At 41.2% G+C, this 72089-nt stretch overlaps 2 protein-coding genes and 1 pseudogene across 2 annotated transcripts; all 3 read left to right on the forward strand.

Annotated features, from left to right (window-relative positions):
• The first annotated feature begins 12125 nt into the window (after positions 1-12125).
• LOC106020742 (serpin B9) lies at positions 12126-21846 on the forward strand. Its single transcript, XM_040755782.1, has 7 exons — positions 12126-12252; positions 13918-14095; positions 14742-14879; positions 15334-15451; positions 16890-17032; positions 19304-19459; positions 20638-21846. Exons 2-7 carry the CDS (start codon positions 13928-13930, stop codon positions 21040-21042), a joined length of 1128 nt encoding a protein of 375 aa, XP_040611716.1. The 5' UTR covers positions 12126-12252; positions 13918-13927; the 3' UTR covers positions 21043-21846.
• Positions 21847-26831: 4985 nt separating this feature from the next.
• On the forward strand, positions 26832-27999 carry LOC101842755 (annotated as a pseudogene).
• A 17784-nt stretch (positions 28000-45783) lies between these two features.
• On the forward strand, positions 45784-53974 carry LOC110340206 (serpin B9-like). The gene is made up of 6 exons (XM_040756212.1): positions 45784-45957; positions 46882-47019; positions 47649-47766; positions 49638-49780; positions 52016-52171; positions 53570-53974. Exons 1-6 carry the CDS (start codon positions 45790-45792, stop codon positions 53972-53974), a joined length of 1128 nt encoding a protein of 375 aa, XP_040612146.1. The 5' UTR covers positions 45784-45789.
• Positions 53975-72089: the final 18115 nt, after the last annotated feature.

The raw sequence follows: 72089 nt of genomic DNA on the forward strand, positions 1-72089 counted from the left end.
CAATGTTTTCCTCGTTTCTACTTGATGCATTTCAACCCTGCTGAATCCTGGTGTCTGCTCCTCCTGGGTGAGTTTGCTTCTTTTTGTTCTAGAGCATTCAGCTGTGCTATTAATTCTCTAGTGTGACTGTTCTCCAGTTTCTTCATGTGGGCAATTAGTGCTATGAACTTTCCTTTCAGCACTGCTTTCAGAGTGTCCCAAAAGTTTGGGTATGTTGTGTCTTCATTCTCATTGAATTCTAGGAAGTCTTTAATTTCTTTTTTATTTCTTCCTTTACCCAGGGATGGTGCAATTGTGCATTGTTAAATTTCCATGAGTTTTTAGGGTTTCTGTGATTTCTGTTATTGTTGAATTCTAATTTTAATGTGTTGTGTTCTGATAAGATACAGGGGGTTATTCCAATTTTTTATATCTGTGAAGGTTTGGTATGTTTCCTATTATGTGGTCAATTTTAGAGAAGGTTCCATGTGGCACCGAGAAGAAGGTATATCCCTTTGTGTTTGGATGGAATGTTCCATAGATGTCTGTTAAACCCAGTTGGGTCATAACTTCTATTAGTTCTTTTGTTTCTTTGTTAAGTTTCTGTCTGAAGGTCCTGTCTAGCGGTGAGAGTGGAGTGTTGAAGTCTCCTACTACTAGTGTGTGAGATTTTATGTGCGATTTGAGCTTTAGTAATATTTCTTTCACGAATGTGGGTGCCTTTGTAGTTGGGGCATAGATGTTCAAAATTGAGACTTCATGTTGATGGACTTTTCCTTTGATGAATATGAAATGACCTTCTTCATCTCTTTTGATTGATTTTAATTTGAAGTCTAATTTGTTAGATATTAGATTTGCTACACCTGCTTGTTTCTTGGGTCTGTTTGATTGGAAAATATTTTCCCAACCCTTTACTCTGAGGTAACATCTGTCTTTGATGTTGAGATGTGTATGCAGCAGAAGGATGGGTTCTGTCTTCATATCCATTCTACTAGTCTGTGTCTTTTTATAGGCATGTTGAGACTGTTGACATTGAGGGATATTAATGACCATTAATTGATGATTCTTGTTTGTGCTTGATTTATTGGTAGTGGAGTTATTTTGTGTAGGTTCTCATCCCTTTTTCTTTTGATGTTTGATAAAGTGAGATTATCTATTGCCTATGTCTTTGTGAGTGTAGTTTTCTTTGTTGGGTCTAGGTTTTCCTTCCAGCACTTTCTGTAGAGCTGGATTCATGGGTACGTATTGTTTAAATCTGGCTTTGTCATGGAATATTTTGTTTTCTCCATCTATGGTAATTGAAAGCTTTGCTGGATATAGCAGTCTGGGCTGGCATCCTTGTTCCCTTAGCGTTTGTAGGACATCTGTCCAGGATCTTCTGGCTTTCATCGTTTCCATTGAGAAGTCAGGTGTAATTCAGATAGGTCTGCCTTTATATCTTACTTGGCCTTTTTCTTTAGTTGCTCTTAATATTTTCTCTTTATTCTGTAGGTTTGATGTTTTGGTTATTATATGGCGAGGTGACTTCTTTTTCTGGTACAGCCTATTTAGTGTTCTATAAATTCTTGTACTTTCATAGGCATATCCTTCTTTAGGTTAGGGAACTTTTCTTCTATGATTTTGTTGAATATGTTTCCTGCACTTTGAGCTGTATTTCTTCACCTTCTTCTATACCTATTATTCTCAGGTTTGGCTTCTTCATGGTGTCCCATATCTCCTAGATGTTTTGTGTTAGGGATTTGTTGGTTTTGAGATTTTCTTTGGTTGATGACTGTATATCCTCTAATGAGTCTTCAACACCTGAGATTCTCTCTTCTATCTCTTGTATTCTATTGGTGATGCTTGCATCTGTAGTTCCTGATCATTTACCCAGCTTTTCTATTTCTGCCTCTGTCTCTTGAGTGTTGGGATTAAAGGCCTGTGTCATTATATCCAGCTACTCTATCTATTTTTTATTTTTTCCCAAGCCTATGTGAATTTTTCTTTATTGTAAATCTTTATCTTTTTTTTTTTTTAGCCACATGAGTCTTATCTGCTCCCTAATAGCCACTTGGCTGCTTATGCAAATTAGGAAGTTGCTCTTAAGGGGGCCACAAGCTTCTGCTTGTCTTGAAGAATGCCTGGCAAATGGAGCTCATCTGAGAAAAATGCTGTCACTAAAGCTGTGCTTGACTTTTCTGTTCTTTTGTTTGTAAAATCCTGTTTTAAGTTTTTTCAAGTTTTTATGTGGGAGTTCATAAAAACCATGTTGGGTGCCATTTTGTTATGATAACTCTTCCCATCAGCCTGGTCCCAGTGTCGCATCAGCCACAAATAACACACAGAGACTCTATTAGTTATAATTCTGTTGGCTAGTGACTAGGATTTCTTATAGGCTAGGTCTGTCTTAAGTATTAACCCATAACTAGTAATATATGTATTTTTACATATACTCTACTGGGTCCTGCCAAGACCATCAGTGAAATTCAGGAAAAAAATTAAATACAACTGGATGGGAGAAGTGGCTATATTCCCTGGTGAGGGTCTGAGGACTCTATTATTCCCCCTGTTTATGTGAGGTAATCAACATCCCATCCCAGTAGAAGGTAAGATAACTAGAATATAATCAAGTTCTGGATCCAAGCAATACACATGTGTATCCTGTAATTTCTTTTCTGCCAGAGATAATTCTCTCTCATCCTTAGCTGATAATGTTCTTGGACTATTTAAGTCCTTATATCCTTGTAAGGTTTAAAATAAATTACTTAGATCTTGAATAGTTAATCCAATTGTGGGCCATAGCCAGTTTCTATAGGATTCCATTTAACTTCTTGATAACCGTGGTTGCTGGCAGTTCTTGTATAGGGGCTGGATAAACTAAGGTTGGTTTCTAATAACCATGGGAATCCCTTCTTCAGTTTCATCATGGAGTAATTTGGTAGGTTATTGTCTAAATATTAAACCGAAATAAGACACACTGGGCACATTTAACAGGGACATTTTCCCTCGAAGAATTTTCTTGGTTAGACTTCTAGAATATTCTAGTTTAGACAGTATATGTCCCCACAGGACAGTTTAATTTGAAAAGGTAGAACTGAGAGGGGTGTGTTTAGGTCATTGAGATATGAAAGAGACTGGGGACTTTGGTGCTCTTTCTTTCATATCCTGGCCATGAAGTCAACCATTGTTGTCCACAGCCAGCTTCCGTCATCACCAATCATCCCTCTGAAACAGCCCTAATTCATGGGCTTATCTCAATACAATAAGAACCTTTAAAATTGGGTCATGTGAAATTTTCTCTTAGTAAGTTGATGCCTGTCTTATACATATGGTTTCTATTACTATGAAGAGACATGAAGAGACACCATTAATTGCAATCTTATTAGTAACACATTTAATGATGGGGCTGGTTTATGGTTTCAGAGGTTCGGTCCATTATCATCATGGAAGGATTATGGCAGCACGCAGACAGACATAGTGCTGGAACTGAGAGCATTACATCTTGAAGGCAACAGGAAGTCAACTAAAATTTTGGGCAGTATCCTGAGCATAAGAAACCTCAAAGCCCATGTCCACAGTGACACCCTGCCTCTAAGAAAACTATACCCACTCCAGCAAAGCCACATCTAGTAGTGCCACTCCATATGAGTGATGTGGGAGGTCATTCTGTATTCTGCAAATATGTATTGCTTTTATTGGTTGGTAAATAAAGCTAAATGGGACTCTTAATCTCGGAGTCCTGGGTTTGTGTCCCACATTGGGCGCCAGAATGTAAAAGGAGATTTTCTTCATCTAGTATGGGTCTCACTGGCCTAGCTGAGTCTCACTGGCCCAGTTTCTCTCCATCCATGAGGTTCCTATAGCCACTTAATGAAATGACCATTCTGATACTTAATATGAATTACAATTGTTTAGCTAGTGGCTTAGGCTTCTTACTGGCTAGCCCATTCTGCCTCTCCACTGGTCAAAACAGCTTTATTCATATTTGCAGCATACAGAAGGACCTCTAAAGTCATATGCAATTATGGTAACCAATTATATTCACAATACCACAGTCTTACATACCTAGGTCTGCAATAAAGAGCATAAGCAAAAAGATTTGAGGGGGAGTTTATTTCATCTTACACTTCTGGGTAATAGCCCCATCATTGAGCATAAAAAAGCCATAAGATTCTAGCCAGAAAGAGAAAATAAGTTGGCCTCTTGTTAGAGCATGAAGAGGAGGATTGCAGGAAAGACTCTGGAGGGAGCAGGGGTGAGGACATAGGAGAAGCAGAGCAGGAAGAAAACACTGTGTCAGAGAACACAAGGATAAAGGGGGACAATGCTGTTGGCAAGCTGCCTTTGTGATGTGGGACCAAAGTGAAAAGTGTCCCAAAGAACACAAGTTAAGATAGGAGATGGTCAGAAGTTGTTGGTCAAAGTAGCGGAGCTAGAGAAACCTAAAGGGACAGGAAAGGCTGAAATCCCCTTTAGGGCTGAGAACACAGGGGTACTGAGGAAGCAGATGCTGCCCATATGAAAGCCAAACCTTTCCTCAAGCAACAAGAGTATAACAAAACCACAGCTGATGTCCCTTCAGTTGCTGTCACTCCCTGCTGGATCAGGGGTTAGGAGACAAGTGGTGTGAGCAGCCTCCGTGGAAACATGGGGCCAAGCAGCAGAAAATGAGCACCCTGGAGAAGCCAATGTCCCTAGGAAGCTCTAGGAGGAAGAGATTGGTGAAAAGCTCACCATCTATAAGCCAGGAGGAGAGCATAGAGAGGAAGGCTTTCTACACTGAGTGCACCACACAGAGTGTGAAATTAGTGAGCTCTCAGGCTCAGCTAAATGAAACCTTGACTGTGGGGAGAACTAAGATGCTGTAGACAGTGTGAGCTTCTTGTGTGTCTGTGAAGTCTCTAATGGTCCTGTTTCCCTAAGGCATCTTCCTATGTTAAAGTTTTGTTTATGTGTCTTGGTTCGATAGCTTCATTCATTGTAGTTTTAACAGTTTGTCATTAAATAATTAAACAAAGAAAAATTGGACTTCTATTGAAAATGAAGGAGGGGCCCTGGCAGTGGCACCAGGTGTATGACATGGATTTTCAGAGTTCATTCCCTATGGTGGGATATCTTGCTCAGCCCTGATACATGGAGGAGGGGCTTTGTCCTGCCTCATCTTGGTATGCCAGACTTTCCCCAAGGAAGGACTTCCCCGATCTGAGAAGTGGGTGGGGGTAGAATGGGAAGAGATGGGGAATATGATGAAGGGAAGGGAGGAAGAACTAAGGTTGGTATATGCAATGAAAAATAAATTTTAATAAAAAGGAAAAATTTGTGGTGTCTTACCAGCTCTTTAGTATGCAACTTTTGAGAGCAACCAAAGTCGCATGTGTAGCTACTGCTAAGACACTGAAGCCATGCTCTCCCTTGAGACACCTGTGTGCTGAGGTTTGTCTCATCCTCTCTTTTCCAATTGGGCCTCCCTTTGTATATTATTGTGTTTAAGTGTATGCGTTCTCTCCTTAATAAATCCACCTCTATTGCATAATGGGTTATCCCAAAATTCCTTTCAAGAATTGTAGCTTGACCTGAGTTGAGGTTTATGAAAAGAGTAAAGCCACTGTAAGTGACATTGTGTGCCATGTGTGTGGTCCAAATCCAGGCCACTGAAACCCTAAAACAGTAAGGATGAGTCTTGGAAACATTAGGTTAGTAAAAGAAGACCAAACACATGACTGTATCTTTCACTTATAAGAAATGATCATGACTCCCATATACAAGAGAAAATGGATTAGTTGTTTCCAGTAAAGGAGGGTGGATATTGAGAATTGATATTTAGAATCAGCAGTAAACATAAACAACAGAAGTTGCAGTGATATCTGACATATAGATGCTGTCTTAGGGAGAAGAGACATCATGGCCACAGTCACTCTTATAAAGGAAAACATTTAATGGGGGAGGTTCACTTATATTTCATAGGTTCAGTCCATTATCATCATGGTGGAACATGGTGGTATGTATGCAGACACTGTGCTGGAGAAGCAGCTAAGAGTCCTGCAACTTGCAAGCAACATGACACTTCTGTCTCACTAGGCATGGCTTGAACATATCTGAGACTTCAAAGCCTGCATCCACAGTGACAAGTCCATACCTACTCCATCAAGCCACATCTCTTAATAGTGCAACTCCTTTGGGGGACATTTTCTTTCAAACCACCACATTCCAATCCCTGACCCCCAAAGGCTTATAGCTGCATCATAATTAAAAAATGCATTCAGATGTGAAGAGACATTATGACCACGGCAACTCTTATAAAGAAAAAAATTAATTGAGGTATTGGCTTACACTTTCAGAGGTTTCATACATTGTCACCATCATAGGGTGTGGCAGGATATTTGTTTACACTGTGTGAAGATATGTCATTTGATTGGTTTAATAAAGCGCTAAATGGCTGATAGCTAGGCAAGAAAGGTGAGCCTTTGTTAGAAGGCTAAAGTTAGTTCATGATCATATTTTAATCACAAGTTCAGTCCTCAGCATTAAAAAGAAAAATTCATCAGACCAAGTTTTGAATAAGGGGTAACAAATTGCAGTATTAACTGGACACAGTATTAATTTTCATCACAGAAGATATGTTTTAAGATAGAATGATACTTTTAGGAGTGTCATACAAATATTCCGTTCAAGTACCCTTTGCTATAGGGTCATGATATCGTGGGCTGTTTCACTCAACTTCAGTTGTTTCTCTTTTGAATTTGGCCAAGCATGCAGCTTCTACAGTTCACATTCTTGGCTCAGCAAAAGCATTTTTCGGGGCCCTCAAACCTAGATGAGACACACTTAAATATGGGCTAATTTATCATGCCTCTCTTGTAGGCCAGGAGGGTCCAAGCACAAAGGAAATATTTTTCAATGCTGGAAGTCATAGCTGCTTTGGATATCCGATACAATGCTTTTGGTGAAGATTCCAGTTCTGTAACGGGAGTTGAGAACAGAACCCAATTAGAGACCAGATTGGGAATTCTGGAGCACAGAGGAATAAGAAAAGTAAGTGGAACAGGAAAGGCATTAATTAGCAAAAGCAGTAAAGCTGGTATGCAAAAATGAAGTGATTCTTTCTTGTCAGAATTACTTTTGATTGCCAGCCCACATATAATGACACTGAGACTTATTATTAATAACGGAAGCTTGGCCTTTAGTTTAGGTTTATTCCCAACTAGCTCTAATAAGTTAAATTAATCTGATTCTATTAATTTATGTTCTGCCACTTGGCATTTTACCTGTCCTCCATTACATATGTCCAAATTACACCTTGTTTCTTTGGGATCTCTTCACCTCTTTCTCCCTGGAAATTGCACCTATTTTCCCTCCTGCCTAGCTATTGGGCAGTCTGCTCTTTAATAAACAATTCATACAGTGCACAAAATGATTACCCCACAACCACAGGGAGCATGGTGGTATGCAGGTAGGCAGGCATCGTGCTGGAGAAGGAACTGCTACATGTTGACTCTGGGCATAGCTAGAGCATATATGAGACCTCAAAGCCTGCCTCCACAATAACACACTTCGTCAAACAAGACCACACCTACTCCAACACGGCCACTCTTTGGGAGCCATTTTCTTTCAGACCACCACATTCCAATCCCTGGCCACCAAAGTTTCACAGTCATATCATATTGCAAAAATGCATTCAATCCAGCTTCAAAAGTCTCCATAGTATGTAACAGTCTCAGACTTACTTAAAAGTCTAAACTGCAATGTTTCTTCTGAAATTCACACAATCTTATAAATGTAATCCCTTGTAAAATCAAAATCAAGCAGTAGGTCACAAACGAACACACAATGGCACAGGATATTCATTACCATTCCAAAACACAGGGAAGACATCACACACAGAGATCCATGTATCTCTTAATCCTGAGTCCTAGGGTTAAAGGTGTGTACCACCACTTCACGTCCTAGTGTGTGACTGCTGGGATCAAAGGTTTGTGTCATCACTGCCTGATGTCTATAGCTTGAGGCTGACTTTGCTTTTCTGAATCTTCAGTCAAGCCTTAAAAATCATAAATAATACATCACTACAACTACAAGTTATCCTTGCAGAAATCATGATTATGTAGACTATTATTTCTCCAAACCAACTGCAAGAGTTAAATTCTGTGAAGTTCTTAAAAGCCATTTCAAAATAATTTTTCTCCCTAAATATGCATGTTGCAGTGCACATATCACCATGAAGCCTAAGTTTGCATTTGTATTAATTAAAAATATCAACCTTGGGTCAGGAGATGGAACTAGCATCTGGTTATCATGAAGTGGTCCTAGAGGTTTCTGGAAGATGATAGATACACAGGTAGTAGTAGTAGAGAGGAACTTTGAGTGTGGCAGTCCTATTTGGTTTGGTACCTCAGAAGAAAGCGTGCTTTTGGAGATGCTGTTGAAAAGGGAAGGTCATCTAATTGCTCTTCAACCTCTCTGAGCTAACAGGTTTTCACCCCAGCCTCTGACTCCTGGGTCTTAATGACAAATAGAATGGTAGAGATTTATTTAAAAGTACATTTAAGCTGGGCATTGGTGGCTCATACCTTTAATCCAAGGTAGGCAGAGGCAGGGGGAATCTCTGTTAGTTCGAGGCCAGCCTAATCTACAGAGCGAGTTCCAGGACAGGATCCAAAATAATACAGAGAAATCCTGTTTCGAAAAGCAAACAAAACAAATAAGTACATTTATTGGAGAGGCCAAAACCCAGCCTGGAAGCAGCCTCAGAGGAAGGCTGGAGCTTCAGGTCCAGGAGTGAGGAGTGATCAGCAGGTGAAATGACAGCAGTGATTTCCAGAACAGTCATCTTCTAAAAAAGCAGTCTTTTCTCCAATAGTATCTTTGTAGAGTTCTAAAGTATGTAACTCTGACTGTGTGCATTTATTTTTGAAAGCTCTTCTGTATTCCATGGCTTTATAAATGCTTTTCATGCCATTATCATGTAGTGTTTGTTACTTTGGCTCTACAATATCTTTGGAGATTAGGTGTCATATACCCCAAGCAGTAGTCTTAACATCATGAAGCATATGAAGTGATGAAGGCAGAAAAAAGTGATCTTTTATGCATCTAGATTGACAAAAGATTTTATTTGACAGATCAAAATGTGATGGCATAATTGGCTGTCTGTTAACCAGCCTTATATATAAACAATGTCTTTTCACTCCTCATAAGGGTTCTCATTACAATGTATGATTTCACCATATATTACTCTGGGGAACCAGGTAATTTATTGAGCTTCTTTACAACACATAGACCAGGAATTATTGGCAGGAATGTGGGTGACTGGGAGCAGCCACACAGGAAACTATTCACCCAGCATGAAAGATGGCTCCCCCATAGTCACATGGAATGAACCCCCTCCCTAATCTTTCTGAGCATATACTCTACTGGGTCCTGCCAACCATCAAGCTGTGTGAAATTCAGGAAAATTTTACACAACTGGATGGGAGGAGTGGCTGGATTCTCTGGTGAGGGTCCAAGAACTTTCTTATTCTTTCTTTTTATGTGGGTACATCAACATCTCATCCCAGCAGAAAGTAAGATAACTAGAATACAATCAATCAGTCTCTAGATCCAAGAGATTCGTATGTGCATCCTGTAATTTTTTTCTGCTAGGAAAATCCTCTTTTGATAATTTTCTTGAACAATTTAAGTCCTTATTGATTTGTGAAATTTGAAATAAATTACTTAGCTTTTGGAGTAATTTATTGCAAACCTTGGCCAGTTTGCATCTCCCAGCAATTTTGAAATTAATTAGGAGTTTGTAATGGATCTCTTCTGATTTGGACTTTCTTTGGTCACATTTTCTGTAAACCTGTCTTTTATTCTAGATAATTGATAGAATCTTACCTGTGCATTTTTTTTCAGGAGCAATTTGTAATCTCCAATAAGGCAGAATTCTCTTTACTTTATCAGACATTTTTTCTAAGGGATCAGCACCCAATTCTGCCAGTAAGATATTATCCATATAATGGTAAATGATAGATTGAGGAAACTGTTTATAAATTATTTCCAATGGCTGTTGTATAAAATATTGACACAAAGTGGGGCTTTTAACATTCCTTGTGGAAATACCCTCCAATGGAACCTTCTGACATGTTGAGAATTATAATTAGGTACTGTGAATGCAAACTTTTCTTTATCCTCAAATTTAGCATTTCTATAGGATTCCATTTAACTCCTTGATAGCCTTGGTGGTGCCTATCATTTGCTGGCAGTTCTTGTATAGGGACTGGATGAACTAAGGTTGGTTTTCTAGTAACCATGGGCCTCCCTCCTTCAGTTTGATCATGCAATTATTCCATATGTTCTTGTCTAAATTCCTCTGTCTATGTCTTGGTATCATTTTTATCTTCATTAATAAGTCTTCTTGTCTAAATTCCTCTGTCTGTGTCTGGGTATCATTTTTATTTTCAATAGTAAATCTTTCTAAGGCCTGTATCCTATCGGTCAACTTTTTATCCCATGATTCTGACATCTCTAGCATCTTGGTAACTCCAAGACAATCCAGAATTACCTTCACAGCTTCATACAATGGCGTCTCTAAGCCTCCAACAGGGCCACTTCTGACACATGCCTGGCATCAATGGCGTTCCTTATTCTCCAGGGCAAATTACATAACTCCTTTCTTCTATGCTTAATTTTAGAGCCAGAACCACATGGCTGAAGCTGACACGTCTGCTGCTTTGGCACTGGAACAAGCACTGCTGTCCAGTGACATCTTCACCAGATTTCTGTTTACCACCTTCCCTCCCTGAGCATAGCTGTCCTGAAACTAGATCTGTAGACCAGGCTGACCTTGAACTCAGAGATTTGTCTGTCTTTGACTCTTCCTGTGGTGGATTAAAGGTGTGCAAAACCACATGGAGCTCTAAGCTTTTCTTTAATTCCTTTCACAAGTTGGAAGTTTAGCTGAGCAGGATCTTGCCTTGAGTCACCACTCCCTTTATTTCATTTCTTAGTCTGTCTTTTTCTTTAAACCCGGGACTTAGCTCTCTTCTACTTCCTGCTGCCCATTTTCTTCTCAAAAGCAAAATTTTGCAGACATACATGGAGCTGGAGAAGTAACTGAGGTTCCTACATCTTTCAGGAAACAAGAAGTGGTCTGTTTCACTGGGCATAGCTTGGATATATATGAGACTTCAAAGTGTGCTTCTACAGTGGCACACTTCCTCCTACAAGGCCACACCTACCCCAACAAGCTGTCCTGAGACATACTTCCTAAGCTTTCATCAGCATGACTGGGTGGGCAAACATCCCCAGGTTCTAAGAAACACTCCAGTCCATGGGATCTCATTCTGTTTTCTGTACTCTGCAAGTACCTGGCATGCCCCTGGTGACAGATATACATGCTAGCAAACCACGCACACACATAAAATTCATTATGTTAATTTTAAAAATAAAGAATTTAGGACACATAAGATACTCAATTTGAGGAGGTCTCTTTTATTGGGTCTTGCAAATATAATGTTCCCAGGACAGGGATGGAGAACACAAATTCCTGTACTATGTTGTCTCAGGGTCTGTTTCTGTCATTTTGCAAGGAGGAGTCCTTCAATTTAAGCAATCTCCATTCTGCAAGTGGAAAGTCTCTAGAAGCATTTACCTAATGATTTTTTGTCAGTAAAAACTGAACATCACATAGCAGGGTAAAAACCTGAATGATCAGAGAATCAACCAGTGACCTCCTCTCTTTATTTCCTCAAGTTGAAAGACAATCTTTCTGAACTCCTCCCTCCTATGGCTAATTTAAATCAATCAGAAGCTAGCTCTACCTTTTGATTCAAAATAAACTTTATCAGCAGTCCTAGGATTGCTACAGTAGAGTGCAATCAAAATATTCTACTACAGTCTCTTCTAGTACTTAGCACCTGAACTGTGCATGTCTACCCTAGTGCAGAGTTAACAGGACACCTGGAGTGAACACCTTTACAGCTAGATTCCCGTACTGGAAAGAAGCTTGGGATCAAACATGGATAGGCACCCAGTATGCTTTGCATCCTGTTGACTTACACCTTGGTACCCTGCCATGCAGAGATATAAGGTTCCCACTAGATTTTCCTTTCTCCAGGACCCATTGTTTCCCAATCCCCACTCATCTCAACTGGGCAGAGCCAGACCTCGATGAGGTCAGATCATTTCCTCTTCCCATGGCCTGGGGATCTCAGCAGGATGTCCACACCCCACAGTGAATAAAGAGGCTTCCTGAGACATCTGAGAAGCACTCCAGGACGAAACCTTGAACCCAGTGCTGGGAGACTGTGAAATTTGCAGGTGAGTGTGCATGGCTCAGTCCAGGGTTGTGGTTCCCGTAGGAGCCACCTTTAGAAGGCTCACACTGAGTCAAGGTGATGGAAATCCAGGACCTAGATTTAGGAAAAGATATAGAAAAATGGGGTGTCTAGTGGGTGTTTATAGATGTGATCTCTTTAGAAATCCCAGTTGACCAGGTAACAATGCTGCACTTAGTGCTGAGGTCGTGGAGCTGTATTGACTCAACTCAGGTAGGCATAGATTATACAGGAACTCAGTGAGCTTCTCCACTGTCCTCTGTCCTGCTTCCTCTCATGTCCTATCACCTAGCCCATTTGAATGCCTCTGCCCTATTCTCAAGGTTCTGCAAAATACTGTCTCTTACTTCTGGGCCCTTTGAGATGTGCATGCCTGACTGCAATCTGATCACTGTTCATTCCATTTTTAAAATGTCACCAAATGTTCACTGAATACACTAATTCCAACCTTTATCTCGAACATGCTTCAGGTGCTTAGAATCAATGTGCCAGACATCCCTTGCCTTCAGAACTCTGGCTATGGTGGAGACAGCAATCAGTAAGACAAAGGATTGTACTTAGAAGTGAAGAAAGAAATGGCATAGGCAGGAGGATTGGAGTAGCAGAGCAGAGACCCTGAGGTTGTCCTGTCCCAAAGAAGGAGGGACATGTGCGTAATTTGAACCTAGTGACAGTGATGGGACAGATGACCTTTTCAGTGGAATAAACACCACTTCAAGGATTCATGTAATGTTAAGGGGATATAAGGATGGGCAGGAGTGAATTGCAGAACAATCAGAAGAGAGGACCAACCGGAGGGTACGTCATTGATATAAAGCAGCCCCAACTTCCCTGAAGAGCCTTGGAGGACTTATGAGGATGATCAGTTGACCTAGGCACAGTACCAGGCTGCTGTGTCCTTCTGTCTGGGGATAGGGAAGAAGAATGGGTTGTGATATTCTGAGGATCCCTAAGCTGTTTGAGCTGAATTTCAACAAATTAGAAAGCACTCCAGAAGACACATGCACTGTTCCAAGGTCATGTGACAGTGAGAGCACAGCCACGGGAAGTGAAGGGACCCAGATTACAGTTACGGTGTTCGGGAGCAGTCATGGAGTCTGGACAAAACTGTGCAGTCACGTAGAAGATGAGGCGTGCTGAGGAGTAAAGCAGCCTGGGTGCTGTCGGATGATCAAGTCACCTGAGCAGCCACTGCAGGGGGATGCTCCCTGCTGCACAGTAGAGCTGGTGACACCAGCCTGTCTTAGGGTCTCATTCAGCGTCTCAGTGTCTTTCCTGCTGCATGTCTGTTTTCTTCTTCCCTTCCTCTTCTCTTCCTCCTTCTCGGTATCCTTGACTCCACCATCTTCACGGACAGGGGACGGACAGTATAGAAGGAGACTAGAGTCCACCTCTCTCAGCTGTGTCCTGTGTGTGCAGTCCTGAAGACCTGATGATGCACAAGCTGGTGTGGTCTGCTGCCTTGGCCACATTTCAATAATAACCTTAAAACTGGAGAGTCTGTGACCAAAAATGAATTTTACAAATCCAATTTAAGTACTTAAGAGTTTTGAAATGAAAACCAAAAGTCGATAGAATCGCAGATTCACTGAATCAGATCAATGAACTGTCAATTTTGTGTTGAGTATCAATTCTCTTTTGCCCCCAGACTCTGCATCATGAATACTCTGTGTGAAGCAAATGGCTCCTTTGCCATCAGTCTTTTAAAGATCCTGGGTCAAAACAACCCTACGGGAAATGTGTGTTATTCTCCTGTGAGCATCTCCTCTGCTCTAGCTATGGTCCTCTTAGGGGCCAAGGGAGACACTGCAGTCCAGATAACTCAGGTAAGTTGTCTGTGACCCCACAGCTGCTTCCCTTGCCTGAGAGCTGCTGTGAAGGGAGGGTAGGACTATGCACACACCGTTTCATGGGGCAGGGGATAAAGAGACGGGAGACAATCTCCTCCAGTGTGACTTCTTTAAGGGCAATGTTTTTTCATGGAATAACTTGCTTTCAGACTTTACTCAGAAAATGCTGCATAAACAGTTTCGTGTTAGGCATGTGGCACAGATCTTTAATTCCAGATCCTAAGGAGACTGAGACAGGAGGATCATATGTCTAATACTAACTGGGAAGCTTAGTTCCAAATGAGGTTGTTTTGCTTTTTCTTCAATGGAAGGAGGGTGTTGTAGTCACAAGTCAATGTTAGAGATCTTGTTTAACTTGTTTGAGACCTTATGTTTAGCCCAAAGTATTTCCACAGGAAAAAAATATTTTTGAAAATGTTTGAAACACAGGTTTCTTAGATCTAATTCAGTTTTAGAGCAATAGGAGGTTAATACCTGCTTTTAATTGTTTTGATAAAAAACCTCCCATGCATCAGATCCTCACGTACATCACTGTCTTAACCTTCTATTTAGCTTGCAAATTTTGTTTACAACCAAAATGTCTCATTACTGACCTGATACTATTTCATTTTTTTATTCACAGATACTTGGTTTAAATAAAGAGAAAGACATACATCAGGGCTTCCAGAGGCTTCTCAGTAACCTGAACAAGACAGACAGAAAGTATATCCTTCGCATGGCCAACAGGATCTTTGCAGAGGATGCTTGTGAATTACCCCCAGTAAGTTGAATCACTACAATGACATCAATTACATTCAAAATGCTTGTTTCTATAGATTCCAGGAGAGGGATCTCAGACAACGTGGGGAAATTAAGAATCAACTTTCAGCCAGAGGGATGGTACCCATGTATAATACCTGCATTTAGAAGGCTGAGGCAGGAGTGTCATGAATTCTAGGACAGCATAGGCACATAGTGAGGCTCAAGTCCCTTCCCTAGGCAAATACCAAATTTCTATAATGATACATTGAAATATTTTAAATGAATTTGCAATTTTTATTTAATCAGGTCTGGTTATTCCCACTTACAAAAGCCTAGGTCATGAAGATGTTTGTTGCTTAAAGTGATATTTAAACACATTCTACATTTTTAATGCCATACTATTCAGAAGGTCAGGAACACTGCTGACACTTTATTTTGCAATACTACCTCCCTGAACATTTTTCTCTCCAAAGACCTTTAAGGAGTCCTGTCTTCAGTTCTATCACTCGGAGATGGAGCAGCTGTCCTTTGTCAAAGCTCCAGAGGAGTCCAGGAAACACATAAACACGTGGGTCTCCAAACAGACTGAAGGTCAGAATTTCAAGTTATTTCACACCCCTCCTTCTTGTCCTTTCCATCCATCCCTCCCTCTTCTTCCTTCCCTCCTCTTTCTCTTAACTGTTCACTTTTCCCACCATTGACTAATATGTTATTTCAGAGAGTCTAGCATCATTACATGTGGCATAAGTTAGATCTTAGTAAATTCTTGGGGGCTTGATTCAGACACTTAGATTTTTAAAGTAGAGTTCTTTGTTTATTTCTTCAGAGTGGCAGGTACAAATGTTATAAGAACTCATGGGTCTGATTTCCAGTAGAAGACAATGGTGGTCTGCAGTATTTGCAGGTCAGGTGACTCCACAGTCTCTGAGATGGAGATTCCCCATAATCCTACACTGGACTGTATCTTCGGCAGTCTGTGTTACTTCAACTCCCACCAATTTATATCTGAGGAGGACTCCTGTTTCTGACTCCACATTTCCTGCGTCAGATCCCTTAATTACATTTGCAGAAACTAGATATAATTTCCATTGAAGACACTCTGTCAGGGCTGCTCAGGTACATTAACCTAAAAGAGTTTTCCCTGATCTTTAAGCCATTCAAATACCTGTATTTCCATTTTGGCTAACAGAGAGACAGTAAGAATGGGCTTAAAGATCGCACAATTATTTGCATTTCTTGTTGGAGTCTTTACTTTTGGTCACTCATGATGTTACCAAACAGCAAGGCTTCTCTTGACCATTGATAGTTTTCCACTGAATGTAGAAGAAGGGAATCTGTCCTCTGACCTGCGTTATTCCTTCCATCGATGGAAAGTGTAGAATAGCAGTACCTACTCAGCAAACTACTTTCTTTCTTTGAGCCTTTGATATGCTGTGTGGGTCTGGAATCAACCAAGAGACATGTCTCTGGGCAGGGCTGTGAGGATATTTCCCAGATAGAGTAACTATAGGAGAGGAAGCTCCCCAGAGTGGGCAATTCCTTCCTGTGCTACTCTGATATAAAGGACTGAGAAAGAAACAGTCGTGCTTTTGTTGCTGCCTTCAATCCTTGCTGGTTAGTGCATCTGCATTGTTCACACCTCTGCACTTGACGTTTTCAGTTGATACTGGAACTCAGTGGCTTTGGCCTTGAGGTGGACTAAGAAGAGTGGCTTTCTAGAATCTTTAGGTTTTCCATGCCAGGCTGAGTCTAATAAGGTCTCTAGGCTCATAGACAACTGAACATTTACCAGAGCCTCAGTCTCTACATGAAGGTGGTCAGACAACCCAGCCTGTTTTGTGTGAGCCTTGCTATTAAAACAATGTGTAATTTGTATTCATTCTGTGCCTGTACAGAACCCTGACTAATACACTAATGTTAAATATAGTGTCTCATTTAGCACTCCATGGTCATGACCAGTTCTAGCACAGATATCTTATCAGTTTATTTCTCACCTGTGTATAAAATGAAGTCTCTGCTTCCTCAAAAGGGAAAATTCCAGAGTTGCTGTCAGAAGACTCCATTGATTCAAAGACCAGGCTGGTTCTTGTCAATGCTTTATATTTCAAAGGAAGGTGGCAAAAGCCTTTTCAAAAAACATGCACAAAGGAAATGCCTTTTAAAATAAACCAGGTAAGGAACAGTATCCAAAGGTTCATGCCAGTGTGATGAGGAAATACATAGAAACTTACAATCATGAATGTGTAGCTCTGGGGCTTATTAGTAGAGATCACATGTCCTGAATGAAGTACAGGACTTGATCCTTGGGCCAGAAAGAAGAAAAGAACAGCACAGAAAAACATCTGAAACTTATATTTCTGAATGAAAGGTTAAACTCTGTAGAAAAATGATAGGAATATAAAGCATTTACTGCCTATACTGTTTTGCAACCTTTTGGTGGCTATTATTGCTTTTGACAATTTCTCATGTGACTATTGCTTCTACCTAAACTAAACTAAATTTTATGTATATTCGGGAATGACAAAACTTAGCTGCTAAGATAGTATATGTACAAAGTGTGATACATAGTAGAAAGGAATATAGGAACATTAATATAAGTAAGTATGTGTAACTAAATAAGCATTTTAAACTATTGGTAAATTTGTCATTACTAAGAAGTAATGATAACACTGAAACAGATTGACTCAATTTCAAGGATCAGGTTTTTAATTAGAATTAAGGTAGATATTGAAATAGTTTGTTTAATCTCTATAAAAGTACAATTTAAGAAGTTTAGAACCTTACTAATGTTAAACTCTCCATTCACTTTTTCTTTATTATAAGTACTTTAAAATTTATTAAACAATGATTTCTTTTACTGGGAAATTTAAACTTTATTATAAATGGCTTATACCAATGTTTTACTTTTAATACACCAAAATATTAATGTAATCAAAATATTCCCAGATAGCCCACTTTTATTCTTAAAACAGACATCTGGACTATCACAACAGAAATAGTTGGATGAAACCCCAGGAAGATTCATGAGGTTCTGTCCAGGCAGTCCCTAAATTGTAAAGGATTGACAAGAACCTTCTGCCTGTGATGGGTCATCGGACAATAATCGCATCACAAAGATACATGGACATCTGTCCAGAGGGTCCCCAACTTGTACTAATTCAATTACTTCTCTCTGACTGGCTGTCAGGATGGAGCTCCACATGAGTCTGTAAGTGTCTGTGCTCTGGAGCTCTCTGCTCTGTGATGGTTTTGAAGGTTGTGACCCACAATGAAACTTTGAGCATGTGTGCTCCTGCTGCCAGTCTGAATTCTGAGAGGATGGATCTGTCTGGAGTCCTGTTCACACCACTGTGAAAGCATTCCAGTCTACTTGATGAAAGTTTTTCTGTTATTTATAGTTAATTATGCTGCTTCTTTAGATACAATGGTCGGCAATATAAAATGGTGAAAACTCTTATTCTTATGTATTAGTAATCTCTTCTTGAGACAGCCAGTGTAAAGTAAGAAATATTTAATGTGGCTCAGGGTTCCAGAAGTTTCACCTGGGTCACTTGGTCCAATCATTCTCTTGGTTCAGGTCCTGCAGTACATCATGGTAGAGGCTTGTTAAGCTCACAGCAGTCAGGAAGCAAGCAAGCAAACAAACAAACAAACAAAAAACCAGAGGGAATTGCAGTGAAAATATCCCTATAGGGGGTCCAATACCTAACTGTCTCTCATTATGCCCTATCTCCTAATGCTTTATCCAGCTCCCAGAGTTTGAACCTGTGGGAAAAGGCTTTGGAACACGAGCCTTTGTGGACCATGTTAGACAAAACTATGATTTTGAAATATTAATATATGAATGGCACACATCATATTTCCCTAGTAAATTCTTGTACTGGTTCTAATTTTGTCAACTTGATATAAGCTACAGCCATTTGAAAAGGCAGACTTTACACTTACAAATTGCCACCATTAATATTGGAGTTGAGGCATGTCTTTTGGGCATTTTCTAAATCAATGATTGCTGTGAGCCCAGCCCACTGTGGTAGGACCAACTCTGGGCAGGTGGTCATGAGCTGTGTAAGAGAGCAGGGTGAGAAATCCATGGGGAACAAGCCAGTAAGTAGCATGCCTCCATGGCTTCTGCCTGAGTTCCTGCTCTGCCTTCCCTCATGATTGAATGTGACCTGAAAGTTGTAAAATGAAGCTACCACCTTCCTCCCTGAGTTGCTTTTGGTCATGGTGTTTTATCACAACTGTAGAGACCTCATATGCAACCGTCTTATATCTATTTACAACAATTATTTTCATGGAAGCAGGAAGAGGCTGGCAGACATTGACTAAGTGTTCACTGCATCATGAATAGTGTTTACATTGGGAGTGAGGAAAACACTCCTGGCATTAACTGCAGCTCTTTTTTCAGTAACATCTTCTTATGTTCTGGAATCATTTGTTCAGAAGGAGAAACGGCCAGTGCAGATGATGTGTCAGGAGGACACTTTTAACCTCGCCTATGTGGATGAAATACAGGCACAGGTGCTGGTGATGCCCTATGAGGACATGGAGCTGAGCATGGTGGTCCTGCTCCCAGATGATGGTGTGGACCTCAGCAAGGTGAGGCAGGAGAGTTTGTCATCTAGAAACGTCCAGTGTCTTTTCTCATTAAAAGAAAACTCAAAGTTTTCACCTTCACAACTTCCATGTGAACAGGCAGCACTACTAGACTGAGCTTCCAGCTGTGTGCAGACCCAGGGTTTGGAGACCAAATTGTGCTCAAGACTTCGATTGTGGGTTGTGTGATCTTGTCATATGATAAAACACTTCATCACTAGAGTATGAGATGGTTACCAGATAGGATGACATGAGGATAACTCAGGCAACAAACTTAGCACAGTGCTTGGAAAATAGTTTCCCTCTGTAAATATAATTACATGATTATTTTTGTTATTATTCTATTTTAATATCTGAGAACATAAAATCGAGAGAAAAAATACTGCACTTTACCCTAACAAAGAGGAAGAGAAGGAGTGACAGCTGGGGATAGCAGAGTCAGGAAATCATTATGGGGCATCCTAGTATTCCTTGAAGCTGGATACTCCACAGTATGTCAGTTAACCTCTGAACAGTGGGCACTGGAGTGTGCATGACCTAACGGGGCTTTGCAGCAGAAAAGCTCCCCTGGGTCTCCCCATCCAGCTCACTAACTGCAGCAAGGCTTCTGTAGTGCTAGTTAGTTTTCATCACTGACAAAATGCCTGTCGTAAATAACCTAGAAGAGGAGGGATTTATGCTGGCTCACTGATTCAGAGGGTTCATTTTAAGTTACCTGGTCCATCAATGGTTTCCATGGTGATGGGTGCATGTGGGAGATTCTACAAACCTTTAGTAAACAGGAAACAGAAAAATAAGAGGGGAGGAAAGACCAAGGACAACCTTCATAGGTACCCTTCTGTAACTACTTCCTTCATTCAGCTAGACCCCCTCATGCCTAAATTATAGCTGCCAAACAAAAAGGTACAAAGAACTTCAGAACAAGAAAAGACCTCCCTTCCAGTGCATTTAGGAGAGGACAGCCAGTCCTTCCTACTCCCACCCAAGGATTGTTTTGTCTCCATATCCATCAGGGAAGTCACATACAAGCTAGCAGAACAGTGAGACCTCACACTGCCTGGCCCTCTGAAGAGGCAGTGCCCCCTGCAGGATGATGAGGGTACTGTGAGCAGGAAGTGACTATGAGGCTCTGGGTGAGACCTTGACTGTGAACCTGAAAATCTCTGACTCTGCTTTGTCAGGTGGAAAACAATCTCACTTTTGAGAAGTTAACAGCCTGGACCAGACCAGACTTTATGGAGAGAACTTACCTTAAGGTTTTCCTTCCAAAATTCAAACTGCAAAAGGATTATGACATGAAGTCCTTGCTTCAGCGATTGACAATGGTGAATGTGTTCCAAGAGGGCAAGGCTAATCTGTCAGGAATGTCTCCCGAGAGAGACCTGTGTCTGTCCCAGTTTATCCACAAGAGTGTTGTGGAGGTCAACGAAGAAGGCACAGAGGCTGCAGTAGCAATATCCGAAGCATGGGTGTTGTGTTCTGAAAATCCTCCCCCTAAATTCTGTGCAGACCACCCCTTCCTTTTCTTCATCAGGCACAATGAAACCAATAACCTCCTGTTCTGTGGCAGGTTCTCATCTCCATAAAGATACATTTGCTATGTGGGAAACAGTTCTCTCTTCAGCATCTTGACAAATCTTACCACCCTGTGAGGATAGGCATATATGGGGAAAGCATGTTCAAGGTGAGGGCCGAGCAGCCCCAGGTCTGTTCCTGAGTGTGGGAGTGTGGACGATGGAAAGTCTAGCTAAAAGGGTTAAGAATCAGAGACACAGGATATCTGTCAGGAGAGTAGACTCAGTCCATACTGAATGTGCGTTACTATATTCATATACCATCTTAAGTATTCAACCAACAGTAAGGAAAGAAAGGCAGAAAACTTATGTTATCATGTATAAAGGGACAAAGAGTCATTAAGTCCTTTAATCCTTCAGGTCCTCTATAGTCTCACTTACCACTAGGCCTTCAGGATGAGAGAAAACTTGCCTGGTCCCAACTCTCTTGTTATTTAGATAGGAAACATTCACCACCAAGTCCTAGGACATCCTGCAGTCCTTAAATTAATGTCTTAAGAACATTAGAAGTGATTTGAGCTGTCTAAAATCCTGACAAGGTGGAATGGACTCCCATGTATGGGTCCCATCATGTCTGACTGCTGGGATTAAGGAGTGTGTCACCACTGCCTGATCTCTACTTCTTGAGGTTGACTTTGCTTTTCTGAATCTTCAGTCAAGCCATAATAAATCATAAATAATAAATCACTACAACTAAATGTTTTCCTTGCAGAAATCATGATTATGTAGACTATTGTGTTCTCCAAAGCAGCTGTAATAGTTAAATTTTGTGTCGTCCTTAACAGCCATTTCAAAATAAATTTGTTTTATTGCCAACTATGTGTGTTACAGTGTGCCTAAGTTTGTGTTTGTACTAATTAAAATATCAGCCTTGATTCAGGAGGTGGAGCTAGCATCTAATTATCATAAAGTGGTCCTAGAGAATCAGAAGTGTCTGGAAGATGATAGAGAGACACACAGTTTGTAGTAGTAGAGAGGGACTTTGAGTGTGGCAGTCCTTTTTGGTTTGGTGCCCCAGAAGAAAGCATGCTTTTGGAGATACTGATGAAAAGAGAAGATCACCTAGTTGCTCTTCAACATCTCTGAGCTACCAGGTGTTCACCCTAGCCTCTGACTCCTGAATCTTAATGACAAATAGAATGGTAGATATTTATATACAAGTACCATTATTGGAGAGGCCAAATCCCAGCCCAGAAGCAGCCTCAGAGGAAGGCTGGAGCTTCAGGCCTAATGGTGAGTACTGATCAGCAGGTGAAATAACAGCACTGGTTTCCAGAAGTCATCTTCTAAAGAAGCAGTCTTTTCTCCAATAGTATCTTTGTAGAGTTCTAAAGTATGTAACTCTGACTGTGTGCATTTATTTTTGAAAGCTCATCTGTATTCTATGGCTTTATAAATGTGTTTCATGCCATTATCATGTAGTGTTTGTTACTTTGGCTCTACAATATCTTTGGAGATTAGGTTGACAATCAGTGGCCTTGACATCATGAAGAATATGAGGTGATGAAGGCAGAAAAAAGTGATCTTTTATGCATCTAGATTGACAAAAGATTTTATTTGACAGATCAAAATGTGATTGCACAATTGGCTGTCTGTTAACCAGCCTTATATATAAACAATGTCTTTTCACTCCTCATAAGGGTTCTCACTACAACATATGATTTCATCATATATTACTCTGGGGAACCAGGTAATTTATTGGGCTTCTTTACAACACATAGACCAGGAATTATTGGCAGGAATGTGGGTGACTGGGAGCAGCCACTCAGGAAACTATTCACCCAGCATGAAAGATGGCTCCCCCATAGACACATGGAATGAGCCCCCTCCCTAATCTTTCTGAGCATATACTCTATTGGGTTCTGCCAACCATCAGGCTGTGTGAAATTAAGGAAAATTTTATACAACTGGATGGGAGGAGTGGCTGGATTCTCTGGTGAGGGTCCAAGGACTTTCTTATTCTCTCTGTTTATGTGGGGATATCAACATTCCATTCCGGTAGAAGTAAGATAACTAGAATATAATACAATCCAAGTTATCCATATGTGCATCCTGTAATTTCTTTTCTCCTAGAGAAAATTCTCTCTTGTCCTTTGGTGATAATTTTCTTGAACCATTTAAGTCCTCATTGCGTTGTGAGGTTTGAAATAAATTACTTAGCTCTTAAGTAAGTAATTTATTGCAAACCTTAGCCAGTTAGCATCTCCCAACATTTTGAAATGCATTAAGAGTTTGTAATGGATCTCTCCTGATTTGTAATGTATTGGTCAAATTTTCTGTAAATCTCTCTCATATCCTAGATAAGTGATAGACTCTTACCTGTGTATTTTTTTCAGGAGCAATTTGTAATCTCCAATAAGGCAAAATTCTCTTTACTTCACCAGATATTTTTTCTAAGGGATCTGCATCTAATTCTGCCAGTAAGATATCATCCATATAATGGTAAATGATAGATTGAGGAAACTGTTTATAAATTATTTCTAATGGCTGTTGTACAAAATATTGACACAAAGTGGGGCTGTTTAACATTCCTTGTGGAAATACCCTCCAATGGAACCTTCTGACATGTTGAGAATTATAATTAGGTACTGTGAATGCAAACTTTTCTTTATCCTCAAATCTAGCATTTCTATAGGATTCCATTTAACTTCTTGATAGCCTTGGTGGTGCCTATCATTTGCTGGCAGTTCTTGTATAGGGACTGGATGAACTAAGGTTGGTTTTCTAATAACCATGGGCCTCCCTTCTTCAGTTTCATCATGCAGTCATTCGGTGTGTTCTTGTCTAAATTCCTGTCTGTGTCTTATTTTCATTAGTAAGTCTTTCTAAGGCTTGTATCCTATCAGTCAACTTTTTATATTTGGCATAGCTATCAAACCACTTTTTAAGGCTAAAATATGAATTAGCAGACTGATAGTAATTACATTTGGTATCATTATGAATACCAGCTAAGTCATTTATCCATTCATTTACTGCTTTCATTTTCAACCCATCCAAAGTACAAATTCTTGACTCCCTGTATTGTGATATTTCCCATTCTTAACCTAGAAATGTGTTGGGCATGGAAATCAGGATGTTTGACCAGTATGATGAAGAGGAGTTTACTGGGAAAAAATAACTTACACAGGAAGCCAGTGACAGTCGAGGGATCCTGCTCCAAGCATGCAGACTTTGCCACCTGGATGTTCTTCTCTACCCCAAGAAGGGGCTTTCAGAGCACCAATTAATCCTTCTAACTGGTCAGGATCACACTACAAGTGCTGCGGTGAATATCTCACTACAGGAACGATCTTTATTTTTAATATTATTTAAGTCTTTCCTTAATGATTTCACAGTGTCTCACCAAATCTGATGACTTCTTAGTTTTTCTGTCACAGTGGCAGTGATGGTAGCACCAGCAGAAATGGTGATCTAGATAGTGTGACCTCTCTGTCAATATGATCATGCCAAATGCTGTAGCACCAACTTTTCCTTTAAACTAAATCTCAGTCCTATGATTTTACCAATAAGGACTTGGGAGTCAGATGCAGGGGTGAACACATGCTAGATCAGAGAGGCTGATGAGCAACCAGCCTGAGTTTACTTAACACTGTCTCAAGATTCACAATGTGATCAGTTATCCTGCAACACAGTAGTGAGTGTTTGTCAAACATGCTCTAGACCCTGTGTTCCACCCCAGACCCCACAAATGAATGGAAGATAAAAATAGGATCATGGGAGCCTAGGAGAGCTGCCCAGTCAGAAATTGAAATGCCACCCTTTTTCCCTCACACTGCCGTCAAGGCCCTTACTCCTTACCATTCTCTGTTCATCATGTTCAGCTACAAGTATGATGTTCAGCTCATTACTGCCATAGGGAAGCAACAAACTCCTGGTGGATATCCCTTTTATACAGGTCCTCTTAAAAGCAGAATTCTTAAAAAACATTTGCACAAGTTTCTTCTCATTCTGTTATGGATGGATAAATATTAAATGGAAACAAGACACTCTGAGCACATTTAACAGGAACATTTCCCTGAAAAATTTTTCTGGTTGAATTTCTAGAACATTCTGGTTTAGACAGTATGTGTCCCCATAGGACAGTTTAATTTGGAGAGGTAGAACTGAGAGGGAAGTCTTTAGGTCACTGAGATATGAAAGAAAGTAGGGACTGTGGGGAATCTTTCTATAATTTCCTAGTCTTGAAGTAAACCATTTTTGGTCCATACCCTGCTACCATGCCTAAACCATGGACTGCTCTCATAGTAACAAAGAATTTTTAAAACTGGGTCATGGGAACCTTTTCATTAGATCATTGTTGTTTTAGTTAGATATCCAGTGCTGTGATAAAGAGAATAAATGAGGAATTTTTCCTCTCACACTTCTTGGTAACAGCTCATCATTGAGCAAAATCAAGGTAAGAATTTAAACAGGGTAGGAGCCTCAAGGGCGGAACCTGAGAACTGAGGTAGAAGCCATGCTTACTGGCTAGCTCTTAGAGATTCCCAACCTACTTTCTTTTTTTTTAACTGATTCTTGTTGTTCATGGTTCATTTTTTCTTTTTAATTAATTAATTAGTTAATTTTACATCCCTACCACAGTTTTCCTCCTCTTCTGTCCTGCCATCTCCCTTCTGCCTCCACAACTCCACTCCTCTTCTGTTTCTGTTCACACAGAGGCACTTCCCAAGGAGATCAACAAAGCATGGCGGCAGCAAGACTGAACCTCCCCTTGTATTAAGGCTGGGCAAGGTAATCCAGTATGAAGAATAAGTTAAGACCTATAGACCAAATGGTATACTGTGAGACTCACTATGGCTTCCATGATGTGATTTTTTAGGGATAGCCTCTGTTGCCATTGTTAAGAGTCCCACAAAGAAATCAAGCTACACTATACTCACATATATATGGAGGACTGAGGTTGGCCCCATGCAGGCTTCCTGGTTGTTGGTTCAGACTCTGTGAGTTCCTATGCGTCAGGTTAGTTGATTCTGTGGGTTTTATTATGATGTTCTTGACCCCTCTGCCTCCTACAATCTCTCTCCTCTCTCTCTCTTCAGCAGAATTCCCTGTGTTTAGCCTAATGTTTGGCTGTGGGTTTCTGCCTCTGTTTCCATCAGTCAATGGATGAAGCTTCCATGATGGTAATTGGACTAGGTACAAATTTATGAGTATAGAAAAATACTTTTAGACATTATTACAGTGACTTTTTGTCAGTCATGTTTATTCCTCTCCTAGGACTCTGACCATTAAGCCTCTTGGTCCTGGTCCTACAGGCAGTATCAAGGGTAGGGTCACTCTCATGGGATGGGTCTGAAGCTAGAATAATCATTGGTTGGCCACTCCCAAAATATCCGCATCACCCTTACCCCAGCGCATCCTGTAGGCAGGACAAACTGTTATGTTAGTCAAAGGTTAGTCAAAGGTTATACAGCTAAGTTAGTGTCCCAATCCCTCCACTAGAAGTTTTGCTTGGTCACATTAATTATTAACAATTAATAAATGGGACCTCATGAAACTAAAAAGATTCTTTAAGGCAAAAGACACAGTCAATAGGACAAAATTACAGCATACAGAATAGAGAAAGTTCTTCACCAATCCCACATCTGAGAGAGGGTTGATTTTTAAAATATATAAACAACTCAAGAAACTAGATATCAAAAAACCAAATAATCCATTTCTAAAATATGGTACAGATATAAACAAAGAATTTTCAACAGAAGAATCTCAAATGAACGACACTTGAAAAATGTTCAACAACCTTTGTCATAAGGGAAATGCAAATCAAAATGACACTGAGATTCTATCTTGCACTTGTCAGAATGACAAAGATCAGAAACACAGTGACAGCTCTTGCTGGAGAGAATGTGGAACAAGGGGTACATATCCACATTGCTGGTAGGAGGGCAAACTTGTACAGCCACTTTGGAAATCAGTATGGTAGTTTCTTAGAAAATTGGGAATTAATTTATCTCAAAAGATGCATCTTATGATTAGTTAGGGAGGAAAACCCAGTATCAAAGGAAGTTTTGAAAACTTGTAATAAAAAAACCAAACATTGCAATCCTCTTTTCTTGCTTCCATGGTGATCACAACCCTTGCTGACTGTCATATTCCTTTAGATGAACCAATTGATCTTTTGAATGTGGCTTTTTGGACTAAACAAGAGACTAGACTGAGTGTTCCTCACAGAAAGAAAAAGGCAAACCCACCATGAGATCCCTTCTAAAGAGTCCTCTCAAGGTGCTGCTGTGGCTCAGGGTCCTGGTGATGTTGAGGTGCCGGACTGAGTCACAGGAAAAGCAGGACTAAAGGAACTACAGTATGTAAACACTTCTCGAACTTGGAATTTCGTTGACACTAATGTTTCTCTTGAAGAACTAGAAAAACTAAGACGATCTCTAATAGGCCACTTAGTTCAGCCCTTGGACAGAGTTCTGGGAGAAAGCATTGGCTGTGCCATCTGGGTTGCTTCTTAAGCAATTGGTTCATTAGTGGCCCAGGATGCTGAAAGACCTTACAAGAGCAGTGCAAAGGTGATTCTCACTGTGATCAGAGTCAATGAGCAGCAGCTGGCAGGTTACTCCCCTCATTTCGGTCTCTTGGTCTAGAAGGACGAAATGAGGAGATAGCAATGGAACTGGGTTGCATCTCTTCCAGAAACCTCGCTCGTGATAACAGAGTTATTGGTGATCATGGAAAGGAAGCCAGGTTTCCTTTCCTGAAATAGAACTTTGTGTCTTTCCTAAACTCCCTGATAATCTGGGAGAAGGCGGGCCTATCTTTGCCATGAGGGGTTGGTGAGATGCTCCATTTATGGATTGCAGCATTGAAACTGGCCTCACAGTCCCAGGCCTCCTGCTTTAGGGGGCCATGGAGTTTGGATCTAGAATTGCAAAAATGGAGAAAACTTACAAGAAGGCATCTGGTAAGTGTGGAAGGCTCAATCCTACCTTAGAAAATCTCTCAAGAAGACTATATATAATGTGATTCCACCCTGAAATAACACTGTGTGACAGTCACTAAAAATAAACAGCTGCTGCCTTACTGTTGTAAGATGTTGTGGTTTTTAAAAAATGTTCAACAAAAAACTTCCAACATACACCCGCATCTCTCTGCTTCATGTGAGTGTGGGTCCTCCTGGGGCCCCAACTCCCACCCATAACCCCCTCCCTTGACCTTCCTGGACCTGCTCCTTGAATGGAGTGGATCCACCCAGATGGGAATGTCCTGAGTCCTGCCACACCCCACCCTTGGCTCCCCCTATACCTGCCACACTCCGCTTCAGACAGGAAGGAGGAGATTCCTGCCACATCCCACTCTTGGCTCCCTCTCCACCCACCGAGCTCTGCTTAAGTGAAGAGAATACCAGGAGAAGTCAGACCATCTAGAGTTGCAGAGGCTGAAGTCTTGGCCCACGTATGCCACCAGGAGACCAGTGGAGACAGGGACCACACCTGTACCCACTCAAAGAAGGGATGGAAAGACAACAGTATAAGAACACACTCAGCAATTGAAAGACCAATAAGACTCCACAAGAATCTAGAGACTACACACCAGCAAGACCTGAAAAGCCCAACGCAGATAAAGCAGAAGAGACAGACTGTAAAAATTATTTTATGAAGTTGAAAAAGACCCTCGAAGAGGAAACGAGAAAATCCCTTAAAGAAATAGAAGAAAAAACAAACCAAAAATTCAAAAAATAAACACATTTCTTAAAGAATCTAAAGAGAGCCAAGAAAAAACAAACAAGTGAAGGAAACAACTCAAACAGTTCAAGTCTTGAAAGCTGAAATAGAAACAATAAAGAACACACAGGGATGCTGGAAATAGAAAAGCTGGGTAAATGATCAGGAACCACAGGTGTAAGTATAGAATACAAGAGATGGAAGAGAGACTCTAAGGTGTTGAAGACTCATTGAGGATACACAGTCATCAAACAAAGAAAATCTCAAGTCCAACAAATCCCTAACACAAAATATCCAGAAAATATGGGACACTGTGAAAAGGCCAAACCTGAGAATAATAGGTATAGAAGAAGGTGAAGAAATACGGCTCAAAGGTAGAGAAAACATATTCAACAAAATCATATAAGGAAACTTCCCCAACCTAAAGAAGAATACACCTATGAAAGTACAAGAAGCTTTTAGAAGACCAAATAGACTGGACAAAAAAAGAAGCCCACTTGCCACATAATAATCAAAACACCAAACCTACAGAAAAAAGATAAAATATTAAGAGCAGCAAAGGAAAAATACCGAATAACATATAAAGACAGACCTACCAGAATTACACCCGATTTCTTAATGGAAACTATGAGAGCCAGAAGGTCCTGGATAGATGTCCTACAAATACTAATGGAACAAAGATGCCAGCCCAGACTACTGTATGCAGCAAAGCTTTCAATTACTATGCATGAAGAAACAAGATATTCCATTACAAACCCGGATTTAAACAATACATATCCACAAATCCCACTCTACAGAAAATACTGGAAGGAAAACTACAACCCAATGAAGATAACCTCTTTCACAGAACATAGGCAATAGATACTCCCACTTTACCAAACATCAAAAGAAAAAAAGGAGGGGGGAAATTCATACACAATAACAACATCACCAATAAATCCAAAACAAAGAATCAACAATCAATGGTCATTAGTATTCCTCAATGTAAATGGTCTCACCTTGCCTATAAAAAGATACAGGCTAACAGAATGGATATGAAGACAGAATTCATCCTTCTGCTGCATGCAACAAACACATCTCAACATCAAAGACAGACGTTACCCCTGAGTAAAGGGTTGGGAAAAGATTTTCCAATCATACGGAACCAAAAAACAAGCGGGTGTAGAAATCCGAATATCTAACAAATTAGACTACAAATTAAAATCAATCAAAAGAGATGAAGAAGGTCATTTCATATTCATCACAGGAAAAGTAGTTCAAGATGGAGTCTCAATTCTGAACATCTATGCCCCAAATATGAAGGCAACCACATTCATAAAAGAAACATTACTAAAGCTCAAATCACACATAAAACCTCACACACTGGTAATAGGAGACTTCAACACTCCACTCTCACCACAGGACAGGAACTCCAGACATAAACATAACAAAGAAACAAAAGAACGTACAGAAGTTATGACCCAATTAGGATTAATAGACATCTACAGAACATTCCATCCAAACACAAAAGAATATACCTTCTTCTCATCTCCACATGGAACCTTCTCTAAAATCTACCATACACTCAGCAACATAGCAAACCTCAACAAATACAAAAAAATTGGAATAACCCCCTGTATCCTATGGAATCACCAAGGTTTTGAGTTAGAATTCAACAACAACACAAATGCAGAAACCCTAAAAACTCATGGAAATTGAACAATGTGCAATTCCACAATCTCTGGGTCAAGAGAGAAATAAAAAAAGAAATTAAAGACTTCCTGGAATTCAATGAGAATGAAGACACAACATACCCAAACTTGTGGGACACTCTGAAAGCAGTACTGAGAGGAATGTTCATAGCACTAAGTGCCCACATGAAGAAACTGGAGGACAGTCACACTAGAGAATTAATAGCACAGCTGAATGCTCTAGAACAAAAAGAAGCAAACTCACCCAGGAAGAGCAGATGCCAGGAAATAATCAAATTGAAGGCTGAAATCAATCAAGTAGAAACGAGGAAAACATTGCAAAGAATCAATGAAACATAGAGTTGGTTCTTTGAGAAAATCAACAAAATAGACAAACCTTTGTCCAAACTAACCAAAAGACAGAGAGAGAGCATGCTAAATAACAAAATCAGAAATGAAAAGGGGGACATAACAATGGACACTGAGGAAATCCAGAGAATCATCAGGGTATACCTTGAAAACCTGTACAACACAAAATTCGAAAATTTAAAGGAAATGGACAATTTCCTGGATAGATATCACTTGCCAAAACTAAATCAAGAACAGATAAACAATCTAAACAGACCTATAAACCTTAATGAAATAGAAGCAGTCATCAAAAGTCTCCCAAACAAAAAAAAGCCCAGGCCCAGATGGCTTCAGTGCAGAATTCTACCAGAAATTCAAAGAAGAGCGAATTCCAATACTCCTCAAAGTATTCCACACAATAGAAGCAGAGGCTCACTGCCAAACTCTTTTTACGAGGCTACAATTACCTTGATACCCAAGCCACACAAAGACACAACTAAGGAAGAGAACTATAGGCCAATTTCCCTTATGAACATCGATGCAAAAATACTCAATAAACACAAGAACACATGAGAAAAATCATCCACCATGATCAAGTAGGCTTCATCCCAGGAATGCAAGGATGGTTCAACATTAGAAAATCTATCAATGTAATCCACCATATAAACAAACTGCAAAAGAAAAACCACATGATCATCTCCCTAGATGCTGAAAAAGCCTTTGACAAAATCCAGCACCCCTTCATGATAAAGGTCCTAGAGAAATCAGGGATAACAGGAACATACCTGAACAAGCAATATACAGTAAACCAACAGCTAACATCAAACTAAATGGAGAGAAGCTCAACATAACTCCTCTAAAATCAGGAACAAGACAAGGTTGTCCACTCTCTCCATGTCTCATCAATATTGTACTTAAAGTTCTAGCTAGAGCAGTAAGACAACAAAAGGAGATCAAGGGGATACAAATAGGAAAAGAAGAAGTCAAGCTTTCACTATTTGCAGATAATAAGATAGTTTACATAAGTGACCTGAAAAACTCCACAAGCGAACTCCTAGAGCTGATAAACACCTGCAGCAAAGTGGCAGGATACAAGGTTAACTCAAAAAAATCAGTGGCCCTATTATATACAGATGATAAAGTGGCTGAGAAAGAAATCAGAGAATCATCACACTTTACAATAGCCATAAACAGCATCAAATATCTAGAGATAACGTTAACCAAAGAAGTGAAAAACCTGTATATCAAGAACTTTGAGTTTCTAAAGAAAGAAATCAAAGAGGATATAAGAAAATGGAAAGATCTCCCATGCTCTTGGGTTGGTTGGATCAACATAATAAAAATGGCAATCTTGCCAAAAGCAGTCTACAGATTCAATGCAACCCCTATCAAAATTCCAGCACAATTCTTCACAGACCTTGAAAGAACAATAATCAACTTTATATGGAAAAACAAAAGACCCAGGATAGCCAAAACAACCCTATACAATAAAGGAACTTCAGGATGCATCACCATACCTGACTTCAAGCTCTATTACAGAGCTATAGTCCTGAAAACAGCTTGGTATTGGCACAAAAATAGACATGTAGACCCCACTGGAACAGAATTGAAAACCCTGATTATAACCCACATATCTATGAACACTTGATTTTTGACAAAGAAGCTAAAACTATACAATGGACAAATGAAAGCATCTTCAACAAATGGTGCTGGCATAACTGGATATTGGCATACAGAAGACTGCAAATAGATCCATGTCTATCGCCTTGCACAAAACTTAAGTCCAAACAGATCAAAGACCTCAACATAAATCCAACACACTGAAACTATTAGAAGAGAAAGTGGGAGATACTCTTCAACGAGTTGGTACAGGAGACCACTTCCTGAACATAACACCAGTAGCACAGACTCTGAGATCAACAATTAACAAATGGGACCTCCTGAAACTGAGAAGCTTCTGTAAGGCAAAGGACATAGTCAACAAGACAAAAAGGCAGCCCACAGAATGGGAAAAGATATTCACTAGCCCCACATCTGACAGAGGGCTGATCTCCAAAATTTACAAAGAACTCAAGAAGCAAGTCTCTAAAACATCAAAGGATCCAATTAAAAAGTGGGGAACAGAACTAAATAGAGAATTCTCAATAGGGGAGTCTAAAATGGCTGAGAGACACTTCAGAAAGTGCTCAACATCCTTAGCCATCAGAGAAATGAAAATCAAAACAACTCTGAGATATACCACCTTACTCCTGCCAGAATGGCTAAAATAAAAAACACTGAAGACAATTTATGCTGGAGAGGATTTGGAGAGAGGGGAACACTCCTCCACAACTCATACACCCACTTTGGAAATCAGTATGGATATTCCTCAAGAAAATGGGAATCAATCTACCACAAGACCCAGCAATTCCACTCTTAGGCATATATCCAAAAGATGCACATTCATACAACAAGGGCATCTGCTCCATTATGTTCATAGCAGTGTTATTTGTAATAGCTAAAACCTGGAAGCAACCTAGATGCCTCTCAACTGAAGAGTGGATAGAGAACATGTGGTACATTTACACAATGGAGTACTACTCAGCAGAAAAAAACAATGGAATCTTGAAATTCGCAGGTTAATGGATGGCACTAGAAGAAACCATCTTGAGTGAGGTAGCCCAGTCACAAAAAGACAAACATGGTATGTACTCACTCATATATAGATTTTAGACGTGGATCAGGATAGTGCCAGTCTGCACTTCCACTGACAGAGAGTCTGGGAAACAGCAAAGAACCTAAGAGAGATATGCATGGTACCCCAGAGAAGAGGAATGAGGCAAGATCTCCTGAACAGATTGGGAATGGCAAGAGGTGGGGGGGTAGTGGGAGCTGGCATTGTATAAGCAAGATATCACTACACTAATGTATGCTTCTGAGGAAAATGCTAAAAGGTATTATCAAGAACAGTCACCAGCCACTCAGGTTGTACATAAACAGGACAGAACAACTGTTGATCTTTCAAAGGTACCAACAACCCTACCTTTAAAATGGTTAACTCACAAACCTATGGAGGTGGAAAAATGGTCTTTGACACCAGAAAACTTATAGGCACTAGGACAGCTGGTAGAGGATCAGCTAAATGCTCAATATGTTGAAAAACTGACCAGTCCTCAGAACTCTCCTATATTTTTCATTAAAAAGAAATCTGGAAACCAGGCGTTGGTGGCACACACCTTTAATCCCAGCACTCGGGAGGCAGAGGCAGGCAGATCTCTGTGAGTTCAAGGCCAGCCTGTTCTGCAGAGAAATTTCCAGGACAGCCTCCAAAGCAATACAGAGAAACCCTGTCTCGAAAAACCAGGAAAAAAAAAGAAATCTGGAAAATGGAGACTATCAAAAAATTAAGAGACATAAATAAGGTGACTCTTTAAAATCTGGAATTTCCTTACCTTCTTTATTATCTAAGGGATATTCCATTGAACTCATTCATTTAAAAGACTGATACTTTTAATATATCGTTAGAAGAACAGGATAAAGAAAATCTTCCTTCATGGTGCCTACTTATAATGATGTCGAACCTATTATAAGGTATCACTGGAAGGTTATGCCAAAAAGAATGCTAAACCACCCTACTTGTATCAATATTTTATATAACAACCATAAGAAATAATTTGTAAATGGTTTCCTCAATCTAAAATTTATCACTATGAATTAAACCTTTCAGGTGGATACAGAGGCAGATACCCTATAAAAATGTTTGCTGAAGTAAAGAGAATTTTGCCTTGCTGATATTAGAAATTGTTCCTGAAAATATACAAAGGAAAGATTTTATCAATTATCTAGGATATAAAAGAGGTGTACAGAAGAATCAACCACAAAAAGTAGAAATCAGGAGAGAGCAATTACAAACTCTTAATGATTTTCAAAAGTTCCCAGGAGATCTTATTAGGCTATAGACCACAATGGGGTTAACTACTCTATAGCTAAGAAATGTACTTCTAACCTTACAAGATGATAAGGACTTCACTAGTCTAAGAAAATTACCAGCTGAGTCTGAGGGAGAATTTGCTCTGGTAGAAAAAAAAATTACAAGTTACACATAGATTGCTTAGATCCAAAGCTTGATTGTATTTTAGTTATTTTAGCTTCTATTCATTCTGCCACAGGCGTTCTTAAGCATAGAGAAGGTAATATCTTAGAATGGATAGTTTTAGCACTCAAACAGAATAAAAAAATTAAACACCTATGCAGAAATAGGTTCTGAATTGATTCGGAAAGGAAAATGTGACTTCATCCATTGGCAGGAATAGACCCAGCAGAAATTTTGATATATTTTACTAATAGATGGGGACAATGGTTGCAATCATGTGGGGTACAAGCCAGGAACAATATGTAAACTTTTGACTTCATAGGATTCTTCAGGTGGGAGAAGAATGAAAACCATGTCCATCAAGCAGAAAGCACAGTGGAGATGACACTAATGACTTACTTAAGGAAGATGAAGTAGATGCTGAAAAGTACTATGTGAGATCCATGCTGTAAATAGTTACCTTTGTCTTAAAGGGCAGGTGTGGTGATATCTTCTTTGTACTCTAACAAATAAAGCTTGTCTGAAGATCAGAGGGCCAAATAGCCACTAGTTAACCATAGAGAGCTAGAGGTCAGCACAGACAGACAGGAAGAGATATGGCTGGGTGGAGAAAGGAATATAAAGCAGGCAGAGACAGTAGCTGAATCTCTTTTTCATCTGAGGATTTCATAGATTTAAGAACTCTATGTGGATAGAAGGATAAATATTTAGATTCCAGTTAGAAAATATTCTGGTTTAGGAATATAGTAGTAGTAGGCTCTCTTCTAGAGTCCATAGCCTCACCAATATTTATCTTTCTATCCACATAGAAGTATAGTTTTCTCTCTCTCACCATAGAAGCGTCTTTTTACAGCAGAGACCATGACAGAAATTCACAATCACAATTGGTCAAAAGGCATGTCCAGCCTCAAAAGATACATCTAAGGCATAAGTGGTACACCTAAGGCTCAAGGAACATGGTAGAAGAGGAACAGAAAGACTATAAAAGCCAAAGGACCATGATGTCTGCTGCAAGATATCATCTCTTCTATATATGATAAGGAAGCTGCACAATAAAATTCCAACAATGTGTTACATAAACAAAACCTGCACAAGAATGAGACCAGTAGACCTGGATGAGGAAACTCTCATAAGACCCCACCCCTATATGATGAACCAAAGGCAATTAATGACTTCTGGGAGAGGGAGAATCAGTCTTCCCCTCCGATGAACTCCTAATAGGTTACCCAACACACTAAACACATACACATATAAGCAACACCAAATTGACTCGTCAGATTGTATTTATATATTTATTTGTACATACATGTGAGTATATACATGCACATATATACACATAAACATGTTTATGAAATTGATGAGTAGTGAGGAGACTCAGGAGGAAAAGGATGAAAGGGAGAGAAAATAATTTAAATATAGTACTCATATATGAAATTCTAAAAAATGAAAACAATTGGGATTCATAAAGCATCTTCAAATCTCCTCACCAAAGGCAAAAGCAGAAAAAAATCTGAGCATTCCACCCTAGAAGAAAAATTAATGCGGCCTAAAACTAGGAGGAGGAAGATGTAGAGGGGATGCAGGAAAGGCTCCAGAGGGAGCAGGGATGACGAAGAAGGAAAAGCAAAGCAGGCAGGAGACACAGTGACAGAGGTCACAGTAAACAGATGTAAGCTAACAATGGGCCAACTACTGCAGTGGCGTGGGACCAAAGTGAAAAGTGTCCCCAAGAACACAAGTTAAGACAGAAGACGGTGAGAGGTCAAAGTAGGGGAGCTAGAGAAACCTAAAGGGACAGGAAAGGCTGAAATCCCTTCAGGGTGGAGAACACAGGGGGACTGAGGAAGCAGATGCTGCACGTATGAAAGCCAAACCTTCCCTCAAGCAACAGGAGTAACAAAGCCACAGCTGATGTCCTGTCAGCTGCTGTCACTCCCTGCTGGGTCAGGGGTTAGGAGACAAGTGGTGTGAGCAACCTCTGTGGAAACATGGAGCCAAGCAGCAGAAAATGAGCACCCTGGAGAAACCAATGTCCCTAGAAAGCTCTGGGAGGAAGAGATTGGTGAAAAGCTCACCATCTATAAACCAGGAGGAGAGCACAGAGAGGAAGACTTTCTACACTGAGTGCACCACACAGAGTGTGAAATTAGTGAGCTCTCGGGCTCAGCAAAATGAAACCTTGACTGTGGGGAGAACTAAGATGCTGTAGACAGTGTGATCTTCTTGTGTGTCTGTGAAGTCTCTAATGGTCCTGTTTCCCCAAGGCATCTTCCTATGTTAAAGTTCTGTTTCTGTGTCTTTGTTCCTTAGCTTCATTCATTGTAGTTTTAAAAGTTTGTCCTTAAATAAATAAAGAAAAATTGAACTGCTATTAAAAATGAAGGAGGGGCCCTGGCAGTGGCACCAGGACTTATCCCAGGTGTATAAAATAGTTTTCCAGAGCCCATTCCCTAAGGTTGGATACCTTGTTCGGCTTTGATACAAAGGGGAGGGGCATGGTCCTGCTTCAAGTTGGTATGCCAGACTTTGTTGACTCCCCAAAGAAGGTCTTATACTCACTGAGGTGTGTATGGGGGTGAGATGGGGGGAGATGGGCAGTGGGAGGAGAGAGAGGAAAAACTGGTGTTGGTATGTAAAATAAAAAATAAATTTTAAAGAAGGAGAAATTTGGGGTGTCTTGCCAATTCTGTAGTATGTAACTTTTGAGAGTCACCAAGGCCACATGTGCAGCTACTGCTAAAATACTGGAGTGGTATCTCATCCTTTTTTTTTTCTTCTGGGCCACCCTGTGTATATTATTTGTTTAAATGTATGTATTTTATACTTAATAAATCCACCTCTATTTCATAATGGCTTATCCCGAAATTCCTTTCAAGAATTGTAGCTTCTCCTGGATGCAGAAAAAAGCAGCCATCTTCATCAGTTGCTCTTGGCCCTCCACCCTCCAGTTGAGAGAGAGGAGAGGGAGAGACCCCACCTATACCCACCAGAAGAAGAGATGAGACTACCACAGTGTAAGAACACATCCAACAACAGACTTATAAAATACCCCAGAGTATAGGAACTCTACAACAGCAAGATCTGAAAAGCACAACGCAGATGAAGCAGAAGAGACTGACCTTACAAACAACCTCATGAAAAATGATACTGGCCTTCAAAGAGGATATGAGGAAATCACTTAAAAGAAATTGAAGAAAAAAAAACAAATGAAAAATGCAAGAAATCGACAAATTTCTTTAAGAAAGCAAGGAAAACCAAGAAAAAAAAACAAATAGATGAAGGAAATTATTCAAACAGTTCAAGACCTGAAAACTACAGAAACAATAAAGAAAACACAAATTGAGGGAAATGCTGGAAATAGAAAAGCTGAGTTAACAATCAGGAACTACAGATGCAAGTATAACTAACAGAATACAAGAGATGGGGCCGGGCGTTGGTGGCACACGCCTTTAATCCCAGCACTTGGGAGGCAAAGGCAGGCGGATCTCTGTGAGTTCGAGACCAGCCTGGACTACCAAGCGAGTTCCAGGACAGCCTCCAAAGCCACAGAGAAACCCTGTCTCCAAAAACCAAAAAAAAAAAAAAAAAGAATACAAGAGATGGAAGACAGAGTCTCAGGTGCTGAAAATAAACTAGAGGAAATAGAATCATTGACCAAAAAAACCTTACGTCCAAAAAATCCCTAACATAAAATATCCAGGAAATATGGGGCATCGAGAAAAGACAAAACCTAAGAAGCCCAGCTCAAAGGGGCAGAAAACATATTCAACAAAATCACAGAAGAAAACTTTCCCAACCTGAAGAAGGGCATGCCTATGAAAGTACAAGAAGCTTACCAAACACCAAATAGACTGGACCAAAAAAAAAAGTTCTCTCACCACATCATAACCAAAACACCAATCATACAGAATTTAAAAAAAGAATAAATATTAAGAGCAGCGAAAGAAAAAGGCTAATTAACATATAAAGGCAGACCAATCAGAATTACACCTTACATCTCCATGGAAACTCTAAAAGTCAGAAGGTCCTGGATAAATGTTCTACAAATACTAAGAGACCACAGATTCCAGCCCAGACAACTATACCCAGAAAAACTTTCAATCACTATAGATGGAAGAAACAAGACAAACCATGACAAAACCAGATTTAAATAATACATATCCACTAACCCATCCCTACAGAAAGGCCTGGAAGGAAAACTCCAACCCAAGGAAGTTAAATACACTCACAAAAACATAGGCAATAGATAATCTCACTTTATCAAAAGCCAGAGATAAGGGGAAAACTCACACACAATACCACCACCAAAAATGAATCCAAAACAAACAAGAATCAACAATCAATGGTCATTAATAGCCTTCACTATTAATGGTCTTAACTCACCCATAAAAAGACACAGGCTAACAGAATGGACTCAAAGACAGAACCCATCCTTCTGCTGCATACAAGAAACACACCTGACCTTCAAAGACAGACATTACCTCAGAGTTAAGGGTTGGGAAAAGATTTTCCAATCAAATGAACCTAAGAAGCAATGAGTATAGCTATCCTAATATCTAACAAATTAGACTTGAAGCTAAATTTATCAAAAGAGATGAAGAAGGTCATTTCATATTCAACACAGGAAAAAAATCCATCAGGATGAAATATCAGTTCTGAACATCTATGCCCCAAATACAAAGGCACCCCCATTCATAAAAGAAACATTACTAAAACTCAAATCACACAATAAACCACACCCACTTATAGTGGGAGACTTCAACACCCCACTCTCACCACTGAACAAGACTACCAGACAGAAACGTAACAAAGAAACAAAGGAACTAACAGAAGTTATGACCCAATTGGTTTTAACACACATTTATAGAACATTCCATCCAAACACAAAAGAATATACCTTCTTCTCAGTGTCAAATGGGACCTTCTCTAAAATTGATCATATGCTTGGCAACACAGCAAACCTCAACAGATAAAAAAAATTGGAATAACCTGCTTCCTGAACATAACACCAGTAGCATAAACACTGATATCAACAACTAATAAATGGGACCTCCTGAAACTGAGATGCTTCTCTAAGGCAAATGACACCTTGAAACAGTAAGGATGAGTCTTGGATACATTAGGTTAGTAAAAGATGACCAAGCTCATGACTACATGTTTCATTTCTAAGAAATGCTCACGGCTTCCATATACTGGAGAAAATGGATTAGTGGTTTTCAGGAAAGGAGGGTGAATGTTGACGATTGATATTCATAGTCAGCAGTAAACGTAAACAACAGAAAGTGGCCATAACTGTCATACAGATGCTGTCTTAGGGTCTCTATTAATGAGAAGAGACACCATGACCACACCCACACTTATAAAGGAAAACATTTAATGGGGGAGACTCACTTGCATTTCAGAGGTTCAGTCTGTTATAATCATGGTAGAACATGGTGGCCTGCAGGCAGAAACTATGTGGAAAAGCAGCTAAGAGTCCTGCAACTCGCAGGCAACCTGAAGTGACAAGAGAGGTGGTCCTTTTAAAAGGCTAAAGTTAGTTCACGATCATATTTTAATCAAAAGTTCAGTACTCAGCATTAAAAAGAAAAATTCAACAGAACAAGTTCTGAATGCATGTTTCAAATTACAGTATTAACTGGACACAGTATTAACTGCTATACTTCATCACAGAAGATCTCTTGGTGGAATCCTTCCTTTAGCAGTATCACACAAACACTCCATGCAAGTTCCTTTTGCTCTAAGGTCATGATACTGTGAGCTATTTCACCCAGTTTTAGTCATTTGTCTTCGGATTTTGCCAAGAATGAAACTTCTACAGTTCAGATTCTTGAATCAACAAAAGCACTCTTCAGGGCCCACAAATCTAGAGAGAACACACCTAAATCTGGGCTAATCTATCGTGCTTCTCTTGTAGGCCAGAGGGGTCCAAACACAAAAGAAAGATTTCTTGATGCTGGCAGCCAAAACTGTTTTGGGTATCTGATACGATGCCTTTGCTGAAGATTCCAGTTCTGTAATGTGGAGGAGAAAGCTCACATTCCCAAGATACACCTTTGAGGCGTGGACAGGGTACCTGGGACAGGTGGGGGGACAAAAGAAGGGAAAAAATCTCTCTCTCAGATGCTGGCCACATTTCTGAGGGCTTCTCATCTTCCCAGCTTCTAGTGTGATTTCTCTTGTTAATAAATATCCTTGTTTCCCCACTGTATTGATTCTTCATCAGTAATGGGAGTTGAAAACAGAACCCAATTAGAGGCAAGATTGGGAATTCTGGAGCACAGAGGGATAAGAAAAGTAAGTGGAACAGGAAAGACATTAATTAGCATAAGCACTAAAGCCCTATGCAAAACTAAAGTAATTCTTTCTTGTCAGAATTTCTTTGGAATGCCAGCCAACATATAATGACACCGAGACGTTATTAATTGTGGAAGGTTGGCCTTTAGTTTAGGCTTGTTTTCAACTAGCTATTGTAACTTAAATTAACCTGATTCTATTAATTTATGTTATGCCCCTTGACATTTTACCTGTCCATCATTACATATGTGCAACTCACTCCTTGGTTCTCTGGCATCTCTTCACCTCTTTCTACCTGGAAATCCCGCCAATTTTCCCTCCTGCCTAGCTATCGGTCAGTCCGGTCTTTAATAAACAATTCAGAAAGCACCTTAGACAGAGATACTTCTTTACAGTGTGCAAAATTATTATCCCACAAAACAGGGAGCATGGTAGTATGCAGGCAGGCATCATGCTGGAGAAGGATCTGCTACATGTTGACTCTGGACATGGCTAGAGCATATATGAGACTTCAAAGCCTGCCTCCATAATGACACACTTCCTTAAACAAGACAACACCTCCTCCAACAAGGCCATACCTCATATAGTGCCCCTTCCTTAGGGACCGTATCCTTTCAGATCACAATCTTCCAATCCCTGGACACCAAAGTTTCACAGCCATATCATATTACAAAAATGTATTCAGCACAACATTCAAAAGTGTCCATAGTCTGTAAAAGTCTCAGACTTGCTTAAAAGCCTGAAGTTCAAAGTCTCTTCTGAGATTCATGCAATCTCATAAATGCAATTCCTTGTAAAATCAAAATCAAACAGCAGATCACACATATACATTACCATTACAAAAGACATGGAAGGAGGCATTGTGAGGAAATACTGGACAAAAGCAAGACTAAAAACCAGCTGGGAAACTCCAAACCCTGCATCTCCTTGTCTGATATCAAAATGCTCTTCAGACCTCCAACTCCATTTCAACTTTGTTGACTGAAACACACTTATTTCTCTTGGGCTGACTCCACTCGCTGTGAGTAGATTTCCTCTTCAGATATCCCATGACTCTGACATCTCTGATATCTTGGGCACTCCAAGACAATCCAGAATTACCTTCACAGCTTCATACAATGGCATCTCTAAGCGTCCATCAGGGCCACCCCTGACACATGCCTGGCATCAATGGTGTTCCTTATTCTCCAGGGCAAATTGCACAACTCCTTTCTTCTATGTTTAATATTAGAGCCAGAACCACATGGCTGAAGCTGACATGCCTGCTGCTTTGGCACTGGAACAAGCACTGCTGTCCAATGACATCTTCACCAGATTTCTGTTTTCCACCTTCCCTCCATCAGCATAGCTGTCCTGAAACTAGATCTGTAGACCAGGCTGGCCTTGAACTCAGAGATTTGTCTGTCTTTGACTCTCTCTGTGGTGGATTGAAGGTGTGCACCACCACATGGAGCTCTAAGCTTTTCTTTAATTCCTTTCACAAGTTGGAAGTTTAGCTGAGCAGGATCTTGCCTTGAGTCACCACTCCCTTTATTTCGTTTCTTAATCTGTCTTTTTTTAAACCCAGGACTTAGCTCTCTTCTACTTCCTGCTGCCCATTTTCTTCTCAAAAGCAAAATTTTGCAGACATGCATGGAGCTGGAGAAGTAACTGAGGTTCCTACATCTTTCAGGAAACAGGAAGTGGTCTGTTTCACTGGGCGTGGCTTGGATATATATGAGACTTCAAAGTGTGCCTCTACAGTGACACACTTCCTCCTACAAGGCCACACCTACCCCCAACAAGCTGTCCTGGGACATACTTCCTAAGCTTTCATCAGCATGGCTGGGTGGAAAAACATCCCCAGGTTCTAAGAAACACTCCAGTCCATGAGATCTCATTCTGTCTTCTATACTCTGCAGGAACCCAGCACACCTCTGGTGCACAGATATACATGCTGGCAAATTACCCACATACATAAAATACATTATTTTAATTAAAAAATTAAAGAAGTTAGAACACCTAAGATACCAAATTCAAGGAAGTCTCTTTTATGGGGTCCTGAAAATACAACGTTCCCAAGACAGGGAACGTACAAGATTTCCTATACTATTTTGTCTCAGTGTCTGTTTCTGTCATTGCACAAGGAGTAGTCCTCCAATTTGAGCAGTCTACACTCTGGCAAGTGGAAGCATTTATCTAATGATCTTTTACCAATAGAAACTGAACATCACATAGCAGGGTAAGAACCTGAATGATCAGAGAAGTGACCAGTGGCTTCCTCTCTCTATTTCCTCAAGTCAAAAGGCAATCTTTCTAAACTCCTCCCTCCTACATCCTGTGTCTCTCTATATATCCTGGGTCCCCCAAACCTCTATGACTAATTTTCGTTAATTAGTAGCTAGCTCCATTCTTAGATTAGGAATAAACTTTAACACCTGTCTCAGGAGTGTTAGAGTAGAGTGCAATCAAAATATTCCACCTTATTCTCTTCTAGTAGTTACTACCTGAACTGTGCATGTCTATCCTAGTGCAGACTTTAACCTGGAGCGAACACCTTTACACCTGAATTCTTGTACTGGACAGAGGCTTAGGATCAACCATGAACATGAACAGGCACCAAATGTACTTTGCATCCTATTGACTTACAACCTAGCACCATGCCATTCAGAGATACAAGGTTCCCACTAGATTTTTCTTTCTCCAGGACCCATTGTTTCCCAACCCTTGCTCATCTTGCTCTAAGCCGAAGATGAAAGACCTGGATAAGGTCTGACCATATCCTCTTTTCATGGCTTGGGGCTGGGAGCGTGATGTCCACACCCTGCAGTGAATAAAGAGGCTTCCTGAACAGGGAGACAGCTGAGCAGCACTCTAGAACAAAGCCTTGAACACTGTGCTGGGAGACTGTGAAATTGTCAGGTGAGTGTGCATGGCTCAGTCCAGGGTTGTGAGTTCTGTAGGAACCACTTTAGAAGGCCCACACTGAGTCCATGTGATGGAATCCCAGGACCTAGACTTAGGAAAAGAGATGGGGGATAGGGTGTGTCTACTGGGTGTTTATAGTGGTAACCACTCTAGAAATTTCAGTTTGCCAGGGTAACAATGCTGCACTTCGTGCTGGGGCCGTGGAGCTGTACTGACTCATCTCAGGCAGGCATAGGTGATACAGGATCTCAGTGACCTTCTCCACTGTCCTCTGTCCTGCTTCCTCTCATGTCCTATCACCTAGCCCATTTGAATGCCTCTGCCCTATTCTCAAGGTTCTGCAAAATATCGTCTCTTACTTCTGGGCCCTTTGAGATCTGCAGGCTCCACTCCAACCTGAGCACTGTTCATTCCCTTTTTTAAAATGTCACCACATGTTCACTGAATAACCTAGCTGTAACCTTTATCCTGAGCATGCTTCATGTGCTTAGAATCAAGGTGCCAGGCATCGCCCTTGTCTTCAGAGAACTCTGGGTATGGTGGAGACAGCAGTCAGTAAGAGAAAGAGTTCACTTAGAAGTGAAGAAAGAAATGGCATAGGCAGGAGGACTGGAGTAGCAGAGCAGAGACCCTGAGGTTGTCCTGTCCCAATAAAGGAGGGACAGTTGAATAGTTTGAACTTAGTAACAGTGACGGACTTCTCAGTGGAATAAACACCACTTCAAGGATTCATGTAATGTTAAGGGGATATAAGGATGGGCAGGAGTGGAGCTGCACAGTGATCAGGAGAGGACCAACCAGAGGGTAAGTCATTGATATAAAGCAGCCCCAACTTCCCTGAAGAGCCTTGGAGGACTTATGAGGATGATCAGTTGACCTAGGCACAGTACCAGGCTGCTGTGTCCTTCTGTCTGGGGATAGGGAAGAAGAATAGGTTGTGATCTTCTGAGAATCCCTAAGCTGTTTGATCTGAATTTCAACACAGCAGAAAGCAATCCAGAAGATACATGCACTGTTCAAAGGTCATGTGACAGCGAGAGCACAGCCATGGGAAGTGAAGGGACCCAGATTTCAGTTGGGGTGTTCGGGAGCAGTCACTGAGTCTGGACAAAGCTGTGCGGTCACGTAGAAGATGAGGCGTGCTGAGGAGTAAAGCAGCCTGGGTGCTGTCGACTGATCAAGTCACCTGAGCAGCCACTGCAGGGGGATGCTCCCTGCTGCACAGTAGAGCTGGTGACACCAGCCTGTCTTAGGATCACATTCAGCATCTCAGTGTCTTTCCTGCAGCCACTGCAAACATGGAGGCACTGTCTAGTGCACACCTGGACATCTCAGAGAGTCTTCGCAGGCAGACACAGAATGCAGCTTTGCTGAAGCCAGGCTGGAGGACCCGGATGCTCCTGCCTGTTTTCTCCTTCCCTTCCTCTTCTCTTCCTCCTTCTCTGTATCCTTGACTCCACCATCTTCAGAGACAGGAGATGGACAGTATAGAAGGAGACTAGAGTCCACCTCTCTCAGCTGTGTCCTGTGTGTGCAGTCCTGATGATCTGACCTTTTTTTCCTATGCAGATGACACAGAAGCTAGTTTGGTCTGCTGCCATGACCACATTTCCATAATAACCTAAAAACTGAATAGACTGCACCCAAAAAGGATTATTTAAAATCCAATTTAAGTACTTAGGAGCTTTGAAATGAGAACCAAGAGTAAATAGAGTCTGAGATTTCCTAAGTCACATCAGTTAACCTTCATCAGTGTTGTGTTGAGTACCATTTCTCCTTTGCCTCCAGACTCTGCATCATGAATACTCTGTGTGAAGCAAATGGCTCCTTTGCCATTAATCTCTTAAAGATCCTGTGTCAAAACAGCCCTTCGGAAAATGTGTGTTACTCTCCTATGAGCATCTCCTCTGCTCTAGCTATGGTCCTCTTGGGGGCCAAGGGAGACACTGCAGTCCAGATAACTCAGGTAAGTTGTCTGTCTCCCCACAGCTGCTTCCCTTGCCTGAGAGCTGCTGTGAAGGGAGGGTAGGACTATGCACACACGGTTTCATGGGGCGGGGGCTAAAGAGGATGGAGAGAGTCTCCTTCAGCAAGACTACTTTTTTTAATCAATTTACTTTTATTTTATATACGTTGGTGCTTTGCCCACATGTATGTCTGTATCAGGCTGTGAGAGCCCCTAGAACAAGAGTTAACAGTTTTGAACTACCATGGGGTTGCTAGGAATTGAATCTTGGTCCTCTGGAAAATCACCCAGTGTTCTTAAACACTGAGCCATTCTCTGCCATACCCCCACCCAACCAGTATAACTTCTTTCATGGCAGTGAATTTCCCTGCGTTATAACTTGGAGAGAAGTCTTGAAATTGTGTTCAGACTTTACTTAGAAAACAGTGTACAAATAGATTCACACTAGCCATGGCAGTACAGCCCTTTAATTCCAGCTGCTAAGGAGACTGAGACAGAAGGATCCCAATTCTGATGCTAGCCTGAGCAACTTAGTGTCAAATGAAAGGGTTTTGTTGTTGTTGTTGTTGTTGTTGTTGTGAGAGGGAAGGTGGTGTGAGTATAGCTCAGTGGTAGATCTCTTGCCTAGCATGCTTGAGGACCTAGGGTCAGTTCCCCTAGGGTCAGTCCCAAGTACTGCAATTGAAAAAAAAAAAAGATATTGAATGATTTGAAACACAGATTGCTAAGGTCTATCTTATCTCTACTGCAGGTTTTGTAATTATTCACTGGCAAGGAAGGTTAATTCCTGCTTTTAATTGTTTCAGTTCCAATCTGCCTTGCATCACTTCCTCCACTGCCTGAGGCATCTTTTCATCTTTAAAATTGCATTTGCAATCACAGCATCTAATCACTGTGCTCACAATGAAACATTTTCCTTGACAGGCACTTGGTTTCAACACAGAGGAAGACATACATCAAGGCTTCCAGGGGCTTCTCAGTAACCTGAACAAGTCCAACAAAAAGTACTTGCTTAGAATGGCCAACAGGCTCTTTGCAGGGAACACCTATGAATTTCTGTCTGTAAGTTGTGTCAGTAGAATGATAACAGTTGGATTCAAATACTTGTTGCTATAGGTCCCGGGAGAATGACCCTAGATTGTGTGAGAAAATAAAGGATCAAGTTCTAGTCAGCATGATGATCTATAACAATAATACCTGCATTTAGAAGACTGAGACGGGAGAGTTATGAATTCTGGGCCATCAAGGCTACACAGAGAACCTCAACTACCTAGCCTTGCCCAAAGACCACAATTTTACAATGATACCTTAAAATAATTCCAATCTGACTGCTTGTAATTTTTATCTATTCATGCCTCATTTTTCCCACTTACAAAGGCCTAGGACAAAAACATGTTTTTCTTCTTTAAAGGGGTATCTACCTACCCTCGGTTTTGGATTTTTTTTTATTTATTTTTTTGGTTTTTACGAGACAGGGTTTCTCGGTATTGTTTTTGAGGCTGTCGGTCCAACCCGGCCTCGAACTCACAGAGATCTGCCTGCCTCTGCCTCCTGAGTGCTGGGATTAAAGGCGTGAGCCACCACCGCCTGGCTTGGATTTTATTTTTTTAATGCCATAGTATTCAGATGATGGGAAGCTTGCTGAAATTTCATTTTGCAATATTATGCCATTAACATATTTCTTTCCAAAGACCTTCAGGGAGTCCTGTCTTCAGCTCTATCACTCAGAGATGGAGCAACTTTCCTTTGTCAAGGCTCCAGAGGAGTCCAGGAAACACATAAACATGTGGGTCTCCAAGCAGACTGAAGGTCAGAATTTCAAATTGTTTCACGCCCCTCCTTCTTGTCCTTTCCATCCACCCCTCGTTCTTCTTCCTTCCCTCCCCATTCTCTTACTTTACACTCCTACAACCATTAACTAATTTCCTGTTATTTCAGAGAGTCAAATGCTGACTACCATTAGTATATGTGGTATAATTTAGACATCAGTAAATTCACGGGAGTTTAATTCAGACAAGTAGATTTTACAAATAGAGTTGTTTGTATATTTCTCTAGGTCAGAGGTGCTGATACAAATGTCATGAGAACTCAGCTAGCCTGATTTCCAATCTAGCAGTTGAATTAGAAGACGCATGGTCTGCAGTGTTGGTAGGTTAGGTGACTCTACCATCTCTGAGATTGAAATTCATGCGGTGACTGTCCCCATACTCTTATCCTGTGCTGGATCTTCCTGCAGTCTTTGTTGCCTGAGGTCCCACCACCTTTTCCTCTGAATAGGATTCCTGTTTCCACACTTCCTGCTTCAGAACTCTTACTTTCATTTGATGAAACTAAACTTGATTTCCTCTCAGGGCTGTTCAGTCACAATGGGTAACCTAAAAGAGCCTCCCTTTTGGGTTTGAACCTTATTTATTTTTATTTCAAAGATGACATGCTCCTGTATTGGCCTTGGATATCATTGAGGTCATTATCTGATAATTAAACCATTCAGATATCTCTTCATCACGGGGTACATCCCTGTTTCTGTGGAAAGAGAGAAAACAGACTGAGAATATTTTCTAGAAAGACTCATCAAGTATTTGTATATTTCTTGTTGGAGTCTGTACCACTTGTGCATTCTTGATGTCATAGATTAGAAGGATTCTCTTGACCACTGAATGGATGCCCCTTAATAGAGAAGAAGGGAATATGTCATCTGACCTGTGTTATTTTTTTCTAGGTATGAATGGCATTTTGATGTGTAGAATAGGAATACTTAATCCTCATACTAATTTCTGTATGTGAGTCTCTGACATGTTGTACTATGTTAGAACTGGGCATGATGACAGAGTACTAGATGAGATGCTGTGTTTAAGAATAGCATATTGGTCAGGATTTTCTTTGAGGAACAGAATGAATACATTTTATGAAGGGGATTTAACAGACAGGCACACATGATACAGGCTGAGTAGTCAATGGTCATTTGCATGTGGAGACACCTAAAATCTGGTAGTTGTTCAGTCAATGAGGCTGGAGACCTTACCAGTCAGTCGGGAATGAAAAGTCTACAGGATTCCCAAGAACAACGAGTCTTAGTCAACATGAAGGCCGAAGGTACTGGGCCCCAGTGTCAGATGAAAATGAGAATTCAGAGGTGTTAACAGTGCAATTGTACTCACCAGCAAGGACTGAAGGCAGGAGACAAAAGCAGGGTTGCTTCTCTCTCAGTCCTGTATATCAGGGCAGCACAGGAAGGAATTGCCCACTCTGGGGAGCATCTTCTCCATTAGTTACTCTATCTGGGAAACATCCTCACAGTCCTGCCCAGAGACATGTCTCTTGGTTGATTCCAGATCCAATCAAGATGGCAACCAGGATTAGCACCCAGGGGGGAGCTGTGGTTCTCTGGGAGCCTTCCAAATTTCCCGTTTGTTTGCTCTTCATCCCGGAGTCACTTTTTCTGCTTTTCCCAAACGTGCTTTCCTTGAAAGACTTGGGAGTCTTTCACCATTATCACCTTGATGATATTCCTCCAGTCATACATAGATGTTGATGTCCTGTTTTGTTTTCTTTTTTAAAATTTTTTATTCAAATTCAGTAAATTTGAAACTGTGACGCTTGGATACGCCCAGATATCACATCAGCTTTTTTCTCACACATGTGTAAAATGAACCTGAATGAAATCTCTGCTTCCTCAAAAGGGAAAATTCCAGAGTTGCTGCCGGGAGGCTCCATTGATTCAGAGACCAGGCTGGTTCTTGTCAATGCCTTATATTTCAAAGGAAGGTGGCAAAAACAGTTTCACAAAGAAAGCACCAGTGAAATGCCCTTTAAAATAAACCAGGTAAGGAACAGTATCCAAACGTTCATGCCAGCATGATGAGGAGATTACATGGAAACATATGATCGTGAATGTGTAGTTTTAGGGCTTAGTGGCAAAGATCGCATATCCTGAGTGAGGTGCAGGGCTTGACCCTCAGGCAAGAAAGAAAGAGAACAGAACAGCACAGAAAACCATTTGAAACTTATATATTTCTGAATGAAAGATTAAACTCTGTAGAAAATGATAGGAATAAAAAGGATAAAATAACCTGTGTTATTTTATCTTCTGATGGTGGCACTTACTCTTCTGATAATTTCTCATAAAACCATTGTTCCTCCTCATTTTAGAACCTAAATTTTTCTTATGTTCTAGAATAGCAAAACTAAGCTTCTAACTTACATAATTACGTATGGAGCATGAGGCAGCACAGAAAGGAATATACAAACATTTATTTAAAAGAATAACTTTAATTAAAATAATCATTTAAAATTATTGGCCAATTTGTCATTATTAAACAGTATTTGTAGCTTTCTAATATTGAAACTGAGTATTTAAGATCTCAGTCTTAATTGGAGTATAATTTGAATTAAAGTAGATATTAGAATTGTTTGCCCAATCTCTATAAAAATATAATTTAATGCAGTTTGGAGTGTTATGAATGGTAAACTTCTCACTATCTTTTTATTAGTGGTACTTTGAAAGAAACTTTGTAAAAGAATGAGTCCCTTTATTGGGTAACTTAATCCTTATTATGGGTAGTCTGTAGCAATTTTTATGTTTAATGTACCACTGTAATTAAAATTTTCCCAGGTGGCCAGCCCACTTCTGTGTTTAAAAAATATCTCTGAACTATCAGAACTGAGCTGACTGAATGAAATTCCAGGAAGATTCATGAGGTTCTGTCCAGACAGTCCCCTAACTTTTAAAGCATTGACAAGAACTTTCTGCCTGTGATAGGTCTTCGGACAGTAATTACATCACAAAGATGCATGGACATCTGTCCAGAGGGTTCCCCACTTGCACTGATTCAATTACTTCTCTCTGACTGGCTGTCAGGATGGAGCTCCACATGAGCCTGCTCTGTAATAGGTTAGAAGGTTGTGACCCATCATGAACTTTTGAGCATGTGTGCTCCTGTTGCCAGACTGTTTTATGAGAGGATGGATCTGTCTGCAGTCCTGTTCACACCACTGTGAAAGCATTCCAGTCTACTTGAAGAAGATTTTCTGTTACTTATAGTTCATTATGCTGTTTCCTTAGATACAATGGTTGACAATATTAAATGACCAAAATCCTTACATTAGTGTTACAAAATATCTGATAATCAACTTAAAAGGAGGAAATACTTATTTTGGCTCAGCGTTCCAGAAATCTCAGGCTGGGTCACTTATCCCAATCACTCCACTTTGTGGCGGTGCAAGTACAGCCTGGTGGAAATGCATGGTGGGGGCTTATTCAGCTCACAGCAGTCAAGAAGAAAGAGAGAGAGACAGGAGTGGGTTGGAGTACCAATATCCCCTTCAGCAGTCCCTCTTCCCCAATACTTATCCCATGAGGCCCTATCCCCTAAAGGTTTGGCAAGATCCCAGCAGTGCTACCAGTGGACAAAGGCTTTATATCATTTTAGAGACAAGTAGAACTTTAAAATGTTAATATTTGAATGGCACATTTCTCTTCTGGATAACACATCACCTTTCCCTAGTTAATTGCTGTCCAGGTTGTTGTTTTCTCAACTTGAGACAAGCTAGAGACATCTGAGAAGGACTCTGCATTGAAAAAAATGCCTCCACAAAAGTGGCCTAGAGGCCAAATCTGTTGGGCATTTTCTTAATTAACGGTTGCTGTGAAACCTGCCCACTGTGGGTGGTGCCAACCCTGGGCAGGTGGTCATGAGCTGTGTAAGAGAGCAGGGTGAGAAATCCATGGGGAACAAGCCAGTAAGTAGCATGCCTCCATGGCTTGTGCCTGAGTTCCTGCTCCGACTTCCCTCATGATTGAATGTGACCCCAAGTTGCATGGTCATGGTCTTTTATCACAACTGTAGAGACAGAATCTACAGCACTCCCATATCTGCTTGCACTCAATTATTTTCATGAAAGAAGGAAGAGGCTGGCAGACATTGACTAAGTGTTCACTGCATCATGAATAGTGTTTACATTGGGAGTGAGGCAAACACTCCTGGCATTAACTGCAGCTCATTTGGAAACTTTCTGACCTCTCTCAACATCTTCCTATGTTCTGGATTCATTTGTTCAGAAGGAGAAACGGCCAGTGCAGATGATGTGCAGGGAGGACACTTTTAACCTCGCCTATGTGGATGAAATACAGGCACAGGTGCTGGTGATGCCTTATGAGGACATGGAGCTGAGCATGGTGGTCCTGCTCCCAGATGATGGTGTGGACCTCGGCAAGGTGAGGCAAGAGAATCCTTAGCACCCAACTCTCTCAATTTCCATGAAAATAATTCAGTGTTATAATTCTCATTATAACAGAAAGCAATGTTTGCAGATTTGCAACTGGCATTTGAGTAGGTGGTACCCCAGCTTAGAGCTGTGTGCAGCTGCTGGGCTTTGGGATCAAAGTGGTTTCCAAGACTCCCGTTATGTGTTGTGTGCCCTTGACATAGAGCATAGCTTCATCACTAGATGACAGATGTATACCAGACAATGAACTTGACACACTGCTTGGAATATACTCCCCCTCCTTAAAGATAACTCATAACATGGTCTTCATTAGTATTTTATTTTAATATGGGAGAACACAAAATAGACAGGAAAAATATAGAACTTTACCCAAACAAAGAGGAAGAAGAGGGTTGACAGCTGAAGAGGGCAGAGTCAGGCAGATCACTATGGCACATCCTGGTGTTCCTTGTAGTAGGATACCCCACAGCATGTCAGCCATCCTCTGAATGATGGGAAGTGCAGCGTGCATGACGTAAGTGGTCTTTGTGAGCAGAAGAACTCCCCTGGCTCTTCCCATCCAGCTCCTGAACTGCAGCATCCCTTCTCTAGTGTTAGTTTTAATCACTGGCAAAATGCCTGACATGGATAGGGAAGGAAGGCTTGACATTGGCTCACAAATAATTCAGAGCGCTCATTTCAAGTTAGCTGCCCCATCCGTTGTTCCCATGGTGACAGGTGCATGTGGCAGAAACCACAGACCTTTTAGTAAACAGGAAACAGAGAAAGGAAAGGGGACAAAGGACCAAGAATGGCCTTCATAGTTATACCTCCAGTAACTACTTCCTTCATTCATCTAGACCCCCTCATGCCTAAAATCACAGCTGCCCCCCAAAGTATTGCCACCAACTTCAGAATAAGGGTTTAGTATGGGAGTCTTTAGGGGAAATTTCACATTCAAGTCACAAAATACATAGAATGCAACCCTGGATAGACATTCCTTCTGGTGTGTCTCACACCATGAGTCCTTATTTTTTCTGTTTTTTTAAATGTAGCAAAGATGTACTATCTTCAAAACTCAGGCTAGTTCAAGAAAAAAAAAAAAGCAACCCCAACCCAAACCATAATCACCTAGACATGGACACCTGTCTGAACAAAAGATGTCTCAGAAGGGATTTTGGAGAGGATGGCCAGGTCTTCCTACCCCTACCCCCAGGGCTGTTGGCCTTTATGGCCATCAGGGAAGTCACATACAAGCTAGCAGAACAGTGAGACCTCACACTGCCTGGCCATCTGAACAGGCAGTGCCCCCTGCAGGATGATGAGGGTACTGTGAGCAGGAGTGGCTATGAGGCTCTGGGTGAGACCTCAACTGTGAACCTGAAAGTCTCTGACTCTGCTTTGTCAGGTGGAAAACAATCTCACTTTTGAGAAGTTAACAGCCTGGACCAGACCAGACTTCATGAAGAGTACTGAGGTTGAGGTTTTCCTTCCAAAGTTTAAACTGCAAGAGGATTATGACATGGAGTCCGTGCTTCAATGCTTGGGAATGGTGGATGTCTTCCATGGGGGCAAGGCTGACTTATCAGGAATGTCTCCAGAGAGAGACCTGTGTCTGTCCAAGTGTGTTCACAAGAGTGTTGTGGAGGTCAACGAAGAAGGCACCGAGGCTGCAGCATCGGTCATGGTAACTGTAGTCAGTTTATCATGTTCTTATGTGCCACAGTTCTGTGCAGACCACCCCTTCCTTTTCTTCATCAGGCACAACAAAACCAATAGCCTCCTCTTCTGCGGCAGGTTCTCATCCCCGTAAAGACACATTCACTATGTGGGGAGCAGTTATCTCTTCAGCATCTTGACAACTCCTCCCACCCTGTGAGGATAGGCATATAGGGGGAAGCCATGTTCCAAGATGAGGACATTTTCTTCTTGGCAGCCTGATCTTATGATGCCCACATTCATCTCCCCTTATCTTGACAACCATCAGTGCCCTTTGCCAGGTCTCAGGACCACAGAGAGGTTTAGTTTTTTGTTATGTAAACAATAAAGGAGGTGAACAAATCCCACAAGATATCCTACAACGTTTTCTAAGGTGACCCTCAATAAATACCCCCACTCACTGCACAGACAAGCCATGCCAGGTGTGTGTGTGTGTGTGTGTGTGTGTGTGTGTGTGTGTGTGTGTGTGTGTGTGTGTGTGTGGTGCTCTCCTGGCTCCTTAACTCTTGCCATCACTTGCCTTAATCTGTTTGAATGGTAGTAAATTCTGTGGATGATGACAGCTACTGCAGTCTTCTTAGTGATTGATCCTTAATGCACATTTTGACTTTATTTTTCTTTCTTATCCACTACTCACCAGGAATGTACCCATCACTTTGTTAGACTTGGGGACAGGTGCAGTGGTGTCCTCTAACTACTGGCCTTTACTATCTGCTTTCAACTTACCTAGCTGTCATGGCAGCTAGCTTAGACTACCACATCTTGTTCTCCTTGTGGAAGTCATGCTTCTATGGACTATTGTGTTTCTCCACAACCAACTGTAATAGTTAAATTCTATAAAGTACTTAAAGGCCATTTCAAAATAGATTTATTTTTCTCACCAACTATGTGTGCACTTTGAACTGTAATAGGCTCACGTATGGTGATTGCTTTATCTGATAATCTTCTGCATCTTTGGTAACCCCCATCTAGACCCTGTGGTTACCAAGGGCTAGGGGTATATCTTACTATGCTTTATAGCCTATACTCTACCACTTACGGGCAGTTATAAGTGATTTCACCATGTAAGAGTGCAATAATGGGGCTGGAGAGATGGCTCAGAAGTTAGGCCGCCTTGCTGCTCTTGCAGCACCCACATGACTGCTAACAACTTCCTGTAACCCTAGTTTCAGGGAAGCTGAAGCCCTCTTTCATCTTCAGTGGGCTTCTATACACACAAGGTACAGGTATCCCCACTCAGACTCACACACATACACATAAATTTAAAAATAAAGACATTTCTAAGTTTATTAATGGGTATGTAATGCCTACTGTTGCCTTTTAGGAATTTTTTACTGCAATTATTCTTTTTTTTTTTGGGTTTTTACGAGACAGGGTTTCTCTGTATTGTTTCGGAGGCTATCGGTCCAGCCTGGCCTCAAACGCACAAAGATCCGCCTGCCTCTGCCTCCCGAGTGCTGGGATTAAAGGCGTGCGCCACCACCGCCCGGCGCAATTATTCTTGTAACAAAAATCAACAATATATAGATAAAAACTTCAGTGCCTGTCAGAGAATGCTATCCTCATCTTTAATCCCCTTTCAAGCACATTGCATAACTATCAAGCAGCAATTCTCCATTCTTCCCTCCTGCTGCCTGTGTAACCACCAATCTTCTCTCTGTTTCTGAAGATTTACCTATTCTGTATATTTTATATAGATTTTTCTCCCTGCTTTCGTTTTACTCTACAGTATTTTTATTTAAATTAAAAACAATCCTATTTCACACACCAATCCCAGTTCCCTCTCCCTCCTGCCCTCCCATTACTCCCCCCCCACCAACTCCCTATCCAACCCCCCACATATTTAATATGACCCTGTGTTGTGGAGATTTCTGTGTGTACACAGTTCCCTGTGCTGGGACAAAGTGAGGAGGGGACACACATGACCTGTCACTGTGGTCACTCCTTGGGTGAGGGATGAGAGTTGGGGTTATGAGTTTTGTTTCCACATCTGAATCCTTTGATGCGATGAAAGCTATTTCTTGTATAATTTGAAAGCTTTTTGAAATGATAAATCCTCTCACACAGTCACACAAACAAGATGAACAATATGGGAGAAAGGCTGTGAAATAACCCTTATGTGTACTGCAAAACATGTGTTGCTCTCATTGTTAATAAAAAAACTGATTGGCCAAAAGGTAAGCATGATTTTCAGGGCAGAGACAATGCTTGGAAGAGAAAGGGCAGAGTCTCGGGAGTCACAAGCAAATGCAGAGAGAAGCAAGATGAACACGTCATGTTAAAAAGTACTGCCATATGGCAGAAGGCAGATAAGGGATATAGATTAATGTATAATGCAAGTAACAAGCGAGTAACAAGACTGAGCCATTGGCCAAGCATTTATAATCAATATTAAATCTCCACATCGGTTATTTGTGAACTGGAAGTTGGGAAAGAAAAGTCCACCTACATATAGCATTCCACATAATACCTAATAAAGCGTTAAAAAAGATTCTAAGGACAGAAAGATGGAGTCAAATGCAGCTTCTTAGTAACTGCCTTTTCTTGGGTAAGCTCTGTTTGCTAGTAGCAAGCAGAGGCATGGCTCCTTTAAGAGGTGGCTTCTTAGCTCAGTATTATGGCAAACAAAGGCTCTGCTCTTTTAAGAGGCCCTGCTACTGAACACTTAAATGGGGTTTATGAGCAGCAGGCAGCATTCTACTCCATGACAGGGTGGATCCAACAACTTCCCAGAGCTGGGTCAGTCAACGTGGCTTGGAGGACCTTGGAGCTACCTGTTAGAAAAATCCTCTTTTACAATAGGAATACAGAGTATGCATTGGCAGTTAGAGCTGTGCTCACCCAGCAAAGGCATCCATGATACCTGGGTCTCAAACTCTGGAACCTGGGCAAGTTCTCTTATACAGCCAAAGATACTTTACAGTGAGGAATGAGGATCCCAGATGAGATTACTCTGAGAAATGTTGAAAGGGGAGGGGTCTTAGCCCTCTGTGAAGTTATAATACAGCACCAGGAAAATCTTCATTGGCATCTCCCTGGGAAAGCCCAAGCTCACCCTACAGGATGCACTGGTTTCTCTCCCATTCCATCTCTCTCCCCACCTTTTTCTCTCCTTCCCACTGTTCCTCTCAACTTCCCTCCCCTCTCACTCTCTTCCTTTCCCCATCTTTCTTTAACAAATCCACTTCAGTTTCACATAGACTCACCCTGAATTGCATTTCTTTGGGTAAGTCACAGTCTGCTATGTCTGTGTAGAGCTTGTTAGAACCCTTCAGGTCCTTAGCAGAAAGGGCTACTAGCAGACTGGAATAATACTGCCCCCTGTTGCCTGGGGTCAAAGAGAGTGTGCCTGAAGTCACAATTTATCCCAGCGCCAATTCTCCTGTCAGGCATTCTCTGTGATTTCTCACATAGCCTAGACTCCCTACTCTCTTATCTCTGTCTTATGGCACAGGTCGCACATTAACTGAGCCTGCTCCCTTGTAATGCAGGATGCCTCCTCCTTCTGAAACCTTCAAGAATAGACCCCTCACTATGTCCAGAAGTCCTGAAACTCTGCTTCAGAAGCCCGCTGTGTGGCTGGCCTTATTAAAGAACTCCTGCCCGAAAAAGACTACCCATCATGGCTTCCCTCCTTCCTCCCCTCCCTACCCAACAGAAGCTGCCAGTGTGGTATGGACCCTGTGTGGTTCACTGGTGACAGCTCAACGACTGCTTCCCGCAAGAGCAAAATGAGTGTGGCAGGAATGCTCAGCTTCCAGACATCCAGTTCTCTAAACAACTTTAAAGGGGAAGGGAAGAGCCGGGCGTTGGTGGTGCACGCCTTTAATCCCAGCACTCGGGAGGCAGAGGCAGGCGGATCTCTGTGAGTTCGAGGCCAGGCTAGACCGACAGCCTTCAAAACAGAGAAACTCTGTCTCGTAAAACCAAAAATAAAAAATAAAAATAAAAGGGAAGGGAAGCAGAGCGGGGCTGCACTTAGCTCAGTTCCTTGGATCCATCCACAAAACGGATAGGGAAGAAGAAACCGAGGCAGGCAAGCACCAGGAATAGCTTAGCAACCTGTTGGCCTCTAGCTGCCCCAAACCCACCGGGATTCCAACGCCTTCCTCCTCCCTCTCTCCAGGTGGGTGAAGGAGACCCTGTCACTGGCTCAGGAAAGACTGATCATCCCACACCGTATCCCAGCATTGGCGCTTCCCTTTCCCTCCCCTCCCCACTTGCCTGCCTCTTCCTCCCTCTGGGACTCCTTATGAAGTCACCAGGAGCTGCACAGAGAACTCTCCCAGGGTGTAGCAGTCTCACTAGCGCCCTGAACCTCAGTAGATGCCATACCCTCCCTGCACAAGGTGCCTTGGCAGGCAGAGAGTTGAGCGAAAGAGGCGGAGCCGCCTAGGGCCTCAAATATTGGTGGGGCACGAAAGTGTGTGGAGTCTGGAGGCCTCAGAACACAGAAAGTGCAGAAAGAGCACAATGGGGAGATGGAAAGAGAGATTCAGTGACCCTCAAGCTAGGGAGGTTCAAGAGCATATTGAGACAGATTACTGGTGAGTGAGAAGTTTGTTAGAGGAGTTAGTTACAGACCATGCAGCATAGCAGGGGCTTAGAGGATAGTCAGGCCCCAGTGCCAGAGACATCCTTTATGGCAGGGTCTCTGAAGGAATGTGACTTCAGTCTTAGGTAGTGGCCCTAGGGTTCATTAGCTTTCAGAAATGGTCAGCTCTGGAATGTGGGCTATAAGGTCTTGTCTCAGTCCTGAGGCACTGGATTACCCTAGACCTGTGAATCTAAGAAGACATTTAAATGTCTATGTGTCTGATTTCTATCATGGCTATTGTCATGTTGATGCTTGTTATAACTACTTTTTAGTTGTGTCTTTTCCTTAATCTGAGAAGGAGGTGGGGAAATGGTCATTAAGATACAGAGCAGAGTCAAGAGAGAACAAAACTGGTCTTGGTGTCTCATACTTGGGATTCATAAGACTGAAGGCACTATGGGGCTACATTCTAGGTTGCCCTGAACTGCAGACTCACCCCTGAGTTTATTAAAAGGAGCTTACCTGTTAAACAAGCAGCATTTTCCTGCCATGCCCTCCCTCCATGTTTCTGCCCTGTCACGGTTAATCCCCTTCTAATACTGAGCAAACAGCCTGCCTGTTCCCTCTGCCAGCTTCATCAAGCAAAGGCTTAGCTTGAGCTTTCTTCTTTGCTGTGCTTTTGCCAAGTGTTTGACTCAGTTCTTCATTGTGTCCTATCACAAGACTTCCAAAATTAAGCAATGTCTGGCTGGGAAACAAAAGAAATTGGTACCAGTAATGTAATCAGCTCCCAAGGGCTAAGAGTATAGCTCAGTGGTAAGTGCTTACCTACCATCCACAGGACCCAAGGGTCATCCATCTGCACTACACACACAGTAAAGCAAACTGAACTTAAGAAAAGCCCAACACACTGTTAAAAATGAGGCACATCTGCAAGGGAACCTTAAGGGAAACCAAATGGGATTTACAAGGAACTGTAGAGGAGATGGCACACACCTTACGCTGTGCGTGCTGTGGTTTGAATATGAACTGTCCCCGCAGCAGCTCATGGTCTCCCTCTGGTGGATCCAGTGACTAGGAGGGGACAGTGGAGCTTGCAGGCTTTCACCTCACCAATCAACAGACTAACTCTTTGATGGTCCCATGGCATTGTTAGGAGGCCATGGAAAATATGAGGTGGGGCTTGATTGGAGGATACATTGCTGTGAGGTATTCACCAGAGAAGACAGCTCAGACATGGGTTTAAGCTCATAGAAAGTCGTTATTAGCTGGCCAGCGACTACATTGGGTGATTAGAATCCCAGTGTAACACTGAGCTTTTTTCAACATGCTCTGTGTCGAAATATTACAGTTAACAAGAACATTTAACCAGAAGCAAACCAAAAGCACACTTAGTCAATTTTGAGATTTTCTCAGAACTATAGATTAGGCCTCTGTTTTAGTTTTGGCAGATGGTGCTGTCTAATGCTGAATTTTGCATCCTGAATAGCAAGCACTCCCATCATGGAGCCAGTTGTGCTAAAGTGTCAGGACCTGGTAAGTTGTGAGGCCCTGTTACACATCTGATTTTGGCTTAGAAGAGATGAACAGTCATTCTCTGTCTGAAGACTGAACAGACCCTTCTCCATGATGTTTCTGCCTGCTACCAAGCCAAACATGGTTACCTGGAACCTCTGAAACCAAGAAACAAAATGCTTCTTTTCTTCTTGACACTCTCTGGTGTTTGCCACAAAGACAAAAAGTCCCCCAGAGTCAAGGTCATCTTAGAATACCAAACTGAAAGTGTCACCATTGCCTGGACAGTTGGCAGGATTGTTTGCTTGTTTTCCCTTTATTCCTATGCTTCATATGAACAGGTTGGTTCAGAATAAACACATAAAACCTGCACAGGGACCAAGTAGAAATGAAGACAAAAGTTTAGGATATACGTGCAAATAAAGCTGAAAGAGACAAAGTGGCCGGGCGTTGGTGGCGCACGCCTTTAATCCCAGCACTCGGGAGGCAGAGGCAGGCGGATCTCTGTGAGTTCGAGACCAGCCTAGACTACCAAGTGAGTTCCAGGACAGCCTCCAAAGCCACAGAGAAACCCTGTCTCGAAAAAACCAAAAAAAAAAAAAAAAAAAAAAAAGAGAGACATAGTGGCCCAGCAGAGCCAAAACACTTGTGTGGCATTTGCCTACAGACAGAAATCAAAGGAATGCCAACCACAGTTCAAAGGACAGCAAAATAGCACATGGCAAAGAAGTTTGAAAAGGAAGAAACTGAGCAGAAGAGGCTAGACCAGTAATGCAGCCAGCCATTGACAGTGGAGAGTAAGGAGGATATCAGAATGCAAGGATGCCCTGCACTGAATGAAATGACAGACTCTGGAGATCCTCCATGGAGGGCATCACCCTCCCTGTGGATTGGAGCAGAGATTGGGTGGGGGACTGAGAGGCCTGGTGGGGGGCATGGGGGGAGGAGGGGAGGGAGAGGGAGCTGGGATTGACATGTGAAGCAAGCTTGTTTCTAACTTAAAAAAGGAAGAAGAAAAAAATGAATAAATCCTTAAAATGGAAAAAAAAAGAATTGCAAGGCTGTGCTGGCCTTGAAGCTGAGTGGCAGGCTGTGCATATTGTATGAAGCCTGGGTTTTCCCTTCAGCACCTTCCAAAACAGCAAAAAGAAACAACTGAAGGAAGCCGCTCACTATCCCATGACATTAGCCATCTAGTGATAGTGGGTGAGTTAAACAGCAAACTGAGTGGTTGTCAGACATGGGAAGAGATGCAAAGGTATTAAAGACCCAAAACACTTAACCATGAAGAATAGCAGTGAGACAGCTAACCAGAATCGGAAGGAGCTGAAAGGATTGTGTTTACGGACACAACAGGGTCCAACTTAGCTTGGGTTATTGGCATGGTGAAATACCAAGGCCAAAGCAACTTGGGGAGGAAGGGTTTATTTGGCTTACACTTCCATATCACTGCTCACCATCAAAGGAAGTCGGGACAGGAACCTGGAGGCAGGAGCTGATGCAGAGGTCATGGAGGTGCTGCTTACTTTGCTGCTCATGCCTTGCTCAACCTGCTTTCTTATAGAACCCAGGATCACCTGCCCAAGGATAGCACCACCCACAATGGGCTGGGTCCTTCTACATCAATCACCAAGAAAATGCCCTACAGCTGAATATTATGGAGACATTTTCTCAATGGAGGTTCCCTCCTTCAGATGACTCTAGGCTGTATCATTGTCATAAAACTAGCCAGGACATCCACCTTCTCAAGCTAAATGCTTAAATGCTAGCAAGTTAAGAAATTGTCTGATTTAAAGGAAATCAAAAATTGAAAAATGGTTGTTTTACACAAATTGCAGAAAACCTACAAACTCATGGAAATTGGATAATGCCCAACTGCACCATCCCTGGGTCAAAGAGGAAATAAAAAAAAGAAATTAAAGACTTCCTCGAATTCAATGAGAATGAAGACACAACATACCCAAACCTATGGGACACTTTGAAAGCAGTGCTACGGGGGGAAGTTCATAGCGCTAAATGCTCACATGAAGAAACAGGAGAACAGTTATACCAGAGAATTAACATCACAGCTGAAAGCTCTAGAACACAAAGAAGCACACTCCCCCAGGAGGAGTAGACGCCAGGAAATAATCAAATTGAGGGCTGAAATCAATAAAGTAGAAACCAGGAAAACAATACAAAGAATCAACGCAACGAAGAGTTGGTTCTTTGAGAAAATCAACAAGATAGACAAACCTTTGTCCAAACTTACCAAACAGCAGAGAGTGAACACGCAAATTAACAAAATTAGAAATGAAAAGGGGGACATAACAACAGACTCTGAGGAAATCCAGAGAATCATTAGGTCATACTTTGAAAACCTGTACTCCACAAAATTCGAAAATTTAAAGGAAATGGATGACTTCCTGGACAGCTATCAATTGCCAAAACTAAATCAAGAACAGATAAGCAATTTAAATAGACCTATAACCCCTATGGAAATAGAAGCTGTCATCAAAAGTCTCCCAACCAAAAAAGCCCAGGTCCAGATGGCCTCAGTGCAGAATTCTACCACAAATTCAAAGAACAGCTTATACCAATTCTTCTCAAAGTGTTCCACACAATAGAAGCAGAAGGGTCTTTGCCAAACTCTTTCTATGAGGCTTCAATAACCTTGATCCCCAAGCCACACAAAGATACAACTAAGAAAGAGAACTTCAGACCAATATCCCTCATGAACATTGATGCAAAAATACTCAATAAAATACTGGCAAATCGGATCCAAGAACACATCAAAACAATCATTCACCACGATCAAGTAGGTTTCATCCCAGGAATGCAGGGATGGTTCAACATACGAAAATCCATCAACGTAATCCACCATATAAACAAGCTGAAAAACAAAAATCACATGATCATCTCACTAGATGCTGAAAAAGCCTTTGACAAAATCCAACACCCCTTCATGATAAAGGTCTTGGAGAGATCTGGGATAACAGGGACATACTTAAACATAATAAAAGCTATATACAGTAAACCAACAGCCAACATCAAACTAAATGGACAGAAACTCAACGCAATTCCTCTAAAATCAGGAACAAAACAAGGCTGTCCACTCTCTCCATACCTTTTCAACATGGTACTTGAAGTTCTAGCTATTGCCATACGACAACAAAGGGGGATCAAGGGGATACAAATTGGGAAGGAAGAGGTCAAACTTTCACTGTTTGCAGACGATATGATAGTTTACATCAATGACCCAAAGAACTCTACCAGGGAACTCTTACAGCTGATTAACACCTTCAGCAAAGTGGCAGGCTACAAGATCAACTCAAGAAAATCAGTAGCCCTACTATATACAGATGATAAAAGGGCTGAAAGAGAAATCAGAGAAACATCACCCTTTACAATTGCCACAAACAACATAAAATACCTTGGGGTAACGCTAACCAAACAAGTGAAAGACCTGTATTGTAAGAACTTTGAATCTTTAAAGAAAGAAATTAAAGAAGCCCTCAGAAAATGGAAAGACCTCCCATGCTCTTGGATAGGTAGGATCAATGTAGTAAAAATGGCAATCCTGCCAAAAGCAATCTACAGATTCAATGCAATCCCCATTAAAATCCCAGCACAGTTCTTCACAGACCTTGAAAGAACAATAATCAATTTTGTATGGAAAAACAAAAGACCCAGGATAGCCAAAACAACCCTGTTCAACAAGGCAACATCCGGAGGCATCACCATCCCTGACCTCAAGCTCTATTATAGAGCTATAGTCCTGAAAACAGCTTGGTATTGGCACAAAAATAGACAGGTAGACCAATGGAATCGAATTGAAAATCCGGGTATTAACCCACACACGTACGAACATCTGATCTTTGACAAAGAAGCTAAAAATATACAATGGAATAAAGAAAGCATCTTCAACAAATGGTGCTGGCATAATTGGAGACTGGCATGTAGAAGAATGCAGATCGACCCATGTCTATCGCCATGCACAAAACTTAAGTCCAAATGGATCAAAGACCTCAACATAAATCCAGCCACACTGAACCTCTTAGAAGAGAAAGTGGGTGGTACCCTTGAACGAATTGGTACAGGAGACAGCTTCCTGAACATAACACCAGTAGCACAGGCAGTAAGATCAACAATTAATAAATGGGACCTACTGAAACTGAGAAGCTTCTGTAAGGCAAAGGACACAGTCAGCAAGACAAAAAGGCAGCCCACAGAATGGGAAAAATATTCACTAATTCCACATCTGACAGAGGGTTGATCTCCAAAATTTACAAAGAACTCAAGAAGCAAGTCTCCAAAACACCAAAGGACCCTATTAAAAAGTGGGCTGCAGAACTAAATAGAGAGTTTTCAATAGAGGAGTCTAAAATGGCTGAGAGGCACTTGAGAAAGTGCTCAACATCCTTAGCCATCCGGGAAATGCAAATCAAAACAACTCTCAGATACCATCTCACCCCTGTCAGAATGGCTAAAATCAAAAACACCAATGACAATTTATGCTGGAGAGGATGTGGTGAAAGGGGACACTCCTCCATTGCTGGTGGGAGTGCCAACTGGTTCAGCCACTTTGGAAATCAGTGTGGAGATTCCTCAGAAAAATGGGAATAAACCTACCACAAGACCCAGCAACTCCACTCTTAGGCATATATCCAAAAGATGCCCATTCATACAACAAAGATGTCTGTTCCACTATGTTCATAGCAGCTTTATTTGTAATTGCCAGAACGTGGAAGCAACCTAGATGTCCCTCACCTGAAGAGTGGATAGAGAAAATGTGGTACATCTACACAATGGAGTACTATTCAGCAGAAAAAATAATGGAATCATGAGATTCGCAGGCAAATGGATGACACTAGAAGAAACCATCCTGAGTGAGGTAACCCAGTCACAAAAAGAGAAACATGGCATGTACTCTCTCATATATGGATTTTAGACATAGATCTGGGGAGTGCCAGCCTACAATCCTATGGCCAGAGAGTCTGGGAAACAGAAACTTTATTTAGTGGCTGATCGAAGAAGAGGCAGACTTCCTTGGTTAAGTACTGAGCTGAACTCAAGAAAGCCAGTAACAGAGAGGGAGGACTGATGATCAAAGGGATTAAGACTGGGCTGGTTTAACCCCCAGAAACAGCTGACCAGACAAAGGTTAACTCTTGAATCCCAGGCATTAGCCTGGGAAGCCAGCATGGGACTGATCAAGACCCCCTGAATCTGGGTGTCAGTGAAGAGGCCTAGGGAATCTATTGAGCATTGGGCAGCAGATCAGTACCCATCCCAAGTATACACACGGACTTTGGACTCCCATAGAACAATGTGAGGTGCACTCTCACCCTGAACTCTTGGGGAAGGGTCTAGGCCCTGCCCTATATGAAATGACACACTATGCACACCCCCATGGAGGGCCTCACCCTCCCTGGAGAAATGAGGGGATAACGGGGGGGGGGGAGGGCACGGGAGGAAGGGAGGGAATGGGAGAGGGACCTGGAACTGACTTGTGAAGCAACCTTGTTTCCTATCTAAATTTAAACTGGAAAATAAAATTAAAAAAGAAAAAAAGAAAAATGGTTGTTTCTCAAGAGTTACAACAGTGAAGGTGCTTTGCTTTTCTTCTCTTTCTTTTCTTTTTACAATTTTTACTCTCTTTTTTCCATGTTGATGATAACCAGTCTAAGCCTTGTACCTGATAGGCAAGTAGACAGAGCTGCAGCCTAGCCCAGCAACAGTGATTAGTCACGTCCTGACAATTTTTTTTTTGCTATTTTAGGTTGTCTCTAACGGAACAGAGGACATTTGCACTCCCCAGTCCCACAGTTACCTACCACCTGGAAGACAGGAAGAGATAGATCCCAGTGCTGTTAGCCACATTGTCCATCTGCACTGCTGTGCCAAAGGTTTCTGAGCTATATGTTTTTCATGATCTGAGTTTCAGTTATTTCTTTTGAATTGTTACCTCACATTTAAAGCCTGTATTAAATTTAGAGAATCCTGTTATTATGGAATTTTTAAAGTATCCCTAGCCATGAGGTGTTAAGAACTAGCTAAATCTTGGAGCAGAGGCTCTGTTCAGGGTAAACCTACATGAGTCCTCAGACTTTGCTTGCTTTTAATCACTTGCTATTAGCAAAATCACTAATCAGGAGGACATAAAATGAATGCTATTTTCTTGGTCTCCAGCTAAGCTGATTGATTTTGCTTATTTGCATTTCATTTTGCTTTGTTTTATTTTTTGAGACAAGGACTCACTCTGTCTGGAACTCACTCCACAACCAAATGGCCTCAATCAATCTCATGGAAATAGTCTTGCCTCAGCTTCCTGAAATGCTGGTGTTACAGACACTTGCTACCATGACTCTTTGTGACAGAGTCTTACTAGCCCTTGCTGTCCTTGAGTTATCAAGTATCCCAGGTTGGCTTTGAAATCTAAATCCTCCTGCCTCAGCTTCCCAATTACTGAAGTTACATCGACATACCTATTTAGCTTTACTGTAGAGTACACATTTGTGTCATGCTGGGGACAGCACTGACAAGCTGAATTCACAGAAGGTATACTACAACTTATTAAAAACCCTTTCATAAAGCTGTAGTGAGCAAAATAGTAGAGGGAAATGACAAAGGAATTTCAGTGGGCTCCTTTATGGATGGGGATATTTTCCATGGTCAGGCAGTGTCTTAATGTCACAGTGCCTTAGGTATTTATTTGGTGGAACATTTGTGTTGGACTCAGATCTTGGTGGTCATGGAGACATCTCATTATTTTGCTGATGAATAAGTATTACAGAGTCTATTTTCTCTTCTTGAGACTAGCTATCTGTGCAAGGTAGGCATGGGTCACTACAGAGTCAAACTTCTCAGGTCTAAGCCTGCTTTTCCAAGAGTGGAATTCTCCATGTGTATTGGTGTGGGAATCAGGATTCACTAGAGTCAGTATAGAATGAATCGGGATTCACTAGAGTCAGTATAGAATGAATCGGGGATTATTTAGGGAAAAGGAACTTACACAGGAAACAAGTGACTGTCACATTGCTCCAGCTCCAAGGATGCAGACCCTGCCGCCATGATGCTCGCCGAGACCTGAAGGAACTCTGAGCCCCAATCCTATTGCTTTTGGTCAGTACGACTGCACCTATGACCATGCCCAAAGAGGCATGGTCAGTGCTACAGGTGATGGGGGAGAGGTTAAATATATCACTACAATGGTGGTGTCAGAACACCCTAGGACACACTAAAGGAACTGCTCATTATGGTTAATAGTTTCTAGTCCTATTCAGATGCAGCAGTGACCTTGATCTAAGTTCAGTCTGCACCACGACAAAAAAAATTGTCCTGAAGTTAAATAGCTTAAGAAACAATTTTCCCAGAACAACATACACACACACACACACACACACACACACACACACACACACACACACACACACCACAATAAATCAGCCATGTTGAATCATTGAAAAGGGTGAAACTATCTTCGCGAGTTCCTTCAGAACTTAGGAGAGGCAATGCCAGATGGCCTCTGGAAGGAATTTCCTGTTTGTTATAGGGTTAAGGTACCTTAGGACATAAAAAACTCAAGAACACTTTGGAAGAGGAGTAGCTGTCACACAAGCCTAGAGGTCAGATGAGGATAGTGGATGAAAATTTCCCTAGCACCAGAAGGCAGATGATATTAAAGTTTGAAGTTATGGCTAATGTTCCTGAGTCAGCACCATTGTTTTATTTACCAATAAAGATTCAGGAGACAGATGTTGGGGTGAAAACTTGCTAGATCATGTAAGTCAAGAAGCAACCAACTGACCTTCCTTTTTGGCCAGAGACCCAGCAAGAGACCATCTGTCTGCTCATCCCAACCCAAAAAGAAAGAATGGGAATCTCTTAGTCCCTCCCTATTCCTTCCTGTGCATCACTCTCTCCATATTCCTGGCTCCTCTGTCCTCTCTATGGCTAATTTCTGTCAACTAGTCACTGGCTCTGCCTCCTGATCCAAGGATGATTTTATTAACACAGTCTCAGGGTTTCACAGTGCAATAATATCCTGCAACACCATCTGGAACTTAAAGCCTATAGTCAAGAAAAATAGCAGTCATATCGGAAGGCTAAATGAGTGGGGTCAAACAAAGATACAGAGCAGATTTTAAAATAACAAAAAAATGTATAGTAGAAACTAAGAGAGTGGGAAAGATGACTAGGAGTTTGCTCAACCAAGAGTCTGTTCTATATTTTGATTTAGTTTCTTGAGTTACACAAAAAACAAGAAAGAACAGTGACCCCATTCTGTTCTCCTCTCTCTCTCTCTCTCTCTCTCTCTCTCTCTCTCTCTCTCTCTCTCTCTCTCTCTCTCTCTCTCTCCCTCCCTCCCTCCCTCCTTCCCTCCTTCCCTCCCTCTCTCCCTCCCTCCCTCCCTCCCTCCATCCCTCCCTCTCTCCCTCTCCCTTTCCCTCTCTTGCCTGTGTGGATGAAAAGTGGTCAATATGCTGCATACTTCATGAATGCTTCATGTTCTTGCTATCATGCCTTCTTCCTCATGATGGCCTGTAACCACTGGAACTGTTAGTCAAAATAAATCCTGTCTCCCTGACCTGCTTTTGATTAGAATACTCCCTCACTGAAAGAGGAAAGTAGCATAAACAAGATGTGTTCTGCATAATTACTGTAGGTACTTAACATAATTGCAGTTGGAGGTAAGTGCCACACAACCTAGATGATATCTCCAAAAAAGCTGGTACAAGGGTAAGAAATATAAATCTAGGGCTGCTAAGATTGCTCAGTTGATAAAGGTGTTTGTCACCAAGCTTAATAACCTGAGTTTGATCCACATAACCAACATAGTAGAAAGAGATGAGTGTCTCCTGAAAATTGTCCTCTGACACATGCACTATGCAATGACATGATCATACACACACACACACAGAGTGAATAAATAAATGTAAAAAAATCAATTAAAAGCCATGCAGTGATGGTGCACTCCTTTCAACCAAACACTTAGGAGGCAGAGGCAAGTAGATCTCTGTGAGTTCAAGGCCAGTCTGATCTATAATACAAATTACAGGTCAGCTAGGGCTGTTACACAGAGAAACACTCTCTTGAAAAATTTCACGCACACACACGCATGCACACACACACACACAAATTCAATTAAGAATATGAATATAAACAGGGGAAAGTCTATGAGGTTTCAACCCTACACACAAAAAATCATAGATAACCAATGAATCCTGAAAGCGGGAAAAATATTCTTCCCCAAAGAAGAGCACACCATTGGTTATCCAACACTAAATGGTCAGTCTTGAAAACTGAGTAGGTGGTATTTGCGTATTTAGAATTACATACACACACACACACACACACACACACAAACACACACATACACACAACAATTTATAAAAAGAGGCTCTGAATTTGGAAGAAGGCAGGTAGGGGTAGAATGGAGGGTTTAGGGGGAGAAACATAAAAGGGAAATGATATAATTATATTATAGTCTCAAAATATAAAATAAATAATATTTAAGCATATAAAACTAAGAGTTTTATTTCCTAAAGTCTGATAGTGTAGGAGTTAGTCAGGAACCTCTTAAAGTATTTTCCCTCCAAGTGGAAAGAAGTCTTTGATGTGATGTCTTTTTCCAGTATGTGAAATCATCTGGTTTTAAACTTTTATTTCTTTAGTTTATCCTTTCTCAAACACTTACCGTGGAAAGAACCTATATAATCACTTCTGAATTGTTACCATGTTTACAAGTCCCTTACAGTGGTAGATGTCTCTCTCTAGTAGATGGTGGATACAGATTTTACTTAATTTTTTTGTGAAATGTTAAGTACTCTTTAAGAAGCTAATGGATGTTTTTAAGAAGCAGTAGATCTTATATGTAGAAGCACTAATGGAAGTGTCTTGGGCCAATTTATGCCGTTGATCTTTTTGGTCAACAATCTAGAGAACCAAAGATCACAGAAACCAAGAAAGTTTTGTGTAATAAGGTAAATTTTACAAATGTTTAAATATTTGTTATTTAGCAGGAGTGCACTAAAATGGACAATTCTTTGTGATAGGATTTCTCCTGTTGTCATGGTAGTGTTCATTTAACTAGCTAAAGTTTTACTACAATGCAAAAAGAATATAAACAGCATTTGGATAAATCACAGAATTCTACGTGGTTCACCTAGTAAAATGATAAAACATATAAATCTTTGTTCTTTGGGTCAGTTTTCTGTAAATCTTAAGAACAGACCTGTTGTGGGATGTTTGATAACACTGTGTGAAAATGTGTCACTATTTTATTCTGATTGGTTTAATAAAGAGCTGGACAGCCAATAATTAGGCAAGAGAGATTAGGCAGGATTTTCAGAGAGACAGGGAGAACTCAGGGGAAGAAATCAGAGAGGGGGAGATTCGCCAGAGAGATACCGAGGGAAGAAAGAAGAGAAAATGGGTGTAGACTATCATAGAAAAAAATAGTTTAAAAATAATAAAGTCCTTTAAAACAGAGTTAAGTAATATAAAAAAACATAAGCCACATAAAAATGGAAAATACACAGGTCACCTGGATCCTATATCCTTCCTTATTAATTTTAAATTTTTAAATGCTGAGCAAAAAGCAACAGTTATTGAGAGACATTGGATTGTGAAAACTGCTGAATTAAACCAGCCTATATATTTTAACTGTGTTTTAACTTCAGTACAGAAGTCAGGGGATGTGTTGCTTATGCTTTTGTTTCCACGGAAAGTAAAAGGTTATAGATTTATTCAAAATGAATAAAGATCAGATTTTCCTGGGGAGACCTCCAGAAAATCTTGGCTGAGGACATGAAGAAAGAACCCCCCAAAATAAATAAATAAATAAATAAATAAATAAATAAATAAATAAAACCCTGCAAAACAGACGACTTATATGCTGATACCTCAACATGGGAACAACTCTGAAACTAGATGAAACATGATAAATCTTGTTGGCTACAGAGTCCTTATGACTTATTATTATACATGTTATCCTTTCCTATGACATGGACAGAGATCTATATTACAGTTTGGTTATGCAGTCCAAACAGACTTATAAAATTAACAGATGCCTTTTACCTGCTCAAACATAGAACAGAAAATCATCTTTAACTGATTTGTGCACACTGCATATTTCATATTTGTGTTAACATAGATGTATATGTTGCCTTTAAAAATTTGTGTTTTCAGAGCCAGGTGTTAGTGGAGCATGCCTTTAATCCCAGCACCCAGGAGGCAGAGGCAGGCAGATCTCTGTGAGTTAGAGACCAGCCTGGTCTACAAGAGCTAGTTCCAGGTCAGCCTCCAAAGTCACAGAGAAACCCTGTCTTGGAAAAAAAAAAGAAAAAAGAAAAAAAAAGTTTGTGTGTCTTCAGAAAAACAAAGGACCAGACACCAACGAAGACAAACAGCCAGCCTTGATGATCCAGCCTCTCAGAATGCTTCTGTTACAGTTTCCACAAAAATATGCATCTACAGCAACCTCAAAGCAGCTAGCCAAGATGGTTCCACCACACAGACTACCCCAGCCAGGATTTCAGATAAGATCTGTACTTTCCCATTACACAGGGACTAGACAACAAATGATCCAGCTTGTTCTCCCAGGACTTGACCATTATCTCAATTTTATCAGGATCCCCTAAAGATGCCTGCAGGGTCCTTCCTTCAGGTAGCGAGGGGGAAGGGCTGGTCCAGCATGTCTCTTCCCAAGGGGCTGAGTGGGATGATGAGTGTCGATGACTCAGACCACCCCCCCACTAGTTACGGGGGGGGGAGATGGGGGGGACAGATGACAACACTGAGTTGGGATTATGTCGAAGCAGGATCTCGATTTATTCCAACACACAGGAATTTATATAGGGCTGAGGTAGGGAATGAGAAACATAGGATAGGGTAAGGTGATGTGAGGAGTAAGAGCCAATAGTATTTCACTAAGCAGGCAGGTAGCTAGGCAGGGGGCAGTCTTGCATCAGGTCTGGCTGAGTCACCCCCACATGGAGGTTACAGGTTAAAGACAGGTCGCCAAACTCTAACCAGGCTCAGGAGCTTACAGTGGGCCTCACATCCAAGCCTTTCTTAGGCCCAACAGATGCCATTGCCCCCAGACAGCAGGAAGTAATTTAAGAACACGATGTCCACATTTCCAAGAGGTAGTTTAGGTGGATGATTTTTGGTC

This window comes from Mesocricetus auratus, unplaced genomic scaffold, assembly GCF_017639785.1.
Source record: "Mesocricetus auratus isolate SY011 unplaced genomic scaffold, BCM_Maur_2.0 Super-Scaffold_100013, whole genome shotgun sequence".
Classification (NCBI taxonomy): Eukaryota; Metazoa; Chordata; class Mammalia; order Rodentia; family Cricetidae; genus Mesocricetus; species Mesocricetus auratus.

Coding starts and splice junctions, on each gene's coding strand:
- LOC110340206 (XM_040756212.1), top strand. CDS start 45,790: ATGAATACTCTGTGTGAAGCAAATGGCTCCTTTGCCATTAATCTCTTA. Junction 47,020..47,648: donor ACACCTATGAATTTCTGTCT/GTAAGTTGTGTC, acceptor TTCTTTCCAAAG/ACCTTCAGGGAGTCCTGTCT. Junction 52,172..53,569: donor ATGGTGTGGACCTCGGCAAG/GTGAGGCAAGAG, acceptor CTGCTTTGTCAG/GTGGAAAACAATCTCACTTT.
- LOC106020742 (XM_040755782.1), top strand. CDS start 13,928: ATGAATACTCTGTGTGAAGCAAATGGCTCCTTTGCCATCAGTCTTTTA. Junction 17,033..19,303: donor TGCCTTTTAAAATAAACCAG/GTAAGGAACAGT, acceptor TCATTTGTTCAG/AAGGAGAAACGGCCAGTGCA. Junction 19,460..20,637: donor ATGGTGTGGACCTCAGCAAG/GTGAGGCAGGAG, acceptor CTGCTTTGTCAG/GTGGAAAACAATCTCACTTT.